The sequence below is a fragment of the Anguilla rostrata genome, chromosome 17, assembly GCF_018555375.3.
Source record: "Anguilla rostrata isolate EN2019 chromosome 17, ASM1855537v3, whole genome shotgun sequence".
Taxonomy (NCBI): domain Eukaryota; kingdom Metazoa; phylum Chordata; class Actinopteri; order Anguilliformes; family Anguillidae; genus Anguilla; species Anguilla rostrata.
This window is the reverse complement of record NC_057949.1, coordinates 20911208-20980246: the sequence shown is the minus strand read 5'-3', so window position 1 is coordinate 20980246 and position 69039 is coordinate 20911208. Positions and strand designations below refer to the sequence as shown.

The following is a 69039-nucleotide window of genomic DNA, read 5'->3' as shown; positions in this document are numbered from 1 at the left end:
TTTGTTGAAACTTGGTGCCGAGAAGATACCGTCACCCACTGCCCCTCAGGTTATGGCGAAATTATAGTGCCCTCTATAAAATTAAAAACAGTGCGACATGGCAGAGACTCCGGAGGGATACTGGTGTGGTACAAAGCGGAACTGGCTAAATTCATCACAGTAACCAAAAAAGAACAATCCCACTTATGGTTAAAATTGAACAAAGAAATTGCAGATTGGGAAAAAGATATATTCCTGTGTGCAGCTTACGCTGCCCCACATGAATCCCCTATTATAATGAGGAATTCTTCAACGCTCTGCATACAGAAATATGCCATTTCCAGGCCCAGGGAAATGTGCTACTGTGTGGCGACCTTAACGCCAGAACAGGAACAGAACCCGACTGTATCGATCCCCAAGGAAACAATCATATATTTGGAAACACCCTTTGTACATTACACCAACTACTACAAAAAGAAATAATCCGGACAATATAATAAATAAGAATGGTAGGGAGTTAGTGCATCTCTGTCAAGCCTTAGGCCTGTACATCCTTAATGGCAGGATCAGAGGGACTCTTTAGGAAGGTTCACATACTGCTCAGCTCTTGGGACTAGTGTTGTGGACTATGCTGTCACTGACATGGACCCTTCCTCCTTTAGTGCATTCACTGTCAGGCAACAAACCCCCTTTCAGACCATAATCAAATAAGTGTATTTCTGAAAAGATTTGGACAATCCAGAAACTCAAACACACAGCCCTGTAAGCTGTATAAACTTAATAAATCGTACAGATGGGCTGAAACAAGCACAGATGAATTCACAAAAGCAATGAGATCCGCTGAATTAACTAACTCTATTAACACATTCATCAATACTCCTTACCAAAATAACAGAGAAGGCTTAAATCTGGCTGTTACTAATATCAATTATATTTTCCAGAAAACAGCAAATAAAGCTAAACTAAAAGTTCATAATAAAAGGAAGCTGAACAAAAATGAAAATTGGTTTGATATTGAATGCAAAAATATTCGAAAAACCTAAGAAAATTATCAAACCAAAAACATAACCAACCATACAACTCTGATTTACGCCTCAGGTATTGTCAAACTCTTAAAGAATATAAAAACACCCTAAAACAGAAAAAACAAAAATACATAAATAAAACTCTGAATGATATTGAAGAATCAGTTAATCAAAACCAGTTTTGGGATTTGTGGAACAATTTAAGCACAGCAAAGCAACACGAATTAGCCATTAGTGATGGAGCCATTTGGAAACAATATTTTGAAAATCTATACTGTGAAATCAGTCAGAAAACACACCATACTATGATTAATGAACAACTAAACAAATTGGAATCAACCATCAAGGATAATCAAAATCCATTGGATAAACCAATTTCCCACAAAGAACTGATCGAAAAGCTCCAGTCTCTAAAATCAAGAAAATCATGTGGTCTTGATGGAATTAGAAATGAAATGCTAAAAAATAGCACCCCAGAAATGCATGACGCTCTGCTTAAATTGTTCAACCAAGTACTGAGTTCAGGATGCTTTCCTGACATTTGGAACCGGGGCTTATATCCCCAATTTATAAAAGTGGAGACAAATTAGACCCCAATAATTACAGAGGCATTTGTGTAAGCAGTAATCTGGGGAAGGTATTTTGTAGTATCATCAATTCAAGAATTGTAACCTTCCTTAACGAGCACAATGTCCTGAGTAAAAGTCAAATTGGATTTCTCCCAAATCATCGTACCACCGATCATATTTACACCCTACACACCCTAATAAATAAACACGTCCACAAAACAAAAATGGTAAAATCTTTGCATGCTTCATTGATTTCAAGAAAGCATTTGACTCGATTTGGCATGACGGATTATACTACAAAATTCTCCAAAGTGGTGTAGGGGTAAAGTTTATGATATAATTAAATCAATGTACTCAGAAAATAAATGTGGAGTGAAAATTGGCGACCAAAGAACAGAGTTCTTCACACCAAAACAGGGAGTAAGGCAGGGCTGTAGTCTGAGTCCAACACTGTTCAATATTTACATTAATGAGTTAGCGGTGCAGTTGGAACAGTCTACAGCCCCGGGCCTCCTCCTACATGACACGGAAGTAAAATTCTTACTCTATGCAGATGACCTGGTTCTGCTGTCTCCCACTGAAGAAGGGTTACAGCAGAACCTAGCTCTGGTAGAGGATTTCTGTCAGAACTGGGCACTGACAGTAAACTTAAAAAGACAAAAATAATGATCTTCCAGAAAAAGCCAGATGTCAGGAAAACAGGTTCCAGTTTTTTCTAGGCAACACCGCCCTAGATCACACTTTAAATTATACGTACCTTGGTCTGACAATTACAGCATCAGGGAGCTTTAACATGGCAGTGAATGCTTTAAAAGAAAAAGCTCGAAGAGCACTCTATGCTATAAAAAGAAAACTTCAAAAATTGTTATACCAATTAAAATCTGGTTAAAAATATTTGATAGCGTAATTCAGCCCATTGCACTGTATGGAAGTGAGGTATGGGGTCCACTCAGCCAGCAGAACTATTCCAAATGGGACAAGCATCCAATAGAGACCCTGCATGTAGAATTTTGTAGAAACATCCTACAAGTACAAAGGAAAACACCAAATAATGCATGCAGGGCAGAATTAGGCCATTATCCATTAATGATTCACATCCAAAAAAGAGCGTTAAAATTCTGGATGCACCTCAATTCAAGTCCTCAAGACACATTGCAATTTAAGGCAATGAAAGCCCAAGAGCTCAGTCATGAAAAGAGTCCCCTCAGTCAGCTGGTAATGAAGCTGACTAACCCATTAACCCAACTAACACAAATCACAGACCGGCTTCATACCAGCACTGCTTACCAACAAATCAAAGTAAACCAAGTAATGAAACAGACCAAAATCTCTTATCTGGAATATTGGGATAATGTAACCAAAACACAAAACAAACTAGATTGCTATCGGACCCTAAAAAGAGACTACAAATTGGCTGAATATCTCTTCTCTGTCAGAGATACAAAGCAGAGGCAGATCCTGACCAAGTACAGGCTCAGTGACCACGCACTTGCAATTGAAAAAGGCAGACACCGGAATACATGGTTACCAAAAGAACAACGTATATGTGGTCACTGTAAGACAGGAGAGGTGGAAACAGAGATGCACTTTCTCCTACATTGTGAAAAATATTCAGAAATTAGGACACATTATTTCAACAAATTTTCTCTAATTATAAAAGACTTCCTTTCCCAAACAAATGAGGAAAAAAAGCAAATCCTGCTAGGAGAAAGGCCAACGGCCCACTAGCAGCAAAGTACATCTCGGCCTGCCATAACCTGAGGGACACTGGTTGACCACCACAAATATATTTATTTTAATTATTTATTAATTTCTATCTTTTAAAAAAAAAAAAAATTTTTGATTTTTTTTTTTTTTTTTTTACATTATTATTATTATTATTATTATTGTTATTATTATTGTTATGATTTTATTATTGTTATTATTGTATAGCCAATGTATTGCATTGTTGTCGTTTCCACAATGTTGTTCGTATTTCATGTTTCCTGTTCCTGTTTCTATGTGTACGCTTTGGCAATAAGTACAAGTGTATTTCATGCCAATAAAGCATTTTGAATTTGAATTTGAATTTGAGAGTGTGTGTGTGTGTGTGTGTGTGAGAGAGAGAGAGAGTGTGCGTGTGCGTGCGTGTGTGTGTGTGTGTGTGTGTGTGTGTGTGTGAGAGAGAGAGTGTGCGTGCATGTGTGTGTGTGTGTGTGTGTGTGTGTGTGAGAGAGAGAGAGAGCATGTGCGTGTGCTTGTGTGTGTGAGAGAGAGAGAGAGAGCATGTGTGTGTGTGTGTGTGTGAGAGAGAGTGTGCGTGCGTGTGTGTGTGTGTGTGTGAGAGAGAGAGAGAGAGAGAGCATGTGCGTGTGCTTGTGTGTGAGAGAGAGAGCGTGTGTGTGTGTGAGAAAGAGAGAATCTTGAAATCCTGTTGTGTCAGTAGTCTTTAATAGTGTTGAATCCATGGATCTGAGAAGGACGCAGGAGAAGATAACTTCACCGTTACTCCCTGAGGGGGTGAGAGGCTGGACAGGTCCCTGGAGTCGCAGCCACTTCCTGTCTGTGCCCTCCCACACGGGTACCTGCTGCTCCAGGCGCTGGGCAGACTCTGGGCAGACTCTGCGTGACTCAGCCTGGTCCAGACGGGTGAGGCTGCTGTTATTTCTGGGCTGCCTGCTTTGTGTCAGCGTGGGTCAGTTAGAGAGGGTGAGACTGCAGGCAGGGCAGGGCACACGTACACACACACCTTCACACAATACACACACACACACACACACTCACACACACACACGTACATGCATACACGTACACACATACACACATACACACACACACAATACATCCACACACACACACTCACACTCACACTGTGGTGTCTGGATGAGCAGGTAGGTGTAGGTGAACAGGCTGGTGGCACACTTCTGTCCTTAGTAATGTTTTTTTCTCTCTTTCTCTTCCTCTCACGCCTGGCCTTTATTGGGAAGCTCATCATTTTGTCTCAAGTTTACTCCCTCTCTCTCCCTCTCTCTTTTCCTCTGATATTCATCCTCTCTTCCTACTCCTTTGCATTCCACAGCGCTGTTGTGGGTGGTCTCCCCCCCCCCCCCCCCCCCCTCCCTCCCTCCCTCCCTTTATCTCACCATCCCTCTCTCTCAGCAGCTCTCAGTACAGGGTTAATGGGTCACTTTGTGAACCTGGGCCTGAGCTGACTGTGGGGTGGGGACCCCGGGGGGGTGGGGGTGGGGGTGAAGGTGGGGGTGGGAATGAGTGTGTGGAATGATGGGGTGGGTTCACAGGTACACCGGCCATCACATTGAAAGACAAAGACGGCTCTTATGTTCTATGGTGTTCTGGCCTGTAGGTACAAGAAACTCCCACAATCCTATGGGGGATGTTGGGTAGGTTAGGAAGGTGAGAGGGGTAAGGACAGTAAACAAACACACACGCACACACACACACATGATACACAAAAGCCGCGTTTCCACCGCAGGAACTATACCCCGGAACTAGGAACCTTTTGAGGAACTCAGTGCGTTTCCACCGCAGGAACTAGGGTCTAAATTTAGTTCTGGGGGCTTTGTTTTACCCCCCAAAACGTTCCTGCTCGGGGGGTAGTACTTTCCGAAAGTACAGGAACCTTTTGGGTGGAGCTTGCAGCGCTGAACATTTCTGATTGGTCGAGTACTCGTAGCATTTGTGTTGTATTTATTTTCCGCCATTACCCGCCATGTTTGAAAATATGCAGCGGCAAACCAATTTAATTTCATAATAACTTCAAATCAAACTTGTATGTTATGCGGCGCAGTAGCCTACTTTTGGTTATAGCCTGTCAACGTCTTGGAATTATAACGTGTGCTCTTCTGTTCTTTTCTTGCTTTAGTATTCGTTTTATAAAATGCTAAGCATTCGTGCTGGGACAGCATATTACGTAGGCTACCAAAACATTCAAACGGATTAATTCGGTTGCTGAATATTTTCTTCCGGATTTTCTTTGTTAGCCCGTTGTAATTGACTCAAAACGTTTAATACAGTTATGTGAGGTATGCGGTAGTTCTGCATAATTAACATTGGTGATACAGTACAAGCAAACTGGAAATCACCTTCCGCACTTTTTATCCGGGTAAAATAACAGGTTAATTCTAGTAATCTTCCCTTTAGCTTTTTCAGACTGCCGTAATTTTACTCAATTTTACTGCCATTTTTCAATTCCACGAAAAGACCAGGAAGACTATGGACTCATTTATGGTGCATGGTTCGCATCTGGAGGGCACACTTCGCTGCTCGGCTAGCAGTAACTTCGAAGGAAAGCAAACGGTGGCTGTACCACTACTAATTTACATTTTCACGCAAGTCCGAGTTTTCGTTCTATTCTTGTCATTTTGCGATTAGCCTATATGGAATTGACGACGAGAAAGTAATAAAACAGCAAATTGTTTACAACGTGTGCATGTTTTCTGCTGTTAATGAATGTGTTTGAGAGGATATATGAAAATCAATAAATACAAAAGTAACCATATATAGTCATTGTTGGTAACCCGTTGTATATATGTGGAATAAACCCCTCCGGGCTGTCCCGGTTATTAGAAAATAATGTAGGCTACTTCGGTGGTAGTATGGGGTTACAGAAGAAATCATATGACAGATGGACCGACGACAACTTCAGTGGGCTAATTTGCCTAATCTTCGCGGTACTTTAGACCCCGGTGGAAACGCAGACAACCATTGGCTGAAGGAACCTTTTAGTTCCTGGTAAAGTAGTTCCTGGGACTGAAAGTTCCGGGTAATTTTGGTGGAAACGCGGCTAAACACACTCATATGCACACACACACAATGCACACAAACACACGCACACACACACACACACACGCACACACACACATCACATCACTGCATCACAACAGCGCCGCCCTTCTGGTACCAGTCCTCTCCAATGGCGGCTCAAACGCAGCCCTCTGCCGTTTTTTGTTGGCGGAAATGGCGCCCGGGCGCGCGGCGCTGCGTAGCGCCTGTTTCCAGCGGCTCTGTCGTGCTCGTGGGATTTCTGGGAGCTCAGACAGACTCCCGGCGTGTTTATTAAACACGCGGCCTGAACTACCCGCCTATTACTGCGCTTGGATTTCAAACAGTGTCATTTGTTTGGTTTGCTTAATAACATCCACATTCCTCCTTTAACCCCCCGCTCCACCACCCTCCGGTGTGCGCAGGCTGGAGCTGCCCTGATGGCGATAAAAGCGTCTCTGTTTACCGTGCCGTGCCAGTCGAAGCGCGTGTGTGTGTGTGTGTGTGTGTGTCTGTGACTGTGTGTGTCTGTGTCTGTGTCTGTCTGTCTGTGTGTGTGTGTATGTATGTGTGTGTGTGTGTCTGTGACTGTGTGTGTCTGCGTCTGTGTCTGTCTGTGTGTGTGTGTGTGTGTCTGTGACTGTGTGTCTGCGTCTGCGTCTGTGTGTGTGTGTGTGTGTGTGTGTGTGTGTGTGTGTGTGTGGCTGCTGTCTGGATGGTACTGGCTGCCAGTTTTACGCAAGCTGAGAGAGGCTGGAGTCCCAGGCGTGAGCCGTGTGCTCAGTTAGCAGTGCCATTGCCGTGCTGCGGCGTTGAGGCACCGTTAGTCAGGTGCGTGTTCTTTCACACGGCACCTGTTCGGCTCGTATCGCCCACCGAGACGTGGACAGGAGCCAGGGGATTACCTGACCTGCCAATCACTCGCTCTGTCAGCCTATCCGGAGCGAATCGGCCACCGGCTGAAGCCTCGGAACGGTCTCCCGGAAACGCCTCTGTAAATCCGTGCGAGTCGTCCCACGCACATCAAGGTGTCTGCCGGAGGGAAGCACCTTTTTGCTGCCGGCTACTGTGAACCGATTCCCATCTGGGTTCCTCTGGTTCTGCTCAGACCCAGAATAATGTGAACCAGCCCCTTCTGTTCTTCTTATTTATTTAAATACCTGTCAGGTCCCCACACAGCCAATGGCAGCCTGATAAGGGATGGGCAACAGTGAACATGGAAATATTTCTGGATTTTATTCTCGATCACCACCCATTAGCTACGCAAGTGGATCGGTTAATGGGTCTTATGAACGCTGGTGATCATGCCCTGCAGGTGGGCTGAATATTCAGGTTCAAACTCAACGGTCCTCTCGCTGAACAGCAGCCGCCTTCGCCCTCTCGATGTTCCTGTGAGTCTTCCCAACCCGAGACCCCGTTCAGCTGCGAGACTGAGCCAGCGACAACAGCGAGCGTCTGCATCAAGAATATTGTTGTTGTGGAAAAGAGAGAAAGGAAGAGAGGGAGTCAGAAGAGGGAAAAAGAGGGGAGACGGGAAGGGGGAGAGGACTGAAGGAGAAAAGCAGAGATAGTTTACAGGAGTTTTCGTTTAGTACCGGCTGTTTTTACAGTCCGCCGGTAATCTAACACCGTCTCCCGGCATAATTTATATGCGTTTTCCCGACACGCACGAATCCCGACGTGACGCGCCCCTGCTGTGGGAACGCCGGGAGCCGGCTGGAACGCGGCAGGACCTCGTCTGGCTCCCGCCGTCGCCGCGGAGGCCAGGTGCGTCCGCGCGGCCGTCCAGACGCTTGCGGCTCCACCTGCGCCGCTGTTGCGGTGCCGGGATACGCGATATCGCTAATCCAGGCCCGGAGCCTTTCCGGCCCAAAACATTCTTCTGTTCTACACGCCTGACCTGGGACGCGCTCCACGGCGACAGTTCCCACAACTGACCTCGGTTCTTATTTACAGGCCATTGCTGCCCTCTGCTGGTGAGAGTCCGATATTGCACACACATTCTGCAGTTCGGCACATACCATCTTCTGACCCATAGGCTTGGTACTGAAATGGCATTTTTGCTCTTAAATGGTATGCACAAAACAGGAGTTTGTTAACTCTGTGGGATTACACTGTTAGAAAACAAAAAAAATGTGTGTTTTACTGGAGCCAAATATATCAACAAAGAATGGATAACATTGCAGCAACAAATACTGAAAGGCAGTAGGAGTGGGCTGTTTTGAGTGCCAAAATCATGATGCAATGACTGGTTGTATATGGATCCTGGCCTGGCTGGCAGAAGTCCACAGGTGTGTATTTTCTTTGTAATTCAGTGTGCTTTTCTTTGAGATTAATTCCTTAACACTGTGACACGTTAATCACTGCTACTGTTCCCTATTTAGACCTCAGTGTGCCCTTTTAATCTGTCAAGACATTATCATCAAACACATCAGTGGATGGTGGAAATGAAAAAAATATATTTAAAATATTTATTACATTTTATTAATATGCATGTGAAATATATTCATACATGAATATCATCATCCTGTGGTGCATTCAGTGAAGTGTAAAAACACCTTCTCTTCGATTATTTTGAACCCTCCTCAAATCAACACAGGAGCTGAGACTTGGTTTATTAAATTTTATTATGGCTAGCATTATTATCATCAATATTTTTATAAACATGCATAGAAACAGGGATATGTAGGTAACTGTATAAACTGTAACTGTGTAACTGTATAAAATCACAATAAATACGCAACATCAACACATGGGCATGGTTAACATAACAAATAAAACAGATTAAATAAACATTTTAAAAAGTTAATAAATAAAACGTTCCAACAGCAGTAGAAGGCCGTATCGGTTGTGTCTGACCCCACCTTGTTCTGTCTACAGTGGCACAGTGTGGTGGGAACCTCTTCACCGTTCAGTAGGAACCTGCTGCCATTCCAGACTCAACCACCAGGTGGTGCCAGAGGTATTCGGTGAAACGTACGGTGGTACAACTGACGAGGTATTTTTTTTTTAATTTTCAGCAAACTGTTTCCCCAAAGCTGTCAGCTGGAACTGCAAACATCAGTTCAAAATGTTCTAATGCCCGAGCAACCCAGGCTGAGCAAAAGACATCTTGGGGAAACCTAAGCCTTTGCTAAAAAAAAAGAAGTGTTTTTACAGTTTTTATTTTTAAAGTGCAAAACTAAAATTTTTTAAAAGCGCCACACAATTTCAAGAGATTACTGTGCATACTCTAGGTTTAGTTCGCTAGACTTTATTTCCTACCATATTCTATTTTGCCACAAATAACTATTTTTGGCCTCAGACGGAATAAAACATTCATGTATGCAGACACCACAGTAGGCTGAAAGGCAGGAGATGTCTTGCTCAGTACATTTTTCAATAAAACTACCAACACAAATCCTCTACCACGAAGCACCTCTAAACTATATCTGGTCATGTGACTAAGAACCCAGGCCCCAGTCGGTAAGGCCTTTTCACCTTGGACTACGAAAGGCTACTTGGTGCCGGAGATGAGCGGGAAGACGAGGCGATGCGTTGGGGTGAAGAGGCAGGGAAAGCCTAGCCAATATGGGACACGCAGAAGCAGAAAGGTGTGTGTGCGTGTATATGTGTGTGTGTATGAGTGTCTGTCTGTCTGGCAAATGCATATGGCTCTCGAAAAGGGCAGGGACTCACACAGTCCCTGTGTCTAAGAGGTGTCAGCAGGTCTGGGAGGAGTCCGCGTGTCTGTCCGTGTCTCAGGGAGAAGCCTGCTTGCCTGGTTGACAGTGTGCCTGGTATTTATCTGCGTATAGACGTCTATGCATCTAGCAGGTGTAAAATTGTCTGTGTGTCTGGCAGAACCCTCTGAAGCCCTGTAACTGTCACATGGGCTAATGGTTCTCTGGCATGACCACATCTCGGTTCTACATTGGGCTAAGCCTATCGCCAGAGCTGTAGTCCCTACATCACAGAGACACGCCTCCATTTGAACGATCTCTATTGGCTGAGCACAAAAATGGAACAGACTCAACCACGTCTTGGCAAGGTAACAGTTTGCAGAGTGGGAGGTAAACTAACCCAGTGTAAAATGTTTATCATTGACTGTAACATACAGGTGGTGGACGAAAAGCAGGAACGCGGTGGTACACTGGTTGTGAGTCCGGAGCTCTGGTGGTTCCATAATGCTGCGGGGGGAACATCTTGGCATGGTTTGGGGGGCACTCATTCGAGAGCAATCATTAGGTAGAGGACAATCATTACTGAAAGGTACTAAGTGATTGTCTTCACCCCATGCAATAGCACATTTCTTTCCATCTTTCTCCTTTTCTTTCTTGCAGACTGGGTTTTTTTCACCCGGTGGTCAGACGGGCGCGACGCTGAAATTATCCGCGTGTCACGCCCTTCCGTGTCACCTGATCCGCATCCAATCGAGCATTCGCAGTCTGCTCTGGAAAAAAAACGCTGAGTCGGCGTTTTCTGCTTCCATCCGCTAAGTGAGTCGATTGATTTCCGCGGCGCCGAGGCGCGGCTGAGTTCCAGACGCTGGCAGACCCTACGCTGAGGCTCACCCAGACTGCACTGCTTTCAGACGGTGGCCCCGCACCCTCTGAAGAGCATTAAAGGCATACTTCACTTTCTGTTTGGATACTATTTCAGTGTTGGCATATGTTCTTAATTGAAGCCCAGCCAGTTTTTGTTTGCGATGAAGGATATTTTAGAAACTGAAGTCAAACTGCCTCGATACCAGCCATCGTGAAGCCAGCAGCTCATTAGAAACTTGTGTATCTGAAATCTAAAATATCTGAAGTATATAAAATATCATTCATTGTGCACAAAAACTGTCTGTGCCAACCGAAAACACTAAAACAAAAAAAAACCAAAACATCTGAAAGTGAACTATGATTTTAACATTGATGTTTGTTTTTTTGTTCACTACCTGTACTTAATGCATGTTATACTGTAGTAATAATAGTCCGATGAAGGATGATCATCATCCTCACAGATGTTTTGTAAGGTAGTGTGTGCTGGACAGACTCATCTAGCGCCCCCTAATGGGGAGACTTGGCAGGAGATGCATGTGGTGAGTGGTGGGGGGGTGGTAGGTAGGATTTTGGGAAGGGGGTTGCAGGTGTATGGGGGGAGGGGCTTCAGAAGGGGATGTTATGCATACAGGTGGGAGGGATGTTGGCTTGGGGACATGGAGGTTTGGGAATTTTAAAAGGGGGGGATTGATGACGTGGGAACAGGGAGGGGGGTGGGAGGTTAGGGGTGGGGTGAATTTGTTTTGTTGGCTGAGGGATATCACCACTACCCCAGTGAGTGCTGCTTCCTTAGGGTGTCAGAATGCTTTACCCTCTCCTCTGGGGTCTTCCTGTACAGACTCCTGTCAGAGGGAAAGGAGGGAGGGGGGAGGATATTTGAATACATGAATACATCATTAATACAGTTTCATTAAAATCATTGATCAAAATTCTTCATTTGTGATGTTTATTTATCTTCATTTGAGGGACCTTCAAACTGTCTAACCTTCCAGCATTACACCTCCGACACACGTTTTTATTTTTCATTCTTTGTTCAGAGTCTGCAATATGTATGTCTGAAGCACAGGGTTAATGGATAAATGTTCACTGAAAGACAGGAATGATTTTAAAGAGCGCACCCTTGCCGGAGGAGCTGGCCCGGGACGGGAGCGTTCTGTCCCTGGCTGGGCTGCAGGACCCTGGGGGGGAGAGACTGGCTGTGAGGGGGTAGGGGGTAGGGGGTTTGAGGGGCCGGCTTTAGAGGGAGACTAGGGGCTTGCGCAGCCTATCTGGTTACCAAGGGCAACCTGTTGTTGTTAGGGGGCAGAGAGGGGGTGCATGCACTTGCCTGTTGGTGGGGGGGCTCTTTGGCTTCTGTTGCACCCTCTTGGTGTGCCCGGGGCTTCCAACCACTCTGAGGGACGCAGCAAACGGACACAGTCAGGAAACCGCCCCCTGGTGTGCATTCGAACCAGCATCACCGCAGAGCGCTGTGAGGCGATCTGTTCAGCCTCCTCGCGCTTCACGCCCGACGCTCACGCGATCATCGCCCGAGGTCACGGCGGGATCGCGTCTCCGATCGTCCGTACGCGGCGCCGCCGCTACCACAACGACCCCGGGATCCCCCTCCCTCACGACCCAGCGCCCCCCTCCCTCACGACCCAGCGCCCCCCTCCCTCACGACCCAGCGTCCCCCTCCCTCACGACCCAGCGTACCCCTCCCTCACGACCCAGCGTCCCCCTCCCTCACCTCTGCTTCTTCCTGTCCAGGGACTTCTGGGTAGCGGCCGACAGGGTGACCCTGTCCCTGGGGCTCTTGGCTTTCTCCTTCGGAACAGGAAATGACGGGCGAGCGTTAACCGAAACATTCAAGCGGTGAATCGAGGCTTCCTCAGTTCAGTCCATACCCATAAGCTGGGACAGTAACCACAGGCTCAGTTAGATGGGTCATTACGGAGTCAAACGAACATTTCGACCTGAACAACAGCACAAACGAGAAGCTGAAAGGTTATGTGTCAGTGTGTATTCGAAGATCATGATGCGTATTATGATTATTATTTACAATAATTACAATTATTGCTATTACCCTGTTTACTAGTCATTATTACTAATAATCATAAACTGCATTATTATGATGATTCATTCTGTAATAGGACTGCTACATAATAATAATAATAACAATAATAATAATAATACCCTGAGGCCAGAATTTCAAGCCCAGCACTGCATCATATCCTACCGGACCTAGTGATTGGCTGACTGGATGAGAGCGCCGCCCATTTACCATCTCTCTGAGCTTCCTCTCCATACGCAGCTCTCTGTCCTGTAGCAGCAGTCCCAGGCGCTCCTGGAGGGGCATCTCGAAAAAGATGTCGTGCACGTCGAACAGCGCGGCCCGCAGCTGGTGGGGGGGTGGGGGGGGGGGGGGCACAGATAGCGGTTAGAGCCCGGGGTGCGTTACTGACAGAACCAGTGCCCAAAACCTCTGCTGTGAGGCCTGCGTTGCTGCGTCTGAGTGTGTCAATACCAGTGTGTCATTGCATTTCAGTGTATTGATGCCAGTGAGTCTTAGTGCATAATTTCATGTTAGTACATTAATGTACAGGTTGTAGGTTATGGTCAGTGTGGACAGTGCGTTAGTGACAGTGCGTGAGTGCGTTAGTGACAGCACGTCAGTGTGTTAGGGACAGCGCGTCAGTGTGTTAGGGACAGCGCGTCAGTGCGTTAGTGACAGCGCGTCAGTGCGGTGCTCTGTGCAGTACCTGGGCTCTGACCCTCTCCTGCAGGGACAGGTCCTGTGCAGAGACTGAGCCGCCTCTCCTCAGGGGAGCTTCAGTGCGGAACGAGCGGATGAACTCCTGCGTGTCCTGAGAAAGCACATAAACATGACACCACCGTCACTACTGAGGATCCCACACACCCTAACCCTAACCACCATCACTACTGAGGACCCCACACACCCTAACCCTAACCCTAACCCTAACCACCGTCACTACTGAGGATCCCACACACCCTAACCCTAACCCTAACCCTAACCACCATCACTACTGAGGAACCCACACACCCTCACCCTAACCCTAACCACCATCACTACTGAGGACCTCATACCACACACCCTAACCCTAACCCTAACCCTAACCACCATCACTACTGAGGACCCCACACACCCTCACCCTAACCCTAACCCTAACCACCATCACTACTGAGGACCCCACACACCCTAACCCTAACCACCATCACTACTGAGGACCCCACACACCCTAACCCTAACCCTAACCCTAACCACCGTCACTACTGAGGACCCCACACACCCTAACCCTAACCCTAACCCTAACCCTAACCACCATCACTACTGAGGACCCCACACACCCTAACCCTAACCCTAACCCTAACCACCGTCACTACTGAGGACCCCACACACCCTAACCCTAACCACCATCACTACTGAGGACCCCACACACCCTAACCCTAACCCTAACCCTAACCACCATCACTACTGAGGACCCCACACACCCTAACCCTAACCCTAACCCTGAGAAAGCACATAAACATGACACCACCATCACTACTGAGGACCCCACACACCCTAACCCTAACCCTAACCCTAACCACCATCACTACTGAGGACCCCACACACCCTAACCCTAACCCTAACCCTAACCCTACTGTGGGCTGTGTATCTCAGTGAACTCTCTCACCATCACTACTGAGGACCCCACACACCCTAACCCTAACCCTAACCCTAACCCTAACCACCATCACTACTGAGGACCCCACACCCTAACCCTAACCCTAACCACCATCACTACTGAGGACCCCACACACCCTAACCCTAACCCTAACCACCGTCACTACTGAGGACCCCACACTAATCCTACTGTACTGCTCAACTCTCACCAGTCACTACTGAGGACCCCACACCACACCACCACCAACCCTGCCGCACACTACTGGGCCTTATCTCAGTGAACCTACCACCATCACTACTGAGGACCCCACACCACACACCCTACCCTAACCCTACGTGGGCTGTGTACTCAGGACCCCACCATCACTACTAGACCCTACCACCACACACTACCCCACGTCTAACCCTACGTGGCTAACTCCGTAACCCTCCACCATCACTACTGAGGACCCCACACCACACACCCTACGGTCTAACCCTACTGTGGGCTGTGTATCTCAGTGAACTCTCTCACCATCACTACTGAGACCCTCCCACCCTAAGTCTGCCCCCCCGTGTGTCTCACCTGCACAGTCTGGCGCAGGTGTTTCACTTTCTCCGTCTGCAGCAGCCGGCGGGTGAGGAAACCGCGGGCGAGGGCACTTAAGCGACACAGCGCCCCCTGCAGCTCGGGAGTCAGCACCTGTGGAGAGAGAGGAGGTGAACACAAATGCACACACACACACATAGACAAAAAAGGTACTTACAAGTCAGAAGACACACACAAATATACATACAGCATGTACATACTTCCACAGCTAGCAAATTCATGCAGACACACATGCAGGTGTACACACTCTTGCACGAAACACACACGCACGCAAGCACACACACAGGTGTCGCCGCTCACACACCAGGCTCTGCCTGCCTCGTGCCTTGCTGACCCCCCAGGAGGGCCCCCACAGGTAGACGGGGGGCTGAGCAGCAGGAGGGGGGGCGCCGGGGCTGAGTGCGGAAGTGAAGCCTGCTGGGAACAGGGAGGGACATCTTTGTTACTCTAAACATGGAGGTGCAGCCAGTACACTCGTCTTTGCTTCTGCAGTGGGTGTGTCAGTGCTGCGCGGCACTGCGGGGGCAGTTTGGATTGGTGCGTTGGCGGTGATGTCACGAGCGGAGAATCGGGTTACCCATGTTGCGTACGGGCCCGGGTGACCTCTCTGCAGGGCTGAGGGTGGGGCCAGTCAGGTTTAGGGCGGGGCCAGCAGGGCTGTGGGCGGGGCCAGTCAGGTTTAGGGCGGGGCAAGCAGGGCTGAGGACAGGGCCTGCAGGACTGGGGGCGGAGCCAGCCAGGTTTAGGGCGGGGCCAGCGGGGATGAGGGCGGGGCCTGCCATGTTTAGGGCGGGGCATCCATCCCTCTGGGCCTCCCAGTCGGGCCCCAGGTCCCCAGCGGAAGCCCTCGTGGCCCCCTGGTCTCTCAGTCTCCTCTCCCGCTCCTCTAGCTCCTACAGACAGGCACAGGCGACCAGCAGACACTCAGAGAACCGCTACGTCTCACAAGATTCAGAGATATTGCATTACATTTCATAACTGCCATTTCACAGACGCTCTTAGCCAGAGCGATTTACACAACATTCACATTTTCACACAGAATCCATTTACAGAGCTGGATGTATACTGAAGCAATTCAGGTCAAGTACCTGGTTGAAGGGCACAATGGCAGTGTCCTAGCTGGGAATCAACCTTTAGGTTGCCATCCCAGTTCCCAACCAATTATACTACACTGTTAGATATGAAGTCTAACAGAACTGAGCCTGTTAACGTTTCATTTCTGAGCTGCTTCTCCCTCTGCAGTCCACCAGCTGGGCTGCGCAGACGTCTGCCTTCACACGCAGTCGGTGCCAGCGGACTGCAGGCGGCCAATCGACCGGAGGAGCCTCCTGCTCTCCTGCGATGAGAGTGGCCCGCTGACTGTGCCCCTCCCTCCCGGGTGAGACTGCAACCAATCACGGCCCGTTTCAGTGTCTGTCCTGACCTGCTGGAGGTGCCGTTGCTCCTTCTCTTGTTCGGCGATGAGGAGGGACAGCTGCAGGGCGTGTTCCTCCTCCAGCCTCCTCCGCATGTCCTCCAGGGCATGGACCTCCCACTGCGCCTCCCCTGCAATACACACGCACACACACACACACCACACACTGTAATCTACTGACTCACAAATATATACTGTGAGAATGGTGATGCAGACACGTTGTAGATTACTCAGATACAGACACACACATACACACGTACATGCACATACAAACTGTAACTTACTGAATTTACTGACACACACTGTTTGGTGCACTGGAACTGCATCACACACTCACCGGTCTGATTGGCCGGCTGCTCCGGGGGTGTGGTCAGGAGGTCCAGAGTGAGCCGTGGCTCGGCGCCCAGGCTGCGTTTGACGAGGCTGGGCGAGTGTGCGGGCGAGGGGGAGCGCGCGGGGGCCACCTGGGGGCGCAGCAGCGCCGGGACGGGGCTCTCCAGGTCGTACGACTGGCCGAGGGGCGCGGGGGGGGAGCGACGGCACGGCGGGCGCCAGGGGACCCCGCCCATGAAGCGCGGGACTCTCTCCTGGCTGCGGTCCACGGCGGGGTGCGGCTGGCTGTCCAGCGTTTGGGAGCGCCTGCGGAACCCCGCCGGTCCGCCCGCCTCGCCGCCCGCGCCCGCTCCAGAATGGCTGCCGCGCCGCTCGCCGGCTCCAGGGGGCAGCAGTGAGTCGGCGAGCGATGGGTGGTTTGGCGGGGACCTCTCATTTGAGGGCGTGGCGGTCCCCGCGAGCCCCCATCCTGCCAGCGTGCCCCTCTCCTGCTCCGCCGCGTACACGGGGAAGGAGATGAAGATGTTGCCGGCGGAAACGGGGCGGGGCCTGCGGCGGTGGGGGCGGGGACTTATGCTGGGCTCCGGGCTGGGGAGCTGGGCGTAAGGCCCCGCGAGGCCCGACAGGGGACTGGGGGAGGAGCTCGGGTCCAGGCCAGGGTGGGCATGGGCGTGGTCTGGGGCGGGGCTGGGCTGCCCCCCGCCACTCTCGTTCTCCTTATCGAAGAGGCTCTCTCTCAGCACGTCGGTGGGCGTGGCTGTGGGCGTGGCCGTGGGCGTGGTCTTGCAGCTGCCCCGGGACCCCAGCCAGCCCGGTTCCCTCTCCATGCACTCCCGGGACCTCTTGAGCAGGCTCTGCATCCTCGCGCCCCCCTCCTCTCCCCCCTCGTCCTGCTCTTCCCCCGCTTCCCCTCTCATCCCGTTCTGGAACACGGGGGTCACCTTCTCTTGGGCTCCGCCCCCGTTAGTGCCACATGGAGCGACGTCAACCCCCCTTCCACAGCGGGGAGGCAGGGTGAAACCATTTGGGAGCTCTGGTTTTGGGGAGCCGTGTGTAGGCGGGGTCTGGGGCTGCTCCTCCTCCTCTGGCACCTGACGCACCTGCCGGTCGGAGAGAGGGGGAGGGGCTTCGGTCATCATCTCATAACCTCACCTGATGTAACTCATGAAGTCAGCGAAACGCATCTTGGAAGTACTGTGTGTGAAATAAAGATGACTGCTCAGTCTGCTCTGAATGTATCTGAGAGATTCTGTGTGCCCTCTGGTTAATTCTGAGCCCTTGCCTTACCTATGTGTAGTACTACATTCTGTCCATTTCAGTAGGATTCAGAATAAGAGCATTCACACATGCTTCCTTGTCCCAGTAGTTTTGCTTCCATTCAGCAGATTGAGGATTCAGATAAGAACTGTGTAGGCTACAGTGGTGCATTCTGGGATACATCGTTGGAATGCTGTTTTCTTACTCAGCAGAACACTGGGCTACAGTTCCCACGTCCCTGCTGGTCAGGAACACAGATATGGGTGAGTAGTTATTGTTATTGTGTGTGTGTGTGTGTGTGCGTGTGTGCGGCCACTGACTCACCTGTGTGTGTTGTAATGTGCAGTTTCACTGACTCACCTGTACACCATCCAGAATGTTCTGAACCTGGGTCAGTAGTCTCTCCTTGCGCAAACTCTGTCTCTCAGCATCCAGCTGCGTAGCCCTCTGTCTGTACCTCACCATCTCCCTGCGCTGCTCATCGCTTAGCTGAGAACACACACGCGCACACACACGAACACACACAGTAGCATCTGTTTACATAAAGTTTACATCTGAATGTTTTGCAAATGTTAAGCAAATTTCCGAAAAAAAATTCAATGCAAATTAGTGTGTTTCTTTAAACTACTGTTATGTGAATAGTCTGAAGAGGGTGCAAGGAGAAACCAGCCAGTCAGTCAGCCAGCCAGTCAGTCAGTCAGCCAGTCAGCCAGACAGTCAGACAGCCAGCCAGCCAGCCAGTCAGTCAGCCAGTCAGCCAGCCAGCCAGTCAGCCAGACAGTCAGACAGCCAGCCAGCCAGTCAGTCAGTCAGCCAGCCAGCCAGCCAGCCAGCCAGCCAAACAGCCAGACAGTCACTCACTCCATCAGTGAGCAGGACTGCTGGTTCCTATGAGAACCCAACTGCCCACACACACACCTTCTCATGAAGTCCCCCACATACGTGCTCTTTGCTATCACACTGAATAAACACACTGACACAAACGCATACATCCCCGGCACCAGCGGGCACACACACGTCTTCATTCACCCCACCGCCCTCAGTAAACTCAAGTCACAAACCGTCAGCGCCCGATCAGCCCACCTGACACCAACAGGCCCTGCAGGGGCCGCTGCCAGTTGGGACCCTAATGGAACTGGCGCCAGCTCTTGGTTGCCTAAACGTTCCTATGTGCACTTAAGTGAGTCGCCCTGGAGAACAGCATCTGCTAAAAGCCTCAGTGTGATGCAGTGCTGCCGTTCTCCTCCAGGATTCACCCAAAGAGCACACGGGCATTGGCCCGCTCATTATAAATTCAAGTGACTTAGCATTTTAGAAAACGCATTTTGGATAATGTCCTGAAACTGGCCCGGTTTTCTCACAGCTGTCCATTTAACTGTCTCTTGCCTTGTTTCCGTTTAAGGGCTGGTGCGGGCCGTCGGACAGATTGCTATGTTGGGGGTGAGTTCTGACTTCTGTTTCTGTAATGTTACAATCTCCATACACACACACACACACAGTAATGCTACTTATGGTGCTCATATTACTTTCATACTTTCAGTATATTCAGAAATTAATAAATCTAACTAAAACAATACACTTCGGTACTGCAAAGGTAAATACACACACCCTGACTACATGGCAAAAAGCCAAAAATCCCTTTATTTAAGATTCATTAAAATATTGGTTCTGTGAAGTTAATTGCATTGAAAAGATATCTAATGTGCTGTCAGCAGATCTACTAGACTGTGATACCTGGGTCAGCTGGTGTTGAGTAGAGTATAGCACTGAGATTGGATAGACTGAACGGATAGACTGTGTGTGTGTGTGTGTATGTGTGTGTGTGTGTGTGCGACTTACTACTGTTTCCTTAAACCCCACTGGTACATTTCATTTGGTTGCCATGAACCTGCAGATTTGTATTTGTATAGATTGTATTACCCACAAAGGGGTCACTAACAAACAAGTAGATTGCACATAAAGAGGCGCGCAATTTGAGCATGCCCAGCATGACCATGAACTGCCTCAGGGGTCTCCTTACCACAGGTGACAGCAGGGCCCTTCCATGAAACTGGATGAGGGAGAGCGCCCTCTGCTGGCCGGAGGCCTCGCAGCTACTCTTCCTCTTCCCCTGTGTCTGTAGCCGGGCCAGGCTGCTGAAGCAGAACTCCTCGTAGCTCTCCATCTCTCTTCAGACCCCACTGCCAGACACCCTGCCAGCACACAATGCACAACAAAGACCTTTTATATTGCACAACCGTTTAAAACCAGGACATTGTTCTCGTAACAGCTCACAGAAAAATGAGTACTGGAGAGGAAGTCTGCCAAGAGAGCAGCTGTCAGTGGGGCAATGATAGGTGTGTGCTTATCACCCTCGCAGATTGTCAAGCCCTGAGCAACTGAAAGAGCTAGACAAACAGATCACTGTCCTTACCATTGTCCTTCTGTGATTGCTTCAGTCTCTAGAGGGAAGGTGGGCAATTCCTTCTTGTCTGGACTATTTGTTTATTTATTAATTTAATTGCTTATTTGTTTGTAATTGTTTATTTCCTCACTCATTTTATTTTTGCTGGTGGTGGTAGTTCAGAATGAGAAGAGAGCGTCGCTCTTTTTCCCCTCACAGGCATGATGTCATCCCCCTTTGTTGTTGCTCTCCCTTGGGGTAGAACCCTGACAACAGCGGCCCCACGTGCGTCAGGACGCGTTCCAGGTGTATAACAGAGTGGAAAGGGACGTTGAGCGGCCAGTGTGCTGAGCTGACCATACGTCTCTAAAGTATGGTGCCACGAAAGACAAAAGAGCAAGTACTACAACGTCATTATATGCGACCATGCTTTGAATAAACGCCCCATTCCGTTTGTGTTAACAATAAGCACAATCATGTTGGTCTCACTATTCGTCACGATAATCATCATGCAGCAGCGATATCATTGTTATCGCCCTCGTTTCCAGAAATTTCCCCCCACTATTTGAGGGATGAGGCAATATTCCAGTCATTAGCTACCTTCAAATATCTCTAGCGTCGTGGCCGCGACATCTCATGGCTGGCTAGTTAGCGAACCACAACATCTGTAAAACATTTGCTTTTAGTAGTATTGGTGAATAGCTAAACATACATTATTAGACAGTTTTCCAACCAACCTAAAAATATTTATCAATGTATGCTCTTGCAATCAATGTCGTTAATTCCGTGACAGCGGTATAACTACCTAATAATGTTTCAGATACTGCAATTCTGATAGTATTCGACATCCTTAATTCTTGTACAGCATTTCTAGCTAGACCACCTAAATACTGGCAGTTACCTGGCTGGTTAGTTACCAGGATAATCCGCGACTAGGTACCAGTACAGCTTCACTGGGTCACAGATTTTCATTGCTCCAAAATTCCCGGTTCGCACTTCGCCAGAATAACTATAGTAGTTCCCTAGCTACCAAGCGTTTTCTGCGTATCGGTTTAGCTGTCATTGTGATGACAATAATCTAAATATGTTTATAATTATAATTAATAGTCAACATCAGTGAAAAGATGACATGTTTTAACTGCTGGTTAGCTAACGTTACTTGATGCTGGGCGTTTCACACATAACGCTATGAATCCATGGCAAGTCAAGCCCTCGCCTTACCTCAGTTATGTGTGGCATCCACTTCCCCGCTATGTCAGCGTTTCGCTCTTCTGTCCGATGTGACCGGATATTCAAGCCTGATATTTCTGCAACTAGGATGGTATGTTCCATATACTTTAAAATATTAAATCGCTTCAAGTTGCTAGCCAGCAAGATATTTGCTAGATCTCGCCTCATACAGTACGGTGATCTCCGCCATTTTCAGGCAGCAACAGCGCCTCCTAGCAACCACAGTGCTAGGTACACAGTGCGTCCTCAAGCGAATTGATTTAGGGTGGCCAATATTTAATTACCTTTGTAGATAGCTAAGGGTCAAGATTACTGTACTTGCATCTCGCCAATGCTGTAGCAACCCGACGTTACGGAAATGCGGGCTTATCTGTACCGCGGTCACATTTTCATGAAGACTTCAGAAAACAAAGACAAATGTTCTCCCACTCAAAACCTTTGGTCCTTAAGTCATCTTGTAAAACCGGACCAGGCAGTGAAAGAAAAATGTATCATAGGCTATTTAGGTGCTGGAAGAAACGGTCTTCATTTACAAGAAAATATTTTAGTATTTAACTGTATGTTAATTTATGTAGGCTCTATAATTTCAGAATTACACAGCAACGAGGCGACAAACCGAATAACTAGGCTCCACTGGGGTTAACCAGGACTAAAAACTAACTTCCTTGAATTATTATTTTAAGGAAATATGATTGAAAACAAACTAGTTCTCTACCTTACTGAAACTCGTAGCCTGTGATATAGGCTAAAAGCATCGGGCTATATATATAAATATAGGGACTTTTATTCCTTTGTCATTTTAGCCTACCTCAAAATACCCAATCAGAAGACAAATCACTCCAAACAAAAATGCACTTCAAACCATTTACTGTAAGAATGTAACCTAGTACAGCCACTAGGTATCGCTGTTTCAATGTACATGAATACAGCAATCGTGTCAGCCAATTCCCGTATAACTTCTTAATAAATAATATAGGCCTAGTTCATTATTAAACCGATCAAAACCGTTACATTTATGTATGTCTGTGTTTTTACAGATAAACTGCTGTTAGTACTCAGATGTATTGATCAGGCATATATTCCTTCCATCAGCGCTTGGCCATATTTTTTTTTACAGTTCGTCCTTTAAAGGCATCTTCGTAATGTTGGTATGGACAGGCCGCGGAACGCGCAAATTCACACTGTTATGCTGCATCAGTGCTTCGATGTCACTGTCCGTGAAGGAATTCTTGTTCTGCCATTGGAGAATGAACATAGAATAGTCTATTAATGTTTATTTGGTGAGACAAAAATGCACATGCATATACTTGCATAATTGGTATATTTAAATATGAATACAGACTTTTTAACATTGACTTTTTCTGAATAACGTTCCACTTTTATGATTTACTTCTTGTTGGCCCACCTGGTCGGCGTGTCTTTTCACTCCGACACAAGCCAAAGAATTTTCGTAGCACAAAAGAATGTCCAGGCGTTCGGATTCTCTGCGGCGCAGCAGTGCATCACGGAATTCTTCACCGTAGACATCTGTAAATCATATCCGAGTGTTTTAAACATTAGAGTATATGTATGGCGTAGATCGTAGGCCTGTAAGAATTATATGATAATTGAATCCTACAATATGGGGTCTTGGAAAGAGCAGGTTTTACCCAACAGGTGCTTGCAGGCTGTCCTCAGCAGGTCAGCTGGAAGATGAGCACGTCTTTGAAAGGATACACTTTCACAAAGGACGTCATCGACCAGCTTCTCAACAAGCTGTGGTCTGGATCCCAAAGACAGTTTCCTCTCAATAGCTTCCATTTCTGTGAGGAAAAAACGTCATGTTATAGGCCTATTTACGACTGTGGTGATGTGGATGCACAGACAGAAGAACAACCATACCTTGTGTCGTGGCCAAGCAACTCTCACAATATGCATCTGTCAAGAGAAACTGAAGTGAGTTAACACTGACAACGAATATCAGACACATTTCCATATAGCCGAGGTTGTCCGCGTTGTAGCCTACATGGCAGGCCTGGCTTACCCGCTGTAAAATAGATAGGCCTATTGGGCTGTACACATCACAAACAGGTAGCGCCCTTTCTTGGACTGGTAAGAAAGTATACAAAAACGGGCTACTTACAACGGTCTACTCCGCGAGGCAGTTGTACAGAGGCCCCAAATGAGCATATGATGGAAACCAAGATTGTTACTTTCCCGAAATAAATCATTTTCTCTTTTAGTGTTTACAACGGCAGGCGTTTGTGTTCTGAAATGTCGCAATTTCTTTTGAGAACTGGTAGCTTTGTTTCGAGAAGTGCACGGCCGCACTAAAAAAAAGGTCTGGCACGCCCTGGAAACCAGATCACATGATGACAGGTAGCAAACAATGCAATACAATGTAGACAGGATTGCAGTCATTCCACCCGGCAGATTTGGTCCTGATTTGTTTTTCATGTCATTTTTTCATTGCAGTTTGGCTATTTTGTTTGTTGTGTTGCCCCTTTACAGATATGTATATTATTAATAGGCCTGCATTACTATGCCCAGATTTGTGACCTCAATCCTATAATTTTAGGCGTGACTTCATTTAAAAAAAAAAAAATTCATTTATTAATTTTTTGCACTTTTTTTTTGACTTTCCTTGAACATTTTCCCTCTCTGGGGAATTACTGCATTTCGATTCCCGATCTTTGCAGGCAACTTGTGTTTCCATTGTAACTCGCTCTGCATAATGGAGCCTGCGAAATAGGCTACAAGCAAAGTAAATTGTATAATTGTATCAGTGTAATAATAATAATCATAATAATAATAATAATAATAATAATAATACGTATTATTATTATTATTATTATTATTATTGTTATTATTATTATTATTCGTAGTAGTATTAGCCTATATATACGATATATTATTCCAACACTCAAAACAACACACGTTTCTTTTTCACTATTATCAATAATTCCTTTTGTTAAGATAGCATACACGTTAGATAGAATGTCAAACACTGTGTCCTGGAGAGAAATTAACCATATTTGTGGTGGTGAAAATTATCTTTGACGTTTCAGCAGGCCAGCTCCCCCTGGCAGGCTACATTAGACTCATTGGCAAGGGGTCCGCTGGTCCTCTCGGGATCCTTGAAGGTACTGGAGGGGTCCCTAGCTTGATATGTAATGGATATATATTTTAAATATTTCAAAATATAAAACCTTTTAAAAAAATATATAACTCCTTTTAACTTCTGATGGGGGTTCCCCAGATGCCATAGAGCCTGTGTGGTCTCTCGGTCAGAAAAAGTTAGAAACCCCAGGTTCAGACTGTTGCTACTAATGTACTGTAGGATTGCTAACAGAAAGTTGGCTATTAGGGCATTGGACAGTACTCCCAGGGACAGTACTTTCCCAACAAAAGGTTTCCGGTTTAGTGACGTCAATAACGGGCGCTCCATGTCTTGCCAAAAATAAAAGCGAGAAGTACAGTGGGTTGGGCCAAAGTAGCGGGCAACTTTGGAAAAACCGTGAAGTTCCAACCCTTCACGTGAGGTTAATTTCGGTTGCGACAGGCGAATAAAATTTATTGTACCAAATATACCAAGTTATGGTTTTTACTTGCTTACTCGTAAAAGAGTCGTATTTATATTCTCGGAAAATCAATCAGGAGGGAAAAGTGGACTCCGTTTTTCCTTATAAAAGTTAGCCTACTTATACTTTCGTGGGCGCTTTCCTTCTTACAGATTCTTATACATCCCAAGTCGTTTGGATTTTACGCACGGTAGGTTTTTCGCCAATTGTACTTTATTTGCTAAATGGCTTAGCTGCATCTCAACGCTGAAAATGTCACAACTAAAGTGACATTCTTGCTAGTTTGCTAGCCGGCGGTATTTTAACGGAGAGAACCAGTTTAGCCATTAGGCATTGACAGCTGTAATGCTTGCGGACGTTGGCTAAAAGTGTTATCAAGTAGGCTACAGAACGCGCAATCCTGGCAAGTAGTTAGTTTATAGGCTGCACACCATGTGCATCGCCCTTACTAGTGAAGCTGTGTAAGCAACGTGCCTCTGTTTAAGTTGGCAGCGTGTTAATTCTGTCATTCATGTACATTGTGGATTGAATGGCAAAAAAGGGAAGCAATGTTTCCTTCTATTTTCAACTACCGTTTCCCGAAATGTATTTTGTTTAGTTAGCCTACCTAGAAAATATGCTTCCCATTTTATGTACCTACACATATCCACATGCATCGGTAATGGGTTTCAGTTTTGATTTGTTGAGTGCAAGCATAGTTATTTATTAAATTGCTTCTTATTGAAACTGTTGCTTCAAATGGTTTCATTTCTTGCTCCCCGAATCACTGGTTAATTCACATTTCCCGGGAGCCCTCCCACTCGGGTCTTCCATTGGCTGTGGAGCTTGCCATTACAAAAACGCAGCGCTACAATTGGTAGGATAGTGTGAAAATCCCTGCCTGTGCAGTCAATCTGAATTTAAAGTGTGGCAGCAGGTGGCGTAGTTGCTTTATTTTGGTAAATCCAAAATCCGTCGACGATTTAGTGGGAAGTAATGAGGCCTGTGTTGTCAGGAGATCATTTGGTTGGCCGTGTAGCGTTACAGTGACAGAAGACTAGCTGGAGCTGTGCTTCCTGGAGTGATATGCTACAAATGGTGTTTTGAACCCTGGTACTAGTGGAATATCATAGTAGTTGTTTTGGGGGATATTTGGGGAATAGCTTGTTTAATTAAAAAGGTGTCCTCATTTAAGTTTTTTGGTTGTTTTGCTCGATACTCTTTGCTACCTTGCAAATAAGTTGAAAGTAACACTGAACTTGTTAATTCAGGAGCTGCACAGTTTTCCTTTTTGGGTAAAAAAAAAAAACTGATCAACTTTGTGTCAGTGATTGACTGTGGGGATGTACTGTATTTGCATGCTGCCTGCAGGGTGGCACGCAGGCTTGATTAATTGCATCACACTTCCCTTTGTTTTTTTTATTTATTTATTCAGGTTTATTTATTTTTATTACGTATTCCATATTTCATTTTTCTTGTTACATCTTACATATTTTATATTACATTTCAGTCATTGTCACTCACAAATCTTTGAACCTTACACAAATATGTTGACTGGTCTTCCTTAAGCTTCCTGTAGAAAGCACCATTGCTAGCCTATATTCCTGTATATAAAGCCGTTCTGGGTAGACTGCCTCTATAGCTTATTTAAGTGGCCTTCTGCCTTTAATGAATGCTATTCCAAATTATGGCCTTCTCAGTGGGTTCTTTTTAAACTTCCTACAGAGATCTCCAAATTTGGGAAAATCACATTTTCTTACTTGGCATCATAGACTTGGAATAACATTCAAATTTAACGTAAATTTTAAATGTTTATTCATTTGAATGAGTTTATTACTCTTGTGTATAGCACTTTTGGTAAATGATTTAACTAAGCCTCAAAGGACTTCCTGGTTGAATAAAGGTTACATTTGTGAGGTATTCCTAGCAATCGAATGTAGTCTGTAAATATGTAAACAACGGTCAAATAATTACTATACTATAGGCTAATATGGCCTACGTCTATTTTCCAATTGGCCATCACATTAGTAAAATTATACAGTGAACAAGTAGCATTATACAAGTTTCTAGTGTACATGCAGAAAACAAAAACACTGCATTCTCTATCGGGAAATGATAAAAGGTGGCTGGATTATAATATTTGTGACTGACCAGGAACTTGTGAACTTAGCTCTTGTGTTTAAAAACAAGGACAGTAAAGCAAAAACACCAAAATAGTTGATGTTTCTTTGGTTGATGTGTATTCCTAATTATGGTTAAAATTTTGTCCACAGTCAGGCCTAGCTGTTTTATGCAGTACTGTAGGCATGATCGCTTCGGATTTGCATTAACATATACACAGTAAAATGTTGTAACACATAAAAAGGTGTTAAATCAACTCTTACAAAGTACATATGATATGGTCCCTATTTGACTCATATGTATTATGTAAGAGTTGAATTAACACTATTTACCGTGTAGACAATCTTAAAGTCAGTTTTCTGATGGATGAGTATTATATTATGGCACAGATTTATTGGCATTTCCTAATTATTGTTGTCCTCCCTCGCCATGGTAATCGTTAAATCAGATTTATGGCTGACCTTCCCTGTTGTGCCGTGCTGCCCCTTTGTTGCAGGGGTAATACAGCGAAGCGAAGGGCAAACTCTTGCGCACTTTCGCTCCGACTCCGCACTTGAGCGTGGTGCGTAACAGGAGCCGCCTCTCGGTTATAAATGACTCGTATGATTGGAGTGAACAGCTGCGCGGTCAACAGAAATACGAAAGCTACATGGTGTCGCGGACAACGGTTGAGATTGCATCAATTTAACTTGCATAATGAATAAAACACGCGCAGTAAATAAGTTATTTAGCAAACTTCTCACTGTTTGCAAATGTGCGTGCGATGCATTCTGTTGTATGGAAAATGCTGATGAATTGGTATATACTTACTAATTCGATTAGCGTTTTAAGAGCGGATTGAATGTTACAAAATCGTTTCGTTTTGGGGAAAACTTGGCCAAATATCATATTGGTGTAAGGAGAGATTGAGTCACGAAGACCATCACGCGTCTTTCCAACAAAAACAGTTCTCTTCCATTGGAGGAGGAGGGGTTATAGAACTATTGGGGGGGGGGGGGTCAAACCTATTTAAAAATATGATATGTAGCCTACCCTGCTACTGTAGGGTGGCTATATGCTGCTCTTTTTTTCGTAGCGCATACATTTTGCAGTTGGGTCATTCTCCTAAGAAGTTCCAATTGTTGGGGTGGGATGCAGTATTTTGCTTTCCTCCAATAGATTCAAAGTGTGCTCCCTGACTGACAATAGCGAGTCTACGAGTGGGAGGAACAACTCGGCGGCGATCCTTCTGGCTTTGTTACGTCTGGGAAGCCATTTTGGAATTCTGTTACTAGTGGCTGAGAATTACACATTGACAACTTGTGAAGTTTTTACCTCTGCTCTCTTGGAAATAACATTTACGGAGGCCGTTCGGGGTTCGGATCATTGGGCCCACCCCCTCTGCGCCGTTCCGCGACTGTTTGTAGGGATGCGGCGAGAAGTTTGCGCATCTTCCTTGGCTGTGTTATTCTTGTACGACTGGATTATTCTCAGAAGAATATAAGACAAATGGACTCGCGGCACAACACGGGCAAGTGAAAGCAACTTGTGATATTGGCAGGATTTATTTTTGAGGGAGAACATGCGTGTAGTGTATCGTTTAGGATTATTTTCTTGGTTCAGTGCGTTTTTCTAAATGTTGCTTTGCTCCGTTCTTCAGAAGTCAATGTTGACAGCGGACGGAACCATGGGCCTGAGCTTTAATGTAATACAAGTGCTCTGGTTATGAATTTCACTCATCTTTATTCGAAACAAATCGGAGTTATTCCGGATTTCGCCATGCGTTAATGAGTAGACATTATGATCCTACATCGAGAATTATGAATATACATGTAGCCTAACGCACAAACGCTAATCGCAATGTGTTGACGGGTGAATACACGGTTGAAGTGTTGCAGCCTAAATTTAGCAACCAGCAAGCAGACTGTGACCTGCGGTTAGCCGTTTTGGTATTACCGTTCGCAGGTATTAATATTTCTGCGTGCAGCCGAGTCGTGTGAATGAACACGACAACGCCAAACAACCGTAATCTGGCATCTGACAGATAAAGCTGGCGAAATCGGACTAGACCTTAATATAATCTGTTTGATACGTTTCAATACTATACAAGCGTCACACTTTGTTCCGAAAGAAGGAGTCAGTGAAAGATTATCTAAAACGTACAATACGTCCGATAAGTGACTTAAATGTGTCGACGGCGTGTGTCTTTTGCCTTATGTTACTGTGTGAGCGCGCCTGCAGGAGTCTGAGAGCGAGTGTGAGCTTCCCGTTATAGTTCAGCCTGTCTCTCCCGTGTTTTAAGTTCATTAGTCTGTGGTGGGATTAGAGAGACCTAAGCAAGGTTATACCACGTGCAAAAGGAATAGTGTGGTTAACAATGGAGGTGTTTGTATATAGGTCTTTAAAAGCAGGCCTTTGAAATAAGGCTTTGTTGCGGCTCAAGCCGTAAATTACTTAGGACATGTTTGGAAATGCCAACTTCCAGAATCTGATACGTCTTCGTGAGGTGAGGCAGCAAGAGTAATCATAAATTGGTGAGCATTGTGGAATTATTTATATTTGGTTTAAAATGGTTTCCCCCCAAACTGCAAAGTGCAGCGCGTACTGCGTTATGATGGCCAGCAACCATGGATTCAAAAATGACACAACCCCAGTGCAGATTTAATCTTCCAACATTTGATGTTCTCATTGTGTGCCCATGGCTTAATTCTGTAACATCTTTCAGCCTGGAAGGTTTTGGGACTAGGGTTAGGTTTGGTCTGTTCAAAGATTGTTGGCCTCCAGGTTACGTGAAGAGTACGGTCAGTGGATTTTGGGCAAGTCGACTTAGTTATGTCCCATCTGTGACCCTCTTCCCCCCGTGTGGTGATTTTGTCCTCCGGTGGAGCTGACAGGGACTGCTGCAGCTCCACCGTTAGTTGCTAGTTGTTGGTTGATCTCCTTTGGAAGCAGATTGATGAAGGATTTCAGCTCCCAGTAAGTCCTGCTTTTTCAGGGGCGGAAGGCAAACTGTAAAACATTAAGATCTCTGAGAGGGAGCGTTTTTTTTAACGTTGGCAGTGCCATTGCTGCTGGCATGGAGGTTGCGTTGCATAACAGTGGGCCTGTATCTGCTGGTGCTATGGCATGCACTAGCTTTAAACAGGTTTTACGTGCAGGCCTCTCTGCTCCTCAGGGTTCGAGCCCTTGTGTAGGCTTGCTTTTACACCAGCATTCTTCTTGGAGCAGACGGCAGTGTACGGGAGATGGGTACAGCTGTGAGTGTGTGTGAGCGTGTGTGTGTGTGAGCCCCATGGTTTGCATTGGAAACTCCATTCTGGTGTGTGACCGTACTGGCAGGCTCCCGGATTCCCGGGCACAGTCTCTTCCCAGTGTGCACCTGGCGCTGCTGTAGTGGGGGCTGGTATTCCACACCTGCTGCTGGTGCAGCTTTCTGCTTTCTGGGAGCACAGATGAGGTCTACAGCGCTGTGTTGGGCAAGGAGAAGCTAGTCGCTAAGACTTCTGTAGAACAAAGGGGCCAGTGATTCACAGCATGTACATGGTGCAGCGGCTTCTGATTCCTGATGTCTTCCTGACGGGTGCTGAGAGACAGGCTGAACAATAATGTCTGTGTGCGTGTGCATGTGTGTGTGCGCGTGTGTGGGTGTGTGTACGTGCGTGCGTGCGTGTGTGTGTGAATATGAGTGTGTGTGAGTGTGCATGCAAGCGGTACGGAGAGTTCCGGGCTAAAGCTTTGCTCCTCCCCCCTCCCCTCCCCTCCTCCAATGCCTCGGCTCTAACAGTCTGATTGAAGAATGACCATGGATTACTCCCGCCTGCACACGTACACCCCCCCGCAGTGTGCCCCGGAGAACACTGGCTACACCTACTCCCTCAGGTGAGCACAAAGCACCCCCCCCCAACCACCCTGCACACCTGGTATTCCCCCTAATCATGTCTGTGGATCATCGTATTTTTTAGTCCTATTTTACTTGTATCGAATACTCTATTGTCCACTCTCTTCTATTCAGATATTACATAATACAGTACTTTATTTTCCATTCTATTTGATTCAAATGTAATCAAAAGAATACCTTATTGTCTATTCTATTATATAAAAAATTAATAGAATATTTTATTGTCCACTTTTTTCTGTGGAAATAGAATAATTTATTGTCCATTAAGTACAGCATAAAATGGAAAATTTCATCACCTCAGTGGTAAACACTGGGAGCATCACCTGGACAAAGGGAGCATGCACTGATCAAATCAGCATCCTTGATAATGGACCAATCGGAGGTTAGATGTGCGGATGTAGCTGACTGCGACCAGGAGATGTTGCGTGAAGGACTTTATGGCTGCGTGATGATTGATGATGTCATTTTTATTCATTTTTTTTCTCTCAAATTGAACCGTACTCTGTTTCATTGGGTCATGCTCTGCCTTTGTCTCTTCAGTCCTGGTTCAGCTCTGTTCAGCCGCCCCCCCGGTGTTTAATGTTTAATTTCATTGCTGTGTTGCGAGGTTTTTCTGTCAGAGTGCTGTTGCTGTCAGAACTGGTTTGCAGATGAGTGCGGTGTTTAAAGACAAAGGGTTTTTTTTCCTTTCATCAGATGAAGCCGTTTGTACCCCCGGTACGCAGGCCACTGTTTATCATCTGTCATTTTCCTTTTCATCTGCACATCCCCGTCAGCGCCTCTTTAAAGGGGCGCGCACCCTGCACACTTCGGTCCCCACGCGCTCTGCGGCGCCCCCCGCTGGCAGCTCTCTGCAGCGCGGCGCGGATGCCTCTGCCGCGGCCTTTATTGTTCTTTAGGAGGAGAAGCCGTGTGCTTTTTGTGATGTACAGCACTGCGTCCGCGGATGGGGGGGGGGCTTGGGGGCTTGGGAGAGGGCAGGGGAGGGAGGAAACCGTGGCAACCTTTGTTAACGGTAATATAAAAAAAACGTTACAGTTGCAGTTTGCAGGGGGGAAATGTCTTGCAGTTTTTACAGTAGTAATCGCTGGCTTTTCGCCTCTGCTGACATCTCCGTTCAGTCTGTGCTGTGAATTACAGGTGTGTGTGTGTGTGTGCCTGTGTGTGCGTGTCTGTGTATTTGTATTAGTGTGCGCGCGCGTGCATGTGTGTGTGCATATGCTGTGTGCACAGGCATCTCTGTGACAGATTTATTTGTATCAGAGACATGAACTGAGAAACATGCATTTCTGAGTGTCTCCTCCTGTAGAAAGCATGCACTCACGCCTAAGAGGAGGGCCACTTCTTCTGTGGCTTTCTCATAAATGAGGGGCTTCCTTTGAAATGGAGCCCGTTCTCATTGTCTGTGACATGGCGCACTGATCTCTGCACCAGCAAGGCAGCAGTCTGTGAGCGCTCGCGGATGGATGTGCCGACTGGCCCTGGAAATAGCCTGCGCGATGCGTTTATGCTGCAGGCATGTGATTCTCCTGCTGGAGCTGTCATATACCTGCCGCAGCCCACTGGGGGGGGGGGCGTCTGTACTGATTACATTCTGCACTGTAGGGTCTGTTCTGTAGTCTGTACCGTAGAGTCTTCTGTAGTGTGTATTGCAGAGTCAGTATTGCAGAGGCTGTACATTAGAGTCCGTACTGTGTGGTTTGTTCAGTGGAGTTTGTACTGTAGTGTCTATACAGTCTGTACTGTAGAGTATGTATGGTCGGTACTGTAGACTCTGTTCTGTAGAGTCTGTACTGTACACTCTATATGGCCTGTACTGTTGGGTCTGTACTGTAGAGCCTGTGTGGTCTGTAGTGTATGTAGAGTTTGTACTGTAGAGCCTGTGTGGTCTCTAGAGTATGTAGAGTCTGTACAATGGAGTTTGTATGGTCTGCACCGTAGTGCATGTAGTGTATGCATGGTCTGTACCGCAGTGCATGTAGTGTGTGCATGGTCTCTGCTGTGGATTCTTCATCGCCCTGTTTTGTCTGCCTGGGCAGGAACAGTCATACCCTCTGGTGTTCCCTCTGCAGTGCAGGGGAGATGTGCCCTTCAGCATGGAGACCAGGACAGTGGCCCACACAGAGACACGGAGTGTGCATGCAGTCTGCGCCTGCAGTCTGGGCCTGCCGTCTGTGTCTGCAGTCTGTGTCTGCAGTCTGTGTCTGCAGTCTGGGCCTGCCGTCTGTGTCTGCAGTCTGTGTCTGCAGTCTGGGCCTGCCGTCTGTGTCTGCAGTCTGTGTCTGCAGTCTGTGTCTGCAGTCTGGGCCTGCCGTCTGTGTCTGCAGTCTGGGCCTGCCGTCTGTGTCTGCAGTCTGGGCCTGCAGTCTGGGCATGCAGTCTGTGTCTGCAGTCTGGGCCTGCAGTCTGGGCATGCAGTCTGTGCCTGCCGTCTGTGTCTGCAGTCTGTGTCCTGGGCCTGCAGTCTGTGTCTGCAGTCTGTGTCTGCAGTCTGGGCCTGCAGTCTGGGCCTGCCGTCTGTGTCTGCAGTCTGTGTCTGCAGTCTGGGCCTGCAGTCTGGGCCTGCCGTCTGTGTCTGCCGTCTGTGTCTGCAGTCTGGGCCTGCAGTCTGGGCCTGCCGTCTGTGTCTGCAGTCTGGGCCTGCCGTCTGTGTCTGCAGTCTGTGTCTGCAGTCTGGGCCTGCAGTCTGGGCCTGCAGTCTGCGCCTGCAGTCTGGGCCTGCCGTCGTGTGCGTCTGGTGCAGTCTGGGCCTGCATTGGTTCTGCGCCTGCAGTCTGGGCCTGCGCTGGTTGCTCTGTGTCTGCAGTCTGGGCCTGCAGTCTGGCCGCCGTCTGTGTCTGCAGTCTGGGCCATCTGGCTCAGTCGGCCTCGTGTCTGCAGTCTGTGTCTGCAGTCTGGTCTGCAGTCGCTGCCGTCTGTGTCTGCAGTCTGTGTCTGCAGTCTGGGCCTGCAGTCTGTGCCTGCAGTCTGGGCCTGCAGTCTGGGCATGCAGTCTGTGCCTGCAGTCTGGGCATGCAGTCTGTGCCTGCTCCTTTAGGGAGAAAAATAAGAACGCAATTTCAGGAATTTTAGTGTCAGAGTTCAGGTTTTATAAGTGATTTTTTTCCTCCCCTTTCATCTTCAGGGCCGAAGGTGTGGCGCGCTGGAGAGGGACAGAGAGGGAAAGAGAAAGAGAAAGTTGGAGAGAAAGAGCGAGCAAGATAATTTTGGAGTGTCGCTGTCAATACAGCTTTTGAAGGGAGGGGGAAAACACAGGATGAGTCCCTGCAAATGGCCTGCGAAAACCACACTCCTGTGTTTATAATAAAAGTAAAATAACAATAATAATAATTATTATTATTATTGTAGTTGTAGTATGTGCAGTTTGGAATATTGCCAACCAGCCGGCATTCCATCTCATGACAGAGGGCGTCGCCCTCGGAGTGTGAGTCACAGGGGCTGTTTTTCCGACATTGCGGTGGGCCGGGAGGGGCTCTTTCCCTGTCCCAGCGCTGCAGGAGTTCTGTGTTCCACATTTTGGGGAACGGTGCGATGCAGCCCCTGCTGGAGGAACAGCCCCAGAGCAGGGTCCTGCAGCGTGTCCATTCACTACAGGAGAGAACTGCATGCATTGCATTACATTACATTACATTACAGGCATTTAGCAGATGCTCTTACACAACTTTTTACATAGCATTTACATTGTATCCAGTTACACAGATGGATATATACTGAAGCAATGCAGGTTAAATGCCTTGCTCAAGGGTACAATGGCGGTGTTCTTCCCAGGAATTGAACCTGCGATCTTTAGGTTACAAGACCGGTTCCTTGCCCATTATACTACTGTACGCTAGTCTTAATGCAGCAGCCCTGCAAATCCGGAAGATTCTGACGCGTTGCCTCTGCTCAATTCTGACACACAGCTGTCTGTAGGTACAGGCTGTGCACTGCAGGGTTTCACTTTTAAGGTGCAGATGGGGATGTAGGGGGTAAATCGTCTGGGGAGAGAACCGTTGGAACCTCCCCCCTGAGTATGCTGGAATGTGGGTCGTAAACACGGAGACGAAAGGCTGGGGAGGTGGTGTAGCCTACTGGTCACGGAGCCCGTCCTGTCACTTTAAGGTTGTGGGTTCAATCCTCGTATGGGGCTTCCATTGTACCCTCGAGCGGGGTGCTTAATCTGAAGCTCTTCGGTGAAAGACCCCGCTGTATATGGGAAGTTTGTAATCTGGATAAAAGCGTCCGCTAAGTGCGTAAATGTGATGTAGTGAAATGTAAGTGTTGCTCATTCCAGACCAGGGCCCACGGTGCTGTGGAGGAGCTGCAGCGCTGGCGAAATGCTAATGCAAAGTTTCTGTAATACAGGCCCAGTTTATGAAAGCCCTTGTTGGAATTTATGAACTTTGGCCCGTATTATAGAAATTTCTACATTAGCATTTTGCTAATTAGCCTGTACAGGCATGAACGTTTCCTTGGCCCTGGGGGAAACGTGACAAATGATTATTGCTGATGTTTGTACTGTGCAGTTTGCTCACGATGAATGGAATTTATTGTATGAACGGAATTTATTGTATAAATAAGTGAGTATTTACAGTGACCCCTACTGGTCGGTCGGGCGCCTGCAAGACAGCCTGCTACGCAGCACATGGAGCGTGCCTGAGTCTCTGCCTGCGTCTCTGCCTGGGGTAGTTGGGAATAGCACAGGCGTGTTTGCTGACTGGAGCTATGGTGGTCTGTGTGGGCATGGTGGGGGGTGGTCGGTGTGAAGATATTTATTAGTGCGGTGTGGGGTCTGGTCTTTTGTCAGGAAGCCGTTCTCAGTGTCAGGTAGCAGTGAGCAGGAGGAGTCCACAGCCACCTGCTGTCCTTTAATTATGGTCTAAAGCCGTTCACCCTTCACGGTTGGTGAGCTGTGATGTGAAATGTAAGTAAGTGCACCGTGGTTTAGAAACACGCAGGTTTTCAACCCAGTGAGAGAGCCTGCTTCATAGAAAATAAATTAATCTGAAATTTCAAGAATGCTGCACAAATTGTGACGGTTGTGCTTTTTAATTTTGCATGCTCTTTAATTTATGTATATAAAAAAATAAATGTCTGGGAAATCAATTCTGAAGTAAGATCCTTTAATGGTCTTCCAGTGAAGCCTGCTGGAGAATTGTGTGGGTGTGCAGTGTGCACGGGTTTCTGGTTTTTGTAACACAGAACACAAGTGTTTCTCGCGTGTGTGCGCGTGTGTGTGAGTGTGTGAGTGTGAGTGAGTGTGAGTGTGTTTGTGTGTGTGTGAGTGTGCGTGAGTGAGTGTGTGTGTGTGAGTGAGTGCGCGTGTGTGAGTGAGTGTGTGTGAGTGTGTCTGTGTGTCTGTGTCTGTCTGTGTGAGTGTGGCCTTTACTGAATGGTGGTGGGAGGTGCTGGAGGCCCGGGGGTCAAATGACAAAAACCGTTGAACCAACCATCTGCTGTGAGAACTCAAGGGAAGAGAGAGAGAGAGGCAGAGAGAGAGAGAGAGCGGCAGAGAGAGGGGGCAGGAAGAGTTGGGCAGAGAGAAAGAGTGATTCAGAGGAGCAGGGACAGAGAAAGGGAAAGAGTAAGATCAGGCATTTAGCAGAGGAACAGAGAGAGAGGGGGAGGCAGAGAAGAGAGAGAGAGAGAGATAATGACAGGGATTTGGCTGTAAAAGTGATGATAATGAAGAGGTGTGATTGTGCTGTAGTCTGTGGTTTTCCCCTCGCCGCCAGCTCTTCCACTGCCCCCCCCACCCCTCCCCGCCGCTGCCCAGGTGGGGCTGCGTGTCTGCCGCAGTGCCCGCCAGTCCTTCCACATGCTCGCTGGGCGGCCCCGCCCCCCTCCTCCCAAATCTCTGCCATTATGTCATTCTGATGAAGAGGAGGGGCGCTGTCGTAAGAACGCTCTGTCTCGTGCCCCGTCCCGGGGCGGGGATGGGCGTGTCTGTGGGGTCCAGCCCACCGGCGGCGGGTTAATTGGGGAACGTTCCCTTCTGTATCGCGCCCCGCAGTCGTTTCCCGTCGAGACGGGGGCGCTCGCGCGCTTTAGCGGTTTAGCGCCTCGAACAAAGACGGCGGACGAGGTGGGAGGGGCCTCTGCCCGCGGCGCTCGAGCGAGCCGCTGGTCGTAAAAAGGGGCTGCTGGTTGGGTATCGATCCCCGTCCCGCCAGCAGTGGAGCCCCGCTGATGAAGAGCGATGCTTCGCGCGGGGCGGGTTAGCGCCCGCTCGGTGGAAGTCAGCCCGGTGTCGCCGTGCGGCTGATGCTGCATTTTCCAGCGCTGTCCAGACAGCGGGCTCCCTGAATATGTTAAAAATTAAAATGAAGAAAAGCTGAGCGGGGGCGTCTGCCTGGTTGTGAAAGCCTAGTAGCATTTAAGCGGTCCGTTAAAAAAAAAAAACTGGGAAACATGCATGCCAAAGGTACGTTGTGTCTTAACTAGAAAAAAATATTGTTTAACTATTATGTAGACCAGTTGAGGCCCCCTGCAAAAAAACACACACGCACACACACACACACACACGCGCACACACACACGCACACGCGTGCTTCCCACTGTCTGTGAGGCAAGCTCCTCATTTTGTCCATATGTTGTGCGATGCAGAAGCAGGTTGCTATGAAGCCTGTCTCTCTTCTCCGACGAGCTGCAGGATAATAATGCAGTGTGCCTTCTGCATGCATGCGGCAGTGTGGGCCAGCTGGAGTATTGAAATATTAACAGTCTGTCTGGAAGCGGGGTTTGAGAACTTCACCCATGATTGACCTTGACAGGCCGCGGGCCCTCAGAGAGTGCCAAACCGTGTAGTGGTGGTCACATCTGCCTAACCGTGTAGAAGTGGGCACATCTGCCTAACCGTGTAGCAGTGGGCACATCTGCCTAACCGTGTAGAAGTGGGCACATCTGCCTAACCGTGTAGCGGTGGTCACATCTGCCTAACCGTGTAGTGGTGGTCTCATCTGCCTAACCGTGTAGCGGCGGTCATGTCTGCGGTCACCGGCTGACAGCTGTGGAACTGGGTCACTGGAGTGCTGCTGTGCGCTGGGTCACTGGAGTGCTGCTGTGCGCTGGGTCACTGGAGTGCTGCTGTGTGCTGGGTCACTGGAGTGCTGCTGTGTGCTGGGTCACTGGAGTGCTGCTGTGCGCTGGGTCACTGGAGTGCTGCTGTGCGCTGGGTCACTGGAGTGCTGCTGTGCGCTGGGTCACTGGAGTGCTGCTGTGCGCTGGGTCACTGGAGTGCTGCTGTGCGCTGGGTCACTGGAGTGCTGCTGTGCGCTGGGTCACTGGAGTGCTGCTGTGCGCTGGGTCACTGGAGTGCTGCTGTGGCTGGGTCACTGGAGTGCTGCTGTGCGCTGGGTCACTGGAGTGCTGCTGTGCGCTGGGTCACTGGAGTGCTGCTGTGCGCTGGGTCACTGGAGGCTGCTGTGCGCTGGGTCATGGGCTCTTGCGCTGGGTCAACTGGAGTTATGCTGTGCGATGGGTCCTGAGTGCTGCTGTGCGCTGGGTCACTGGAGGCTGCTGTGCGCTGGGTCACTGGAGTGCTGCTGTGCGCTGGGTCACTGGAGTGCTGCTGTGCGCTGGGTCACTGGAGTGCTGCTGTGCGCTGGGTCACTGGAGTGCTGCTGTGCGCTGGGTCACTGGAGTGCTGCTGTGCGCTGGGTCACTGGAGTGCTGCTGTGCGCTGGGTCACTGGAGTGCTGCTGTGCGCTGGGTCACTGGAGTGCTGCTGTGCGCTGGGTCACTGGAGTGCTGCTGTGCGCTGGGTCACTGGAGTGCTGCTGTGCGCTGGGTCGGTTGGGCGCTTTCGTCTCTGGCGGTTAAAGGAGCTTTGATTACTGGGCGATGAGCGCGGGCGGCTGTGTGTCATCTGACGGACAGACGGGAGACGGAGCGCTTCGGGAGGGAGGGGGAGAGAGATGGGACAGGGGAGTGGAGGGAGGGAGGGAATGAGGAGGGAAGAGACAGTGAAGAGTGAGAGAGGAGAAGAGCAGTGGGAGGGGTGTGTGCATATGAGCCTGCGCGAGTGTGTGTGTTTGCGTGTGTGCATGCCAGACCTGGGACAAATACATATTTGTTTTGAATTCAAATACTTTTCTGTGCTCTGTTGATCTTGCCTGGTGTAATTGAGCTTGCCAAAGTGACCAGAAGGTGGAGTTTGCGCTTTTTTGAGAGTATTTCATTGGTTCCAATACACCAGACAAAATCAGTAAAGCGCAGAAAAGTATTTGAATCCGAAACAAATTTGTATTTGACCCAGGTCTGGTCCGTGCAGCACATTGCATGATAGAGTACGCGGGGGAAAGCTGTGGCTGGGCTGTGTATCTGAGGGTTGGGCCTACATCATAGTTCAGTTCACAGACATTTTCATTGCAGGGGAGGAGATGCAAAATCCTAGTGCACACACACACACAGCATGCGTACATACACAAACACGCCTGTGCATACATTTGCATAATCTGGCAGGTGCTCTTAGCCAGAGGGACTTACAGAGTGCACTGAATGTCAGGGGCTTCGCATCCACATATTGGCAAATAAACTCTCAAGACTGGTAACTCCTGTCCACACAGTTCAGATAGTTATTTTAAAGGGTACGTGCAGCGGGAGTTGGGTGGTTGTGTTCAGCGCCTGTTGCACCATGCATGCACACACAGAGGGAGTGCTTTGCATGTGTTTTGATGGTTTCTGTGGCAACTCACAAAATAATTCAGTGTCCAGAGAGGGGTGGGGGCGAGAAATGGGAGCTGGGTTTTTGTCACACAAAAGCAGAATTGTGGGTGGTGTGTGGTATGAATGCAATAATCATTGATATGAACCCTTCCCAAACACCGCCCCAAGCTGCGGTGACTTCACACTGTTCCCCTTTTTATACTTAGCTTCGCTGGCTCCTCCAGCCTGGGGCGTTTTCACTCGAGTTTCGGAAATGGCAGAGAGGGGAGGGGAGGGGAGGGGGGTGTTGGCACTCATGTTTTCCCTCGCAGACCCTCCTCCCGTCCCTATCCCCGCCACCTGAGCCCCCCCCCCCGCCTTATGCCCAACCCCCACAGCGCGCGTCTCTCAGGCCGCTGGCAGAGACCGAGCAGGCTAAATAAACATGGGGGGGGGGAGGGCAGGCAGGCACCAGCCCCAGCCCCGCAGTCTAAATTACCACACCCCCTCTCCCTCCGCTGATGAGACCCAGCCGCGCCGTGCCGTGCCGCGCCCCGCCTGCCAGACAGACCTCCACTCATTGTGTCTCCGTGGCGCTCGTCGCACCTGCCCCATGCGATGTCACAGCGGCCGGCTTGCGGTGGGCAGAGAGAGGGAGAGGGAGATTACACACCGCCGTAGGCACAGGTGAAAAACAGCGTGAGTTCACACAACGCCACTTCTTTCGCCTTCACTTCGGGAACACGGAGTGGAGTGCTGTGTACACTGTTTGTGTAATTCTATGTAAATACTGTGTCTCCGGGCTGGGAGTAACGAGCTTCAGCTGAGGATGCTTTTGTGCTGCCATTCGTCAGGCAGAATCTGAGGAGGAGGGAAATAGTGTGTGGAGAGTTTTGTCAGGGAACATGTCCACACTTTCTCTTTTGCCTGCTTTAACATTTTTTTTTTAAATTCGTGTTTCTTTAGACCCCAGTTCCCAGTTTTACGAGCGCAACTTTATGAGCAGTGTGATGGATTGCGAGGTTTTGGTTCCAGCTGTAATGCATTTTCCGGATTCTTTTGATAAGTTGTGAGGAGTCGCTACCAGTTTTTGGGTTCAGCCATGCAGCGATGGTAGTTTCTGTAGATGATGAAGCTCTGGTCCCAGTATTTTAGCATGAAGTATGTTTCTCAAAAGGAAGAACAGATATGGACCTAAAGGGAGAAAAGAACAGCTTGATAGATGAGTAAGTAATGACCACTAAGACAGAAGTATAAAAATAAATGAAAATATTTTATGTGAATAGCAGGCTCCACCCTTTAGGATCCATTTCTTTGAGGATTGATTTCAAAAGACGTTTCGTTTGTAAAAATGATTTGGGTGTCAACCCTTAAGAAACGCAGTTCTGGGGGGAAGGGGTTCAGCCATACAGTGAACAGGAAAGCATATCCTGTTGTATGGGACAAAGAGTCCTAACGAAACCTACACACAAATTCTGATGTATATTTCCTGCCAGCATACATTTTTGGAGGAAGAAAAATAAGGTTATCCCCAAACAATACCCAAAACTACGATTATATCCTAGGAATGGAGTTCCCTCTTCCAGAACGGGAGTATTTTTAGTGCTAATTAAATTTATGCAGGGTGGAGAAAGTAGGCCCCTCTTCGACGGGGTTATAAGAGGTGAGAGACTCTGTTAATGTCACTGTGTGGCTCTGTTCGATCCGGTCATCCCATAATTCCAAGGGGCAGAGTGCAGCCTGAGATGCATGAAGTGAGATAAACCAGGAAGAGCCCACTCTTCTCAGTCTTGGAATGATCAAAGCGCTGGTGCATCAGACAGAATCTTCAAAGGCTGAATGTACTCGGTGGACCGTGGGCAGACAAAAGGTTTAAAACCCGCCAGAGATTGGCGCGGATAAAGTGTAGGAAAAAAGCACTAGATATTTCCAGGTTTTATGATATTTTGTGAGGTTCTGTTCTCCTGTGTTGGATGATTAAAGGTAGAGGATAGTGGTTTGTGAGGTCCTTTTGTTGAATGTTTTAATTCAGGGGCTGGTGATTTGTGAGGTCCTTTTGTTGGATTTTGAAATTCATGGGCTGGTGGGTTGTGAGTTTCTGTTTTTGAATGTTTTGATTCAGGGGCTGGTGATTTGTGAGGTCCTGTTGTTGAACGTGTTAATTCAGGGGCTGGTGATTTGTGAGGTCCTGTTGTTGAATGTGTTAATTCAGGGGCTGGTGATTTGTGAGTTTCAGGGCTGGTGATTTGTGAGTTTCTGTTTTTTTAAATGTTTTTATTCACGGGCTGGTGATTTGTGAGTTTCTGTTTTTGAATATTCTGATTCAGGGGCTGGTGATTTGTGAGTTTCTGCTGGATGTTTTCATTTTTGGCTGGTGATTTGTGAGTTTCAGGTGCTGGTGATTTGTAATGCCCTGTTCCCTGTTGTTTTAAGGGAAGGGATGTTGGGTGCAGTTAGAAGCTGAAGGAGCTCGGTAGTCTGGGCTGGCTGAGGTTTTTCATGGCTGTAATCTGATTGGTATGCAAAGCGGAGCGTGCGCCACACCTGCTGTCTGCGCACAGACACACAGTAGAGTAGATTTATGGGCTGTGGTGTGTAATCTGCTGCCAGGCCCGGGGCCTGTTTACCGAGCAGGGCTTTCTAACCTGATCCCGAGCTCTGCGTGGCCTGGTGACATCACACTGCTCTTACACACCACTCTGTACTACGGCTGCCACGGCAACCTACCATGCAATGGGAAACGAAGCCCTGAACCGGAGCAAGGGGGTTATGCCTTCACCCACAGATAATTTGAGAACGCATATCGTGCGTGTGCACACGCTCAGACACGATGAGCTGGATTTCCTTTTTGGGTAGTGTTACAGGAGAGATAAGTTATCTGACTGATAAGTTATCTAGTGCCGCTTTCTTTAGTTACTGTACAAATTGTTGTTTTTTTTTGGTTAATATTGCACCTGGTGGTTATAAATGGGCCTCTCAGGAAACACCGATGTTCTCCTCTGCTGTATTTTGCTCTGGATAAGAGCATAAGAGATGTGTGTGTGCGCGTGCGTGCGTGCGTGCGTGCGGGCGTGTATATGTGTGTGCGTGCATGCGTGTGTGTGTGTGTCTGCGTTTGTCGCTCTCTACACAGCAGTGCAGTGGTGTGAGGACACGGTGGACTGCAGTGGTCACTGGCCTGTGCAGTGCTCTGTTCTGCTCTGTTCTGTCACTGTGCAGCTTTCTGCAGTAAGAGCCCGTCTGTGCATTAGAGGGAAGGGACACTGTGTTTACCTTGTTTCGGTTTGGAGGAGCGCACACAGACCACCTCTGCTGTAGTTCCTATGTCACTTTCGGGTGTGGCTGTACAGGTGCACTCAGGTTCCTCTTCACCTGTACTGTGCCCCTGTCCCCCAAAACCCCCTCCTGAGGCATGCAGAAGGGTCGCCCCAAACACCGCTGCTGGGGCACCTGTGTGCGGACCCGTCTCGTCCCATACTGTCCCGTCCCATACTGTCCCGTCCCAGGACCCTTCTCTGACAGGGATTAGAGAGGTCCAGAGGCCGGGGACCTGGGTGTGTGAGGGAGGTGGGCGGAGCTGCAGGAGGGGCTAAGCGCATAATTGGCTCTGAGGGGGCGGTGTAATCCCTGCAGTTTACGAATGTGGAGAGGCCAGGGATGAGGGCCAGACACAGCCAGCAGGGGGCGCACTGCTACTGCTCCTGTTGGTGGGGGATATCGCTAAAGCAAAAAATAAATAAATAAAGTGCATTTCTCTTAGTCTCAGTCTAATATTGGTATCAGTGTGGTAAAAAACATAGTAAACAGTTACTTTTGAGTCACTCAGTCAACTTTCATAAAATTCAAAGATTCAGGCTCAACACAAATGCATTACATTATATTACCAAAGCATACTGCAATACTGGGAAACATTAACACGGATAAGTAATCTGTAAGAACTCTGTGTTTGATATCTGTGGTTGTAAATTAAATTGGTCATAGTAACAATAAGAATCATCACCATAATCTTCAAAATGATTATAATGATATGAATTATAAGCCGTAATCATGAATGATCATGAAGGGTTGTTTCTCCATCTCCGCTCCCTCCTTCTCGGTTTGAGTTTTTATTTATTTGGTGACTGCTGAAGAATGGCTTTGCTCCACTGTGTCTGCATATGTATGTGTGTGTGTGTGTGTGTGTGAGAGAGAGTGAAAGAGAAAGAGAAAGACAGAGACAGAGAGAGGATCTGTTATCAGTGCGTGACTTCAGGACTCCAGGGTGTGCCAGTGCAGAATGCTGCCTCTATGCAGCCAGTGTGTGGGGGGGGGGGGGTGTGCAGGGGTGTGTATTTCTGATGCCCCGCCCTCCTACACATTAACAGCCCGGGTCTTCTGCCAGTGACCTGCGGGGCTGGCATTCCCGTCGGTAGCTTTATTAGCATTATCTGGGCGAAGGCAGGGTGGTGTTACACTAGGGCTGGTCTTGGTGCTGTGTTAGGGCACAGAGTGTGTCCTAGCAGCTATTCCTGTGCCTGTCAGTCACTGAGCTTCCAGTGATTTTTAGCATTGTGATAAACCTGCCGCCTGTTTTCCTCTCCATAGATATATATATATATATGTATGTGTACTTACATATATATGTGTGTGTGTATATATATATAGTATCTATCTCCATCTCCCCCTTCTGCCTATTCTTCCAACTTGCTTCCCCTCTCTCACTCACTTTCACACTTCTGATCTTGCTGTGTTTTTGACGGGGGTCATAGTGACTCCCTTCCTGTCTGGCAGGGCCGTGGGTATAATGGGAAAAGCAGCAGCTCTTCACACAATGCTGTGTGTTACCCCTGTTTTTTTTCACTATTGTTTACCTGAGTCCCACCCGCTGATCTGTTTCTATAGCAGAGGCCCTTGGTGAGTCCGACAGAAGACAGGGAGGGTCGGTTTCGGCCAGTGCCCCGCCTCCCTGCACCGCTCTGTAGCTGGAGATATTTAAGGGGTGCGTTTAATCTGGCTGCCAGGTAGCTCACCCCAGGTCCCGGGGAAAGAGGGGTGCTGAGGGGTGCTGAGGGGTCCCGCCCGTGCCTTTGCTGCCTGCGGCCCGGGCAGTCACACAGGAAGTTTGTCTTGCGCCTCACGAGCTTGTGTCGCGTTTGGTCTGTGTCCCCTGGTGTCGTCATGCAGGGGCGACTCTCCTGGTCAGTCAGCTGCCTGCAAAATAAAACACAAATAACAATAAAAGCAGTTAAAGATGAACAAAACTATTGGACACTCTTATTGTGGTTTTGGAAGCTGCTGCCCTTGGGTTTGTTTGTGGGGCCCAGTAAAGCCCCGGTGCGGGGCCACAGGGAGGAGGGGACAGTGCGATGTGTCCCCCCAGTTCACCATGTGCCCCCGCCCCCCAACCCAGCTCCAGCTACTCTACGGCAGCCCTGGACTTTGAGAAGGAGCACAAGATCGACCCGGTGTTCGACTCGCCCAGGATGTCCCGGCGAAGCCTGCACCTGCCCGCGACCGGCGGTCACCACGGTGACGACAGCCTGCAGCTGGACTCCTCCCTCAACCACAGCGCCTCTTACAGCGTGGGCGGAGCCAGCCGGCGAGAGGCCAGGTGAGCGCCGGAGGGGGTGGGGCCGGGGGGCGGAGCCAGGGGGCGGAGCACGCAGTCCCTCTCATTTCGCTCAGCTTCCTGAAGGCGGGTGTGATATCTGATAGTTGTGGTCACGCCTGACTGGCTTATTACTCTGTCACTCGTGCTTCCTGTCAGAGCCACGCCCACGGTCATGCCCTTTTATTCATGATGTTCAGCGCATAATACTCTTCCCTTCATCCTCACACTGTTATGTGAGAAGTTTAAAAAATATATACTTCCACACTGGATAGTAGAGTATCAGCCATTCACAAGTCCTACCTACAATTTCCCCTGGGCTTCTGCATTAGAACTGCAGAACTGCAAAAAATTCCTGAATAGCAAACTTTAAAACGAATGTCTTCGTCGTCTTTGTATTAAAACGTGTTTCAAATCATTTGTATTTTAAAAACTGTTAAAAGAGATTTTGTGTATCTGACTCCTCCGCCTGGTAGACAGGAGATGAAGAGCACAGTTTGAATCCGCGAGCGCAGAAACAACCCTCTGTGTGTGTTATGTGCACTGTGTGACAACATCTCCAACATGTTCATGAGAAACTGCAGCAGCCCGGTGGCCGTCTGTTGAATTGAAAATTGACGGAGCTGTAGTTTGAACTGTAAATTCAGAGGAGTTGCCCAAAGCAACAGCGCTGCCAGGTTGTAAATTAAGCCTGCAGTCGTGTAAAATTCATAAACCGAAGGGGCGGTTCAATCACAGACCAGCGGCAGAGATTTGTTCGAGCCTGTTGTGCACTTGGCCTGGTGTACGGAGGTGCGCTTTCACTTTATGACCCCTGCGGAACGCGTGGCTTGTTGTCATAGCTGCGGCCCTGAGGCCACGCCCACCACGGTTGTGCTTTAGGCATGGAGGCCGCATCCCAACTGCAGATAAGGATTCAAACTGGCTTCATCTGAGAGGGCTCACGCAATGTTGCAAACATGTTTTAGGACACGCGCATGTAAATCGAATCCTCCCCTCTGTCTCTGTGCTGCCGGTCACTGTAGATGGTCTGCAACAGAAAATCGTTAATAATAGCTATAATAATAAGGAAAAGTAAAAAGGTTATACCCCCCTTTTCTGTTTACCCTGGCTGTCCATCACTCTGTACTTTTCCTCCTCGCTCTCTCCCTCTCTCCTCCCCTCTGCCTCGCCCTCAGGACGGTGAGGAGCAGGAAGCAGCAGTTTGCGTCGAGCACGCAGACACAGACGCAGACGCGGTCGCAGACGCGGACGCAGAGCTCGTCTGAGTGCAGCACCGTGCTCGTGAGCCAGCGCAGCCGGGGCAGCTGCGCAGCCGGGCATGCCCTGCAGGACGATTCGTGCGCACACGGGCGCGCGGTGGTGGACGGCTCCTGGGGTGAGTCTGAGGGGAGGGGCGGAGCCTCCGTACGCCTGGGCACCTTCACCGGCCAGCCTGCGGGCCACGTGTGCGTCCTGAATCGCTTGGACTTCACTGTGTGTGTGTGCGTGCGTCTTGCGTGTGTGTGTGTGTGTGTGTGTGTGTGTGTGTGCGTGTGCATGTGCGTGTGTGTGTGTGCGTGTGTGTGTATCTCCTGTCTCAGTAGCAATGTCTTCCTGTTCCTTATCCTTCATTTCTAAACCCCTTAAAAACCGTGTATTCTGCTCTAGGGATGTTAACAGTTAGGTGATTAACTGTTAATCCTTAATAAGAACGTTACTGGGGGCGGGGAGGGTGCTTTTGGTGCTTTTGGGATGGCATAGGTTCGCTCCCCCCATGAACGCCAGCGCTGTCCGGGCGAGCTGTGTGACTCAGAGCGTCTCAGAAAACATTCGCGAGCCTCTCTGACTCCCCGCGCCGCCTTGCAGCTGCGTTCGGGATTCCTTCGCTCGTGTACGCTGCGCTCTGCGGTTTGGCACCTGCACGCATTTCTGAAATTTTTCCCCAGTTCTCAAGCCCATATGAAATGTAGTGTCATCCCGTGCCAACTCGTGCCAAAAGTTAAACTTCAGGGAAGCGGTGGGGCACGTTTCTCCTTTCCCGTGCCTGGATTGCGGAATACACCGTCTCGAGAAATGGTGCCATAAAGTACACTTTTTTTTATAGCAAATTAAAAGCACTTTTTCAAGCATGTCATTGATCACGTCTGTTTTTACAGCTGATCTTGTTTTTATTGTTGCTTATCTTTACTCATTTTTAAAAAGATTGTATTCTATTTTCTGCATTCTTGTTTTGTTATGTGTTGATAGTACTGTGTTCCCCTTTTTTAAACTACCTTTCTATGTTTTGTCACGCGTATGAATTTGTGCTACAATTCATCGTTTGAAAATGTTCTGTTCACATCAACTCATTAATATGGCTTCTGCACCTGGAGCAAATCTAGCAGGGGGAAGATCAGTTATCAAACTTTTTTTCTATTTTAAATTTTTCTGCTGGTTGGGGGCATGATTAGACTAGTCGCAGTAGGGAATCCAAGGCGCGTCTGCTATGTGCATTACTCAGAATGCACATTTTAATGTTTGAGTATCCAGTATTGAGAGCTGGCCAGACTCCAGAGTGAGGGGAGCAAATTAATGTCTGTGACATCAAGCCACAGTGTTTCTTTGTATGTGTCTAAAACGGTGTTCTTTGTCTCTCTGCAGGTTTAGCTGGGGATGGGGGCCTCAAAGGTGAGTTCTTACAGCATTGATTATGGCTCAGGTGTCCTTTTTATGCCGTTGTGTCCAAATGCCATTGCCGCAGCTCATCTGCTGTATGTGTCCTCAGCTGACCGGTTTTCCCTGGAGTGTAATGTGACTACGCTTGACTGATACATGATCACTGTGTGTGTCTGTGTCTGTGCGTGAATGCTTGTGTGTGTGTGTGTGTGTGTGTGTGTGTGTGTGTGTGCGTGCGTGTGTGTGTGTGTGTGTGTTTGTTTGTCTGTGTGTGCATGTGTGCTTGCTTGTGTGTGTGTGTGTGTGTGTGTGTGTGCGCGTGTGTTTGTCTGTGTGTGCATGTGTGCTTGCTTGTGTGTGTGTGTGTGTGTGCGCGCGTGTGTTTGTCTGTGTGTGCATGTGTGCTTGCTTGTGTGTGTGTGTGTGTGTGCGCGTGTGTTTGTCTGTGTGTGCATGTGTACGTGTGCTTGTGGGTGTGTGTGTGTGTGTGTGTGTGTGTGTTTGTCTGTGTGTGCATGTGTACGTGTGCTTGTGGGTGTGTGTGTGTGTGTGTGTGTTTGTCTGTGTGTGCATGTGTACGTGTGCTTGTGGGTGTGTGTGTGTGTGTGTTTGTCTGTGTGTGCATGTGTACGCGTGCTTGTGTGTGTGTGTGTGTGGGTGTGTGTGTGTGTGTGTGTGTGTTCAGAGTGGAGGACAGAGCGCAGCATGGTCCTGGGGAATGGAGACACCAGTGTGACGCAGACGCAGACGCAGACGCAGACCTCCATGGCGAACGGCTACATCTGCAGGGACTGCACCATCCTCGCCGAGAGGAAGGAGGTGCTCACGGCCTACTCCTCCACCTCCGCCGCCGCTGCCTCTTCTTCCGCATCATCCTCTTCCTCGCTGTCCCAGTCCGCCTCCAGCTCCACCTCCATCTACTCCCGGGACAACATCCAGAAACACAAGTCAGGTGAGGCCACGCCCCTCTGCACCTCCTCCATTCCCCGGGGGACCCGCCCCCTTAAAGAAACAGGAGGTGTCCAAAAAAAAAAAAAAAAGAACCTCAGACAACATAGCTGTTATCTTTTGCGTTATCTGTTTTTGTGGAGTACAGCTGTTTTGTAGTAGGCAGGGTTTTTTTTTCCTCCCCCCCCCCCCCCCCGGTCTGACCCAGGGTCTGGTCTCTCGCCAGGTGCGCTGGTGAGACTCTCGCGCACCTGTCTGCGTTACGGTGGCCACGCCCTCTCCCGCGCCGCGTCCTTAGTGTCGCTGCTCGTGCAGAGCGTCCTGCTCAGGACGGGAGACGAGGTCACGGGCCGCCAGGGCAAAGGTATCCGCCACGGCCCCGCCCCCTTCCCTTTCTCTCTGCCCTCCGGCTGATTCCTTCAATGACCTTTCACCTCTGACCTCCACCGACCTGGGTGTTTTCCTGCTTTCCGGAAAGTGCGGTTTTTGCAGCAATGGGACTGTGGGATTGATTCTTTAAATTAGATTTGATGCCTTAAACGGACAGTATTAACGATTATGAGCTTTTTAATGGAGGGTCTTTACTTGCTGGGCGAGGAAGTTTCTTTGGGTTGAATGCGGTTGAAATCCCATCTGCGGCACGGTCGACTGAACGTGCTCGTACGGTCCGCCTGAGGCACCGGCCCTGTGCCGGGCTGGCAGAACCTGTGCCGGTGTGGCAGAACCTGTGCTGGTGTGGCAGAACCTGTGCTGGTGTGGCAGAACCTGTGCTGGGGTGGCAGAACCTGTGCTGGGGTGGCAGAACCTGTGCCGGGGTGGCAGAACCTGTGCTGGGGTGGCAGAACCTGTGCCGGGGTGGCAGAACCTGTGCCGGGGTGGCAGAACCTGTGCTGGGGTGGCAGAACCTGTGCCGGGGTGGCAGAACCTGTGCCGTGGTGGCAGAACCTGTGCTGGGGTTTGCACGGTGTGCTGAAACCGACGCCTCCTGTCCTCCGTCTGCGCGCTCGAGCTCCGCCTGCACGCGCTCTCTCTTCACAAGGTGCTAATTAGACGCCAGCCTCCTCTCCGCTCAGCATGTGTCACCGAGGTTAAACACGCTCTTCCTGCCGCTCGACTCGCGGGGGAAACGCACACACTCCCAACCTCTGCACCGTCTGTACTGTGTGTGTGTGTGTGTGTGTGTGTGTGTGTGTGTGTGTGTGTGTGTGTGTGTGTGTGTGGGTGGGTGTGTGGGTGTTTCTGGGTTGAGCTTTGTGTGTGTTGTGTGTGTGGGTGTGGGTGTGTGTGTGTGGGTGTTTCTGGGTTGAGCTTTGTGTGTGTGTGTGTGTGTGTGTGTGTGTGTGTGTGTGTGTGGGTGTGTGTGTGTGTGTGGGTGTATGTGTGTGTGTGTTTCTGTTCGGAGCTGTGGGTGTGTGTGTTTCTGGGTGCTGTATGTGTGGGTGTGTGTGGGTGTTTCTGGGGTGCTGTGCGGTGCTGGAGTGTGTGTGGGTGTTTCTGGGTGCTGTACGTGTGGGTGTTTCTGGGTGCTGTACGTGTGGGTGTGTGTGGTGTTTCTGGGTGCTGTATGTGTGGGTGTGTGTGGGTGTTTCTGGGTGCTGTACGTGTGGGTGTGTGTGGGTGTTTCTGGGTGGAGCTGTGTGTGGTGTGGGTGTTTCTGGGGCTGTCTGTGGTTCTGGTGCTGTTCTGCGGCGGCCTTCCTGCTCGATGGAGTCGTCCTCCCGTGTGCTGGCGCCTGACGACACTGTCTGCGCTCGGCGCCAGGTCACCTCCGTGTGTCCCGAGTCTCTGTCCTGAGACGGGCTCAGGCAAGGTCACAAGAGGCCGCTCAGCGAGAGGTACGGCCGCACACCCTCGACTCCTCCTCTTCCTGTTTAGATGAGTCATCCTCCGCTCTCTTCCCCTCGTTTTTTCCCCCGGTTTTTTTGGTGTCATGTCAGTCACCGTTTCATTTCCCTCGCAAGCAAATGGGCTTCCTCGCCCCGGGACGTTGCCGTAGCGATATGCATATCCCGCCGCTTCGCTCCTGGTTGTTATCTCAGCCCGGTTGCCCCTGGAGACTGTGTGAGCGGAGCTGCTGATTATGAAATCATTTGACATTTTTCTGTCTTTCTTTTTTTTTTTGTGTGTTCCAGGCCACTCCAGTTACTGCGGAAGTGTTAACGTCAAAGATTTGGTGACAGGAGACGAACACCTGAATTTAAATGGGTCACTCTGTAAGTCATAGTAATAATAATAATAATAGTAATTATTATTATTTATCAAGTTCTTTACCTGTATCAAAAGCACTGTACCAAGTATGACCTTCACAGGATTTACAGGATAACACTACACACTGTCCCAGTTTGTCTAGCTCTCCAATAGAAGCAACAAAGAATGAATTCATTTGGCATTTGCATTTGAAGAATGTTTTTAAAATATGCTTCTTTTATGTATTTATTTATTGAAATGCTTTTTGATTCCCAGCAGGATTACTCATGAGCAGCTGTTGCTTTTGACTGTAGGTGTTATACTCTCTCTCATTAGCGTTAGCGTGGTGTGCTCAACGATCGTTGAGTTAGCGGAATGTTGAAATGCTAATTTATGGGCCGTCCGCCGGTCGAATCGATACAGACGTGTTGGTGAGGGGAGCTGTTCGAGGTTAAAGGCGGTGCTTCTGTTCCTGTCGTGGGTGATCTTTCCTGTTTCATCTGTTATTCTGCTAATTGTCCTTACGCCGCGATGCTAAAGGGTGATGTAAGGCACTCTTTCTGTCCCTGTGCAGCCAGACCCATGCGTTTTGCACGTAATTCTGTCTGGGAAAAGCGACGCTGCAAGGGGCTTCACCTAAATTGTTCATGCTGTACACAGAATATATATATATATATATATATATATATATATATAAACCTTTATTTGATTAGGAAGTCACATCGAGATTAAAACCTCTTTTACATGTGAGACCTAGCCAAGACAGGGCCAAAGCAGCATACAAAACAACAACAATGACAGCAGTAGCGCACAGAATAGGTCTGTCTGTTTCTCTGTGGGTGTGATGTAAACGTAGTGTGTGGTCTGAGCACCCGGAGGGTGAGAGAGATCTCTTTGATACGGAGGGAGGGGCTGTTCTGTGGAACGTTCACTGTGGGGGGTCAGCCGCACGGGGATCCACAGCCCGGGCCTGCGCCCGTTACCTGCTGTCTAAATCAGGCAGGATTTTTAAAAAACACTCTGGAAAGTGGGAAACATTTTACACTTCAAGGCGCTCTTGAGGAGAGTGTTTGTCTCGGGTGCTCATGTCTGTCCTGCGAGTCATCAGCGCCCTGTCACATGGTTTATTCTCTCTATATTCTCCAATGCAAGAAGAGAAAACCAGCAGCCCGCAGTTACGCTCTCCAGTGAATTATGCATCTTAATCCACGAGCAGCAATCAACCCCCCTCCCCCCCCCCCCACCCCGAGCCTTTCCCTGGGGATGACCTCCTTTGTTTCTGCAGTGGACAGAGAGGCTGATTGTGTGCGCCTGTGGTTTTGTCCATGTTTTGACCGTTGTTGAGAAAAGAGAAAAAATAAAACTCCCAAGCACAGTCACCGACCAGCATGTTATCGTTCGACATGATGTTACTGTTTCATTTCGGTTTTTGAAATCCCAGCTGGGGTCGTTAACAGAACCTGGACGATGTGAGCCTTTCTAATGAAGCTTATGTCAAAGCAATGCTACACAAAGCACACAGAAAACATGCACAGCATACACAAAAATGCATGGAAACACACAAAAACACATACAAAAACACGCAAAGCACACAGAAAACACACACAGCATACACAAAAACGCATGGAAACACACAAAAACACGCAAAGCACACAGAAAACACACACAGCACACACAAAAACTCAACATGCGTACAAAAATGCACAAGACGCACAGAAACACGCAAAAACGCGAAAGAGACTGAAGGTCGGTGGTCATGGAGGGAAAAAGGAGGAAGGCCTGGGCGTTGGGACTGGGAACATGAGCCAGGGGGGAGGGGCCATCTGACAGACAGACACAGGTGCAGACAGCACAGAACTCCTGCTACAACGCTGTCGTCACCTCAGAGTCTTCCCCCAGTGACACGGTCTCACTTTGAGTTACTCCTCCGTTCCATTTTAATATTTAATTCCTTTGGTTTGCTTATTTGTCCTTGTTTTTCATGTCTCGTTCTCATTTAGCCAGTTCCTCTGTTCCTTGTTTTGTATTTTGTTGATTTACAGTTGGCAGTTCTCCATGCTTCTCAGTGCAAAAGCAGATGCCCGTGATTTAATTTTGATTTGATTCATTCGACTTCATTTATTTTAATTTGCTTTTTGTTGTCTTTTTTTTTGTTTTTTTGTTTGTTTCCTGTTTGCGGATGGTCACATGACTCTGACAGGTGACGACTGCAAAGGGAGGCGGCACATGGAGACGCGGGCGGTCTACGCCCAGTCCTCTAGGGCACGCCGCCTGGCGGCGGTGTTTTGGAGCGTCTTTGCTTACGCAGGTTACCCACCAATCATTGGCCATATACACATCCCTACTCCTCCCCTAAAACAGCCTGCATCCCCTCCCTATACCTCTCCTACAGCAACCTATATATACCACCCTAAACCAGGCTACCTCCCTCCATATACCTCTCCTACTGCAGCCTATATATACCACCCTAAACCAGCCTGCATAGTTCCTTATGCCTTGTCCTATCACAGTCTCATATTACCACCCTGTTATAGATTTGTGTCTCAGTGCGTCCCTATGCTCTCTCTACAACAGGCCTGATAATATTACATCAACTCATATAACCTGGCTACTCCCTCATATGACTGCTCTACTACCTAAAACAGACCTATTATCCACCCTAACCAGGTCTGCCATACGTCTCTATGCTGCTACCGTACCACAACAGCCTATAATCCACCCCCTAAACCAGCTGCATCCCTCCATATACCTCTCCTACAGCAACCTATATATACCACCCTAAACCAGCCTGCATACGTCCCTATGCCTCTCCTACAATACCCTATATATACCACCCTAAACCAGGCTACCTTCCTCCCTATACCTCTCCTAAAACCACCTATATATACCACCCTAAACCAGCCTGCATACTTCCCTATACCTCTCCTAAAACAACCCATATATACCACCCTAAACTAGCCTACATACCTCCCTGTACCTCTTCTACCCAAGCCTATATACATCTCCATATACCTTCTCTAAACCACCCTGTATACACATCCTTTTAACTTCAATAAACTAGGCTATATACACCACCCTATACCTCCCCTACACTGTTTACCTCCCTATTCTTTTCCTAAACCAACCTCATACACCTCCTTATACCTGCCCTACTTCAGCATTTTAAACCTTCTTGTACCTCCCCTCACATGTACCAATACACTCAAGGATATCGCTGTGCTGGACAGCAACACATTGGCAATAGTGAGGTCATAGTAGTGACTTTGTGATGTCTTTCTCCACTGTTATAGAACGAGAGCTTAATTCTCCAGTACGAGTTTTGTGGTTTTTGATTGGTTGATTGATCCGAGGGTGCGGCTTCAGCGTACGCCTGAAGGATTCTGGCTGGATTACGAAGAGCCTTAAAACTGAAAAACCAAGCTAATGTCACCTAGCCTTGACTGTGATCGTGCTCTCATTCAGCCTCCTGTGATCTCATATTCCTGGCCAGGACATTTCTGCACAGTTTACTGCATTGAGTGTGAGGATGAAGTGTGTTTTAATCCGGCCGTCTCTCCCCGGTGGTCCCCAGGCTACGGCGTGCTGCAGACGGGGAGGTCGGTGGGTGCGGCAGGCCTCTACGTGATCCGGAAGCTGCTGTCGGTGCTGTGGTTGGTGCTGATCTCTCCAGGTCATTGCAGCTGTAGTTTCATTCTTTGTGCTTGATCGGTTGTAGTTCTGTTACTTGTGATAGATCGGTTGTAGTTCTATTCTTTGTGGTGGAGTAAGGTGATGCAGTTCCATTCCCTGGCCTGGAGTTTGTGTAATGATATCCACTGCTTTGCTCTTTAGAAATTGTAAAACCATCAGGTGTTTTCTGCTTCTCAAGACAGACTTGCATGCAGCTGCTCTGTGGACTCACCCAAAACCTTGGGGATCCTGTTCTTATCATGTTTGTGTGTGTGTGTGTGTGTGTGTGCGTGTGTGTTTGTGTCTGCGTGCGTGCATGTGTGTGTGATTTCAGGGAGGGCAGTGGCTGGAGTCTTCTGGTGGCTTGGGACGGGGTGGTACCAGCTGGTCACACTCATGTCCCTGCTCAACGTCTTCATCCTGACCAGGTGAGGGCACGCCGCTGTCATTCCCCATGTGACCTTTCACCCCCCCCACCCCCCCCCTTAAGAGCATCATTGTTTTAAACAAGTATAAATTAAAAGGATGCTTCCCCAGGTCAAATTTCTGAGTAGGATTCATCCTGGTTCTTGACTGGCCTGGAGCGGTTCACCCAAGCAGGGCCGGTTCCTGTCCGGCTCTGCAGATCTTTTTAAGGGCTATGGAGTCCCGCCCTCTGTCCTGGGAAGTCAGTCGTCTTCGGAATCGAGCTGTCTTGCGCTGATGTCATACCATTGATTTACCAGCCAGATAATCTTGGGTGTTTTTTTTTTCTCGGTCCAGAGTTCATGTTTACTGAACGGCGCTAAACGGGGTCCTGGGGGGTCGTGCCCCTGAGATTGATTTGACTGCGGGTTCGCTGTGTGTGAGACGTGCATTGAATCATTCTGTCAGAGGGTTAATAGGGGGTTACAGTCCTTTCTTCGCCTGTTTCTTGCTGATTTTTAAAAAAGCAGAGTAAACAGTTTGCTCTCCTTATGTATTTTTACACTCTTATTCGAACCGGGAACGCAGAGAGGGTTACGGATAGGGATGGAATCGCATTACAGGAAGTGCCACAGCCGGGAATCGAACCCTGGACGCACCGGGAATCTGTGCATGGGTGGAGATTCGGCCGCACTTTGGACCGGACGCACCACAGATTTTTTTCTCCAAAGTTAAATGGAGTTACAGTTCAGTAAAGTCAGCAGTGAAGTTAGTAAGACAGAAGGCCAGGTCCACGATATCAATCATGCAACATGCGAGGGACAGGAGGGACAAGAGAGACAAGAGGGACAAGAGGGACGACCGAGTGATGCGCTAATGGCTTCCGCGCCGCGTGCGATTGAATAATTTATCGACCAGCCAGGACAAGCTGAGTGTGTAGCCTGCTTTGAGTGAGGGTGTGGTGTGGAGATCTCAGCTTTTCACTGAAACGTTTTGTGTGGGTTGTGTGTGTGTGTGTGTCACCAGGTGCCTCCCAAAACTGTTCAGACTCCTGCTGTTCCTGCTGCCGTTCCTGTTGATTCTGGGTGAGTGCACCCCGACGTCCCCACAGTGCTGTATTAACGTCCCCGCAGCGCACCCTGACGTCCCCACAGTGCTGTATTAACGTCCCCGCAGCGCACCCTGACGTCCCCACAGTGCTGTATTAACGTCCCCGCAGCGCACCCTGACGTCCCCACAGTGCTGTATTAACGTCCCCGCAGCGCACCCTGACGTCCCCACAGTGCTGTATTAACGTCCCCGCAGCGCACCCTGACGTCCCACACAGTGCTGTATTAACGTCCCCGCAGCGCACCTGACGTCCCCACAGTGCTGTATTAACGTCCCCGCAGCGCACCCTGACGTCCCCACAGTGCTGTATTAACGTCCCCGCAGCGCACCCTGACGTCCCCACAGTGCTGTATTAACGTCCCCGCAGTGCTGTATTAACGTCCCCACAGTGCACCCTGACGTCCCCACAGTGCTGTATTAACGTCCCCACAGTGCACCCCGACGTCCCCACAGTGCTGTATTAACGTCCCCACAGTGCACCCTGACGTCCCCACAGTGCTGTATTAACGTCCCCGCAGTGCTGTATTAACGTCCACACAGTGCACCCTGACGTCCCCACAGTGCTGTATTAACGTCCCCACAGTGCACCCCGACGTCCCCACAGTGCTGTATTAACGTCCCCGCAGTGCTGTATTAACGTCCCCACAGTGCTGTATTAACGTCCCCGCAGTGCACCCTGACGTCCCCGCAGTGCACCCTGACGTCCCCGCAGTGCACCCTGACGTCCCCGCAGCGCTGTATTAACGTCCCCACAGTGCACCCTGACGTCCCCGCAGTGCACCCTGACGTCCCCGCAGCGCCAGCCCAGACCGGGCCTAACCGGCCCTAACCAGCACACATCCCCAGAGCCAGTGCACAAAAAATCCAGGCCGCCTGTCTCGCAGCTCGCTGCGGGGATCAGAGATCGGCCGAACACGCGCTCGCTGACGCATGAAAATGTTCGCTCACGCGCACACGCGCGCACAGACAGACGCGCATTAGATGGAGAGGTCGATCCGCGCTTGCTATCCAGCCCCTGTGATCACATGCGGTACAGAAGTAATATCTGTGTAGGAATACGAAATCTACAGGTGGCAAAGCAAGTAAACTCTGTGCTGTACGTGATGGCTGTGGGTGAGAGGGCTCCTGTTCCACACTCACGTCGTACCCGTACCTGTGTTCCAGGGCTGTGGTTCTGGGGCCCGTCCGGCCTGCTCTGCTACCTGCCCGCCGTGAACCTGACGGAGTGGCGCCTGGCACCCCCTTTCACCCTCTCTCTGGCCCCGAGGCCGACCCCCTCCACCCCCCTGGAGCAGCCCGTCCACAGGGCTGAAGATCAGCCCGCCACCGCCCCTCCCCCTTCGGTCCCGCAGGTAAGAGCGCACCCGCACAGTGCTCTGGGGTCTCACAGCTGAACCCGGTATGGTGTGTGTGTGTGTGTGCGTGCGCGCCTGTGTGCGCCTGTGTGTGTGTGTGTGTCCCTATACACTTGTCATCATTTCTTTGCACTAACATACTCTACTCTCCTCTACTGCCCCGCTCTCTTTCGCTCTCTTGCTCTCATCCCCCTTTCTCCTCTCCCTCCTCTCCCTCTTCTATTGCTCTCTTCTCTCTCTCTTCTCTCTCCCTCTTCTATCCCTCTCTTCTCTCTCTCTTCTCTCTCCCCCTTCTATCCCTCTCTTCTCTCTCTCTCCTCTCCTCCTTTCTCCTCTCTCTCTGCAGGCGTCGGGTGCGGTGTTCTCCCTGGACCTGGAGCGGCTGTCTCGGCTGGAGGAGCGGCTGGCGGAGCTGTGGGAGGGGGTGCAGAGGGGAGGCCGGCTGCAGGAGCAGCAGCACGGGGAGGTGCTGGGGCTGTACGCCTCCCTGCGGGAGCAGCTGGACAGACGGACGGACAGAGACGGCCTGGGGCTGTGGGTCTCCGGCCTGCTGGAGCAGAGGCTGACCCTGCTGAGGAGCGAGCTGCAGCAGGACACTGCGCAGACGGAGAGGGTACGGCTGCGTCTGCGTCTGCGCTGGGGTGTCTGTGTGTGCGCATGTCTGAGCGTGTGAGTGCGTGTGTGTGTGTGTGTGCATGTCTGAGCGTGTGAGTGCGTGTGTGCGCGTGTGTGTGAGTATGTGTGTGTGTGCGTGTTTGTGTGAGTGAGTGTGTGTGTGCATGTCTGAGCGTGTGTGCGTGTGTGTGAGTGTGTGTGCGTGAGTGTGAGTGTGTGCGTGAGTGTGTGCGTGAGTGCGTGTGTGTGTGTGGGTGTGTGTGTGTGTGTGAGTGTATGTGTGCTTCTACATATGTGCTTTTGTGCACATGACCGTGATTGCACACAAGCTCACTCACCAGAAGCACACGGGTGATCGCCCATGTTCCTCTGTGGCTCCATGTTAAGCCCCCCAATCGCGCACCCTGACCCCTGACCCCTGACCCCTCCCGCCTCCCCTGCAGACCCAGGACGAGCTCCGGATGCAGCAGCAGGGGTACGCTGCCCGCCTGTCTGAGCTGGAGGCCATGCTGCTGGTCCTGGCAGCCAAAACCGAGGTACCATCCCCCCTCCCCTAACCCCCCACCCCCTGGGTTTCTGCTCTTCCACTCACATCAGTCTTCAGTATTCTCTCTACCTCACACCTGAGCTGCCTTAGGCTGGCTGGTGCTAACCTGACTGTGCTAAGTTGTGTTTTCATGCCTTTCTGTTAAAGGAGGTGCAGCAGAAGCAGGAGACGCCCCCGCCAGCTCCTGTCAGGTGCGTTTATGTTCGGTCACTTCCTGTTTCTGCTCTGGAAATATGCCTGTTCCTGTTCACGGTGCGTCTGCATCCAGCCGTGGTAACCTTATGCTTTCTCTCTCTCTCTCTATTTTTTGAATTCCCCTTTTTTCATCCCCACATCCACCTCTATCTTCTCCCTCTGCTCCACTCCTTTCCACCCCCCCCCCCCCCCCCCGACCCTTCACTCTCTCAGCGTGGGCGTGGACAGAGAATCCCATGATGCCTTGCTGTTAGAGGTGCAGAGGCTGGAGGCGGAGCTGGGCCGCATCAGGCAGGACTTGCAGGGGGTGATGGGATGCCGGGGGAAGTGCGAGCAGCTTGACGGTCTTCAGGACACGGTGAGGGCGATAAACCTTACAGGACTGCTGGAACGTTCTGCAGTAAACCAGAGTATGCATACAAGAGGAGTAAACCAGAGTATGCATATAAGAGGAGAAACCAGAGTATGCATACAAGAGGAGTAAACCAGAGTATGTGTGTAAGAGGAGTAAACCAGCGTATGTGTGTAAGAGGAGTAAACCAGCGTATGTGTGTAAGAGGAGTAAACCAGAGTATGCATATAAGAGGAGTAAACCAGAGTATGTGTGTAACAGGTCTAAACAAGAGTATGCAAATAAGAGGAGTAAACAAGAGTATAAAACAGGAGTAAGTCAGCAAGCAGGATTTAACTTGAGCAGCTGCATACTGTAAAGTAAAACAGGGTTTGTGATATTTCAACATGCAGTTATAGGGAATCCATTATGTTGTTTATTTACTTTGCCAAAGCTCTCCTCTGCGATGTTATTACAGTAATGCAGTATTTGCATACCAGGTTAATGGAAAACAGAGCAGTGTGCCATATCTGCGTAGCAGTAAACAGTGAAAGGGGTTTAAAGAGGAGGGGGTTGTCTGCGTCTGCGCAGTCTGCTCCGGTTTCTCACTCCTGGCGCGGGTCTGCAGGTGTCTGCGCAGGTGTCTGCGCAGGTGAGGCGGGAGCTGCGGGCGCTGTTCTACGGGGCCGAGGAGGGGGAGCTGCCCGAGCCGCTGCTGCAGTGGCTGTCCGCGCGCTTCGTACGCGACTCCGACCTGCAGGCCAGCCTGGTCTCCATGGAGACCAGCATCCTGAGGAACGTCAGCCTGCAGCTGGAGCAGAGCAAGCAGGCGCCCTGCGCAGAGACCGTCACCGCCGCCGTGGAGCACGCCGCACTGGATGCTGGGATGTCTGAAGAGGTGGGGTCTGTGTGCGTTTGTGTGTGTGTGTGTTTGTGTGTTTCTGTGTGTGTGTGTGTGTGTTTATACGTACACACCTGCATGTGTATATACATACATTCAAACATACATGCATACGCACTTAAATATGTGCATGTGAATGCTTGAATGTGCCCATTCCTGTAGACCTGTACGCACACACACTCATATAAATACGATGAGTTGGGAAGACTGTTCAGGCTAAAAAAATAAGGGAAAAAGGATTAGACCAATCAGTGAATATAAATAGAAATATATTTGCTGTGAGTGGTTGGGACGGAGGAGGCAGACGAGGGGGTGGTCTGTCTCTGACGTGTGGCTCTCTGTCCCCCTCGTGCAGCAGGTGCAGCTGATTGTGCAGAACGCGCTGAGGCTGTACTCCCAGGACCGCACCGGCCAGGTGGACTACGCCCTGGAGTCCGGAGGTGGGCGCACGCACCCGTCACGGGCGGGGGGGAGGGAGGGGGATTAGGCGCATGCTAACAGGGGCGGGGCGTTGATGTCCGGGGGGGGGGAGGGGGGGTTTAGGGCATGCTAACAGGGGGGGCTGAGGCGGAGGGGGAGGGGAGGTCAGCCTGAGTTAGTGTCTGACCTCTCTGAGCAGCGGCTGCAGGATTTTCTGTCCCGTGCAGATTAAAGGATAAATCCGCTGAGCGGTTTGTGACGCGTGCATGTGTGTGTGTCTGTGTGCCGCTTTGTGTGTATGTGTGTGTGTGCCGCTTTGTGTGTATGTGTGCGTGTGTGCGTGTGTGTGTGTGGCTTTGTGTGTGTGTGTGTGTGTGTGTGTCTGTGTGCCGCTTTGTGTGTATGTGTGTGTGTGCCGCTTTGTGTGTGTGTGTGTGTATGCGCATGTGTGAGCGTGCTCCCCATGGTATATATGGTGTGTGTTTGTTGTGCCCTGTTGTTTTAATAACCATCAGTGGGATTTGGGCCTATGACAAAATCCCTCCTGCCTCAGAGCTTTCAGGAAATGCAGCGGTTTCTGTCATGTGCTCCATGGAATTATGGGTAGGGAGCGCGGAGCTGATGATGTGCTAACCGGGTCATGTGACGGACCGTGTGACTGTGTCCGCAGGCGGCAGCATCCTGAGCACACGCTGCTCGGAGACGTACGAAACCAAGACTGCGCTCATGAGCCTCTTCGGGGTCCCCCTCTGGTACTTCTCCCAGTCCCCCCGCGTCGTCATCCAGGTCAGGCGCTGCCGCTCCCTCTGTGACATCACTGTTTCATCATCACTTCCTCTGTGTTACATCAGTCAGTTTTTATCACAAAAACCGTTTAGACAAACAGAAAATGTTTTACTTTTAATGGAGAGTGGGGTGGTCTGCCTTCTCTAGTCTAGTCTGGGGTAGTCTGCCTTCTCTAGTCTAGTCTGGGGTAGTCTGTATTCCCTCTCTTTATTCAGACACGGAAAAGGCTGACAGTTGAACCCTCGGCCACACGGGGGATTTATTCTTTCACCATAAATCTCTGAATGTTAAGCTTCTGCTAAACCCAGCCACTGCAGATTGTTCTCACAATGTTACTGCTGTGCAGTGCCAATGTTCTAACACTGACAAAACATTCCAGTGACATTGTGAAGTCAATGTAACTGTCTGGATAAGAAGGTCCTTTAAATGTTGAGATGCACTGTGCAGGTCATGTCATCTGCAGTGTATTAATGCTGCCCCCCCCCTCCTCCCCCCACACAGCCGGACATGTACCCCGGAAACTGCTGGGCCTTCAAGGGCTCCCAGGGCTACCTGGTGATCAGGCTGTCGATGAGCGTGGTCCCCACAGCCTTCTGTCTGGAACACATCTCCAAGGCCCTGTCCCCCACCGGCAACATCAGCAGCGCCCCCCGGCACTTCACCGTCTACGTGAGGCCCTCTGAGTGCTGGGGGGGGGGGGGGGGGGATCTCAGGGGGAGGGGCAGGGCTTGAGCTTTAGGCTGAGGAGGGGGTGGTTATCACCTGTGCCTCTGTACCAAACTGTATAGCTTTAACCCCTACTTCTACAACATCCACAGTACATTTTTAAAACATTGAAATCATCTGAAATCTATATTACAATAATAATAATAAAAATAATAATGATTTTATTTATTCATTCATAGGAACAATGCAGTTAACATTGTTACTGTTTAAAAACAGGCACCAGATATGCACTGTATATTGAGTTCCTAGCCGTAGGTAATTTGCAACCCCTCTCCTTGGTCAGTCAGCTTGTAAACTTTTGAATATGAACAAAAATCAGGTGTAATCATAACAGACATGAAAGTGCACATGAGTAAAAGAGATGGTTTTTGTTGTAGCTGTTGTTGATGCCGTGGTGATGATGATGTAAAGCGTGTGTCCGGGCGGATCTGGGTGGCGGTGCCGGGCCCAGCTGGCCGTGTGTGAGCTCTGCTCTCTCTGCCCACAGGGTCTGGATGATGAGTACCAGGAGGAGGGCAAGCTGCTGGGGCAGTACACCTACCGGGAGGACGGAGAGTCGCTGCAGACCTTCCCCGTCATGGTACCCACAGTGCACTGCGTCGCCACGCTCATACGCACGCGCCTGACATCCTGTTTGCGTCCGCTCATGATTTTAAATCAATAAAATTGTGTGGCGGTTGACTTTAGCGTGGAGTACTGTCCGAGTGGCCACTGTGGTCTATCTTTATCCGTGGAGTCTGCCAGAGTGACGCCCCCCACCCCCCCCGCCCCCCCAATGAGCCTGGCTCCTATGGTTTCATCCTCCATGTTCTCCTAGGCGTTCGTCTTGCCACTGTGGCCTCGGGCTTGCTCTGTGGGAGTTTAGGCCACACAGGAGTTAACTGAAGCATGCTGTGAGAAATCCTTTGTAAAATGTGCTGTATAGAAGTTGATTGATTGATTGATTGCTTGATTGATTGATTGATTGATTGATTGATTGACGTTCCAGGAGGAGAATGACCGGGCGTACCAGATCATCGAGGTGCGGGTGCTGTCCAACTGGGGCCACCCAGAGTACACCTGCCTGTACCGCTTCCGTGTGCATGGAGAGAGGAAGAGTAAGTGAGGAGGAGGAGGAGGAAGAGTGGAGAGGTCTCACCTGCCCTTGTATAGAGAGACCCCCCCCCCTAAAAACCCCCAAACCCCATTTGTATATAATGTCGGACTGTCTGAGGACTGCAAATTTTGAACATTTTTAACGGGATGGGGCGAGAGGGGGGGTGTTGGACAGAACGTGCCCAGCGGAAGAAGCTACTTTAAAAAAAAAAAAAAAAAAACAAACGGAGACTGAAAGGTGTAAGGAGACTGGAAGGGAACGTTGCAGATCGCTGAACAGGACGTCCACTGGAGACAGCCCCTCTGTCCCACTTCACATCTCAACATTGCACTGATCCACCACCCCCCCACACCTTCCCTATCCTGGGCAGACCCCGGGCCAGGCCACCCGGAGAAGCCCCCCCCCCCCGCCCCACCCAGAATGTCCTGCACTGCCACCTGTGTCCTTACCTTGAGATGGAGGACTCTTCTGTTCTTTCTTTCGGTTCACTTCTCTCTTCCTTCTCATTTTTCTTCTTTTTTGATTTTGTTTGGTTTTCTTTTAACGTCACTCACAATTTAAATTTGACATCGAGAGCTCTTTCTCAAACGGATATTCCCTGTAAACTGTGGAGCCCCCTTCCCTCACCCCTCTTTCCACCCCTACGGGCTCCTTCTTGAGTTGCAGGTTGGATGTTGGAGGGGACGTAGAACGTAGAAGCACGCTCAAATCAGGCCACCAGTTGGAGGTTCGAAAGGACGGGGAGTCATACTCAAGTCAGGCCGTAAGGTGTGGGGGTATGAGGGAACGTAGAAGTATGTCTTAGTCTGGCCACAGGGTGGAGGTTTGAAAGGATGGAGAAGCATGCCTAAGTGTGGCTGCAGGGTGGAGGTTTGAAAGGATGGAGAAGCATGCCTAAGTGTGGCTGCAGGGTGGAGGTTTGAAAGGATGGAGAAGCATGCCTAAGTGTGGCTGCAGGGTGGAGGTTTGAAAGGATGGAGAAGCATGCCTCGGTGTGGCTGCAGCTCAGCACACTGGTTCAGGTTGTGCGGTGCAGCCTCATGACATGCAGAATGTCTGCAGGCATAAAGATAGCCAGAATCACTGCCTCCCTTTACACTTTACCATAGAGGGTCATGTCAGAGTGCTCTCTCTCTCTGTCTCTCTCTTTCCCCCTCTCTCTTTCTATCTCACAGTCTCCTCTCTTGCTCTATCTCTCTGACTCTCTTTCTCCCCTGTCTCTCTCTCCCCCTATCTGTCTCTCTCTCTCCCCATTTTTCCATCTGCCTCTCATTCTCTGTCTCGCTTTGTCTTGCTCTCCCCCTCTCTGTCTCTCTCTCCCCCCCCCCCCCTTTTCTATCTCACAGCCTCCCCCTGTCTCTACCCCTCCATATCGGCAGTCCTTGAATGTGTACAGGATGTGGACAGCAACACAAAGCTCTTTTCTTTTTTTTTTAAAAACACTTTCTTTTTTCTCTTTTTTTTTTGTATTCTTGCTATTTCTGACCTGAACTTTTAAGTAATTACAGTAGGATGGTGGGAGAGTACATTTAGTGACACACATAGAGGAGATAGTGTATTTTAGATGTATTAGAGTCAAGGCTGTATGCTGTTGCTTCAGCAACCCATTTATCAGTCCCTGAGAGATACAGAATGTCTGGTTATATTACAGTCATAATGGTCCTCTTGGGGGTTTGCTTGCCCAGAAACCGCACTGGAATGTAAACTGTATATTTCACTGTTAATAGTCTTGTCTTTTTAAATCCGCTAATATCAGTGTTGCTTTGAAAAAGAGGATAAACCCTGTCATTATTATTATTATAACTATTATTGTTATTATTATTGTTATTATTATTATTTGCCATTGTAATTTTATTCGACCCAAATTGTTTTAGTTCGGTTCTGAAGGAAGCACTGCTACCGTTCCTTAAAAGAATATGTATTGCTCAAGTCCTTTGTAATTTGTATACAAAAAAAAAACAAAAAATGAATTTGAACATGGATGAAAGAAATATTAAGGCTAAAAAAACAAAGACTATCTATTCCTTTGTAGTGTGACCCTCTAAAATAAGGGTTGCACTAAAAAAACTGCCTAGACTTTGACTAGGTTGTTGTTCGTGGCACTATTTATATTTAATAGCGATGCATTGATGAGAAGATAGGACTTGGTGCAATGTATTTTTGTAAAAAAAAAATGCTTCAGTCCAAATTTGGAACCGTCTTGGGAAGTGTTTGTTTTTTGTTCGTTTATTTTTTATATAAATTTATTCTATTTTTTTGTCTTTGCTGTCGTAAGAAGAGTCAACTGCTTTGGAAATGCTCAAATAAAGAATTTAATTTTTGAGAGCTTTTAATAATGCATGTTAGCCTATGTTTTCCAAAATCAAAAGGTTAATAAAGGGTATTTTCATTTTTCATATTTTAGACTGGCCGTTGGTGATTTGCCACTGGGTAAAAGACAACATTTTAAATGCTGTAGTTTGTGATAGTCTGTATTATACAGGTATGTTACATAGCCAGATGCTTAGGTAGAAAAAAAGGCTAAATGACTCCTAAATGTTGAAGCGCGGTGTAAGTGTATTGCAGTTTTGTATGTACGTGGTATTGTGGTAACACGTATTTCTGTGGATAAAGAATCGTCCCAGTATATATATCCATCATGGAAATACAGTTAAATGCCAAAGTATTGGGACAATTGACAGTTTTTTGTTTCGAGCATATATTTTTATTTGAAGTAAAACAATGAATATGAGGTTAAAGTGCAGACTCTCAGCTTTTTGAGGGTATTCACATCCGTATTGAGCGTTCCGTTCGGGAACGACAGTCATTTTTACACATAGGCATGTACCAGTATGTAAATCGGCCTAGATAAAGCCGTATCTTAAGCAAATTAGGGAGATATGTGTGGTAGAACTCTATTGCCATGGCAGCGATAACAAGTCACGCTATTCGAGCGATCGGCAGCTGACCAAGAGAATAAGGAAATAAAAGAACAGATTTGTCCTGGCAGTAATTCCATCAGCGGAGGAAGTGCGTTTTGTGTCTCCCGTTGCGTTGCCGAGTAACGGCCCGGAGGTTTTTGCATCTCGTTGGTGCTAAACCACCAGGAAGCTGAGAAGCCAAGAGTAAGTTGAGCCAGATGTGTTTTGCAATTGTGGCTCCTACAAGTCCCCAGATTTGTTTGTGACTCATGCGCTGAAGCATAGTTTTGCATGGCCAAAAAAAAACCTTCTAGCAAAATCTTTTTACTAATACGGTTATTGAACTGAATGGACCTATGGCTGGACAGACACACGGCACATGCATACACATGCAACTTGGAATTCCACAAAAATGTTTTTTTTTGTATGTGTGTACTTTGAAAACATTGTAAATACATTTGTTAAAACAAAACAAATAATTTCATAATGTCACTGAAAAGATAACTTATTTTGAACACCTTCAATTCATAAGCTTTTTATAATGTTTTTTAAGGCTAATCATTTTCAGTTTAAACCAATTTTCACTAAATATCTAATGCATTTTTTTTTTTTTTTTTTTTTAAACAGCTAGTTGGATTAAAACCAATTACCAAATAACCAATTTTTTGTGTTCCATGCATCAAACCATGTCGAAACTCAAGTTTGGTCTGATTAACTCAGCCACAGCGCCCCCTAGTTGAGAGGTCAGTGATGCAGTACTTACCGCACTTCTGCTGTCATGATTGACATTTTTGGCCACGTATTTCCAGTTTGACTGAAAGGAAATAAATTTGACTCCATTTTAAAGAAATGTAGCCCACAGTTTTAGTGATTGTTGACTTATTTAAAATTAAGATATTCAGTTGCCTGCAAATTTGTTAACGCAAATCAGCGACCATTAAAAGCATGCCCCCTGTATAGGGAGATGACTCAATGCCCTTTCAAAAAGGGAGACTAGAGGTAGATCGGTGATTTGGTCAAGGTCTAAGAGTTGCCAGAACTACATTCCTCTGCAGCCAGCTGCCACACCTGAAGAAGGCGTTCACTGTCACCTGAACACAGGTATGGCTGGAGTACACACAACTGATCTGCTGATTCTTTGAGACCCAGCTCAACAGGTACAGAGTCACCTGGTTAAAAGGTATTTATCCTGCTTTTTCTGTCTTTTCTTTGGTCTCTTCGCGCCATTCACCTGGGGAGTGCCTTCTGACCAGTAGTGGGATGCACAGCCATAGCTTTTGCTGCTTCTGCCATCTTTGTTTTCTTATTCCCACCCCAGTCACACACACTGACCGCCCCACCCCCTCGTCTTTTCTTCTTTCCGGTACTTCCGTTATCTCCACTTCGACAGTGGCCTCTTTTTCTAGCCTGCAGCCATTTTTTGAGACGCTAGTTTTTTTTTAGTCTTCTTGAAGTTCTTCATATTAACTAAGCATCTGGTGTAATGACACTTGTACTAACAGAATCCTGACGGCATGCACATTATTGGCACACTGCTGCCATCTGTTGGCGGTCATGCGCAACCTCGTATGACAGTACTACGAGCCAAGTGACAATCTCAGTTTGAGTCATGTTAACTCGGTAGAAAACAGCTGGATTATACACTTATTTTATTAAGTGTGTATCTGAAAATCCGCGAAACCGAGCCGAAGTGGCTAGTAGTACCAAAGCAGCTTGCTAGCTCACAATGAAACCAGATTCGCTATGTATTTATTAGCACCATGTCTTTCGCGCTTTCAGTCTATTGAATTAACCCCGTTAAAATTTCAATATACACTAAAACGTAAGAATAACTAAAGACACATTTAAAAAAATATCGAAACTGCTGCGTCGAAGACCAGGTAGTAAATTACCGCACAGTTGTATTTTCAGTGGCAAGTAGCTCGCTAGTTATATCCTGTATTCGACACCTGATTAGCACAATAACAAAACGATATATCATTCCTAGCCATACATAAATATATTTAGCCTAACCATAAGTATCTTCATTGGTTATCTTGAACTCTTGGTACAAAAAGCTTTGTTGCATCCCGGAAGTAAATGCCACTTCCTTAGCAACCCACAATCCCGAAAGCGTTTATAGTAACCGATGCACAGGTCTGTGATGGCTCATGTAATTGGGAAGAAGAAGTCTTTATGGCAACAGATATGTGAAGGTAAGAAAAACTCGTGCCTGCTAAATTCGAAGATGCGTGGGGTAGCTAGCACGGTCGCTTTTATTATAAAGTGTGGTTGTATTTTATGTGTGAGTTTCATGACTGATGTGCGCGTGTCTCGCAAACAGAGTACGAGTCGGAACAGCCCTGCCCACCAGGAGATGTCTGGACAGATCGCAGCTCCGTGAGCACCGACGTTTCGCAGTACAGTGCAAGCAAACACTCACCTGTTTTCTACGGGCTCACGGCTGCAAAGGTGATTCCATTGTACATAGCTAAAGACGTTAATGCCACAGTGTTGGTCACTATCTTTTGATTTACAATACTTGTTTGAGCTGCTTCTGTTGCTCTTGAACGTGCATCTCAGAGTGATATGATGAATCCGTGGCACCTGTAGGTAGCGGTGGACGACAATCCATTCAGGGAAGTGGACCCACAGCTGAGTCACCCTGCACTGGTTGGGTACTCCATTCTGGAGAAGCCTCTGTCCTCCCAATGCTGTGACCCCCACTCCACCCCTTCTACCCTCCCATC

General features: G+C 48.7%; 4 protein-coding genes and 1 long non-coding RNA gene across 15 annotated transcripts in view; 3 read left to right on the top strand and 2 right to left on the bottom strand.

The window, feature by feature from the left end:
* Window positions 1-10621: 10621 nt before the first annotated feature.
* Window positions 10622-21947, bottom strand: LOC135243653 (centriolar coiled-coil protein of 110 kDa-like). 5 transcript variants are annotated; one of them, XM_064315626.1, is made up of 15 exons: window positions 21725-21947; window positions 20655-20869; window positions 20141-20312; window positions 18481-18609; window positions 16868-17963; window positions 16540-16661; window positions 15694-16009; window positions 15421-15533; window positions 15093-15209; window positions 13602-13706; window positions 13124-13240; window positions 12590-12666; window positions 12188-12253; window positions 11979-12038; window positions 10622-11702 (listed from the first exon to the last, which is right to left on the bottom strand). In XM_064315626.1, exons 3-15 carry the CDS (start codon window positions 20282-20284, stop codon window positions 11627-11629), a joined length of 2538 nt encoding a protein of 845 aa, XP_064171696.1. In that variant the 5' UTR covers window positions 20285-20312; window positions 20655-20869; window positions 21725-21947; the 3' UTR covers window positions 10622-11626. The 5 variants fall into 5 exon arrangements, with proteins under 5 accessions (XP_064171696.1, XP_064171695.1, XP_064171698.1 ...); XM_064315625.1 differs by lacking the exon at window positions 20655-20869; XM_064315628.1 differs by lacking the exon at window positions 20655-20869 and having other exon boundaries at window positions 15421-15530.
* Window positions 21948-22583: 636 nt separating this feature from the next.
* LOC135243409 (uncharacterized) lies at window positions 22584-24064 on the bottom strand. Its single transcript, XR_010326629.1, has 5 exons — window positions 23856-24064; window positions 23615-23650; window positions 23383-23535; window positions 23124-23260; window positions 22584-22967 (listed from the first exon to the last, which is right to left on the bottom strand). It is a non-coding gene; the product is annotated as an uncharacterized LOC135243409 (long non-coding RNA).
* Window positions 24065-25193: 1129 nt separating this feature from the next.
* LOC135242843 (SUN domain-containing protein 1-like) lies at window positions 25194-49735 on the top strand. Of its 4 annotated transcripts, none has more exons than XM_064314094.1 (7): window positions 25194-25483; window positions 31157-31251; window positions 45285-45485; window positions 46661-46860; window positions 48105-48131; window positions 48805-49071; window positions 49294-49731. In XM_064314094.1, the coding sequence occupies exons 2-7, from the start codon at window positions 31169-31171 to the stop codon at window positions 49479-49481; spliced, it is 966 nt and encodes a 321-aa protein (XP_064170164.1). In that variant the 5' UTR covers window positions 25194-25483; window positions 31157-31168; the 3' UTR covers window positions 49482-49731. The 4 variants fall into 4 exon arrangements, with proteins under 4 accessions (XP_064170164.1, XP_064170163.1, XP_064170165.1 ...); XM_064314093.1 differs by lacking the exon at window positions 25194-25483 and adding an exon at window positions 28005-28903 and having other exon boundaries at window positions 49294-49728; XM_064314095.1 differs by lacking the exon at window positions 25194-25483 and adding an exon at window positions 28943-29906.
* A 1397-nt stretch (window positions 49736-51132) lies between these two features.
* Window positions 51133-64838, top strand: sun1b (Sad1 and UNC84 domain containing 1b). 4 transcript variants are annotated; one of them, XR_010326477.1, is made up of 17 exons: window positions 51133-51280; window positions 53455-53562; window positions 54826-54924; window positions 55258-55351; window positions 56355-56413; window positions 57603-57790; window positions 58140-58406; window positions 58852-58944; window positions 59103-59146; window positions 59364-59508; window positions 60110-60379; window positions 60738-60822; window positions 61473-61588; window positions 62090-62257; window positions 62802-62894; window positions 63303-64280; window positions 64375-64838. XR_010326477.1 is itself a non-coding variant. In XM_064314090.1 (16 exons), the coding sequence occupies exons 1-16, from the start codon at window positions 51148-51150 to the stop codon at window positions 63417-63419; spliced, it is 2067 nt and encodes a 688-aa protein (XP_064170160.1). In that variant the 5' UTR covers window positions 51133-51147; the 3' UTR covers window positions 63420-64838. The 4 variants fall into 4 exon arrangements, 3 of the variants coding, with proteins under 3 accessions (XP_064170160.1, XP_064170159.1, XP_064170162.1); XM_064314090.1 differs by having other exon boundaries at window positions 60122-60379; window positions 63303-64838; XM_064314089.1 differs by having other exon boundaries at window positions 63303-64838.
* A 3017-nt stretch (window positions 64839-67855) lies between these two features.
* iqck (IQ motif containing K) overlaps window positions 67856-69039 on the top strand; it is a 13915-nt gene continuing 12731 nt past the window's right edge. Inside the window, exons 1-3 of the mRNA XM_064315638.1 lie at window positions 67856-68505; window positions 68634-68761; window positions 68903-69039. The exon at window positions 68903-69039 is cut by the window's right edge and continues 14 nt beyond it. Coding sequence (XP_064171708.1) covers window positions 68439-68505; window positions 68634-68761; window positions 68903-69039 — 332 coding nt within the window. The 5' untranslated portion in view covers window positions 67856-68438. The remainder of the gene's footprint in view (window positions 68506-68633; window positions 68762-68902) is intronic.

Excerpts from the sequence above, each read along its gene's own strand:
- LOC135242843 (XM_064314094.1), top strand. The coding sequence starts at position 31,169 with ATGACCATGGATTACTCCCGCCTGCACACGTACACCCCCCCGCAGTGT. Across the intron at positions 45,486-46,660 it reads GCCAGCCGGCGAGAGGCCAG|GACGGTGAGGAGCAGGAAGC; the intron begins GTGAGCGCCGGA and ends CCTCGCCCTCAG. Across the intron at positions 48,132-48,804 it reads TGGGGATGGGGGCCTCAAAG|AGTGGAGGACAGAGCGCAGC; the intron begins GTGAGTTCTTAC and ends GTGTGTGTTCAG.
- LOC135243653 (XM_064315626.1), bottom strand. The coding sequence starts at position 20,284 with ATGGAGAGCTACGAGGAGTTCTGCTTCAGCAGCCTGGCCCGGCTACAG. Across the intron at positions 12,254-12,589 it reads CTGGACAGGAAGAAGCAGAG|AGTGGTTGGAAGCCCCGGGC; the intron begins GTGAGGGAGGGG and ends TGCGTCCCTCAG. Across the intron at positions 12,039-12,187 it reads AAGAGCCCCCCCACCAACAG|GGTCCTGCAGCCCAGCCAGG; the intron begins GCAAGTGCATGC and ends TCTCCCCCCCAG.
- sun1b (XM_064314089.1), top strand. The coding sequence starts at position 51,148 with ATGAAATCATTTGACATTTTTCTGTCTTTCTTTTTTTTTTTGTGTGTT. Across the intron at positions 58,945-59,102 it reads TCCTGGCAGCCAAAACCGAG|GAGGTGCAGCAGAAGCAGGA; the intron begins GTACCATCCCCC and ends TTTCTGTTAAAG. Across the intron at positions 61,589-62,089 it reads CCCCCCGCGTCGTCATCCAG|CCGGACATGTACCCCGGAAA; the intron begins GTCAGGCGCTGC and ends CCCCCCACACAG.